Raw genomic sequence first — 68497 nt, forward strand, 5'->3', positions numbered from 1 at the left:
ACATGAAGGAACCCCCACCCCAAATTCTGCCTGGTGTTTAGGAAACTACTTGGTGTGGAGTCGGCCAGAGGGGCGCACAGCTGATGAGAGTTCCAGGTGAGCAGGTGTGGGTGGGAGGCCCCCCGGACGCAGACTCCGGGCTGAGCCAGTGGCCACATGGGCCTCTGAGGGTGGGCTGGGCACTGTTCTTAAAGCCCACCCCTGCCCAGTGACCCAGCGTGTGGCTTAGACTGAGGGCCCTGGCCCGGCAGCACTGAGCTCTGAGGCTCAGGTGGGGCTGCCTGCCTCGAGGGAAGGAGGGGGAGCCCCAAGGCAACAGGGAGACCGTGGGGTTGAAGGGAGTCTGACTCCATTGACGGACGCACACGCCTCTCCAGAATGAGGTTTATGTGGCGGAGGGAACGGTACAGAGAAGGGGTGCCACCTCGCCGCCATGCGCCGCCTCCAGCTCCTCGCACACGCCGGCCCCTCTGAGACTCCAGGGAAGAGGAGCTGGTCACTCCAGGCGGCAGGGAGAAGGGCCTGGCGCGAGGGGAGAGGAGACCTGCAGGTCTGGGGGCGCAAGGGACAGCTGACCCCGGTCAGCCCGACCAGCCCCACTGTCCGGTGAGCCCATCTGGGCCGTGAGCAGGGCAGAAACAAGGGGAGCCCTCTGCAGGACCCTGCCCCTCGGCCAGTGCTCCCCGGGCCCGCTGTGCCTGCCTGGCCCAGGTGTCCTCCCTGGTGCACACCGGCCCCTCCCTGAGGCGGCCTCCCCCACGGCCCCCGCACACCTCCGGTACCTCCTCTCCCCGGGCCGGACTCCCCTGCTCCTTCCAAGGATCCTGGAATCTTGCTCCCGTGTGGCTGAGGGCTGCCCACCTGAGCCAGGGCTGCGGGCGCACCTGAGGAGGGGGGGCGGCTGAGACTGAGGGCAGCAGCTGGCAACACAGCCGTTCTCTGGACCCCATTCTGGCCAGAGGAAGATGAGTGCCCGGCACGGATGAAAGCTTGGGGCGGGGGTCCCTGAGTCCCAACGGGCCCCGACTGTGGGCTCAGTGGCTGAGGTTTAGGGTGGGGGGTGGCCGGTGGGGGAGGCGTGGGGTGGGGTCTTCATGAGAGTGCCTGCCAGCCTGGTCTGGGCCCTGGTGGGCAGAACCCCCCTCCTCTCCCGCCCCCACAGTGCAGTGCTGTCTCCCCCCTCCCCCCAACCCTCCCCATTCTCCCCTTGGAGGTCCTGAGCTCCTCCGTCCCTCAGTCGCTCAACAGCCTCTCCATCCACCTCAGTGCGGAGCCATCAGGCTCCGCAGCCCCAGCGGACTGGAGGAGGTGGGAGGTAAGGAGAGGAGGAGAGGGGATGGAAGGGCAGCGGTGGCCCTGAGCTCGGACTTCCTGGGAGAATGGGGGAGGGGCCACTTTGAGGACTCCAGGAAGCCAGGCAGGTCCTGTGTCTCCCCACCCAGCCAGCCCCAGGACACTGGGGGGAGGGGGAGCCAGTACCTCTGTCTTCAGGGTGGAAGCCACCATTTCCCCCTTCTCCAGGGAGCCGGGCCTCACTGGGTGTGACCAGGGGCCCAGGGGCCTCCAAGATGGGCATGGGGGGCCTGGTACTCTTGTGGAAGAAGGAGTCAAACTTCAGCACATGCGCTGCGGGGGGCGGGGGGAATGAGCAGGGGGCTGTGGAGGTGGGGAAGTCCCCCCTGCCTCCCCAGGGCTCCCTGGTGCCTGTCCAGAAGAGTGGCCAAGCAAGGCTGGCTGCTGAGACTGGGTGCGGGACTCTGTCCGGCGTGGGGGCAGGGACGGCGTGGGGGCACTGAAGGCTCGGGGTCCTCACTCTGGATGGTGGACTCGCAGGCCTGGCTCACCAGCTGGTAGATGGCGGCCAAGGACGGTGGCTCGCCCTGTGAGGAAGACGGGCCACAGCAGTGACCAGGCTGCCGGCCAGGAAGTGCCTGGGCCCCCAACACTGGCCACTTACCTTCTCTCCTCGCTCCCCCTTGGGCCCAGGCAGACCCTGAGTCAGAGGAAAAGGAGAGAGAAGTAAGCAGGGAGGAGCCCGGACTGGCCTCTCCCTCACCCTCCTGACCCCGGCAGCCCTGACCCCTTGCAGCCTGGGGCTCGGTCCGTGGGGAGGGAGACCAGGCATTCAAGCGCCCACAGGGTGGGCACAATTTCTGCTCCTTGGAGGATCAGAGGCATAAATCCCCAGTGGGCAAAAGACCTGCTTCTCAGATGGGTTCGGCCCACAGCTGGGACCCCACCCCAAGAACAGCCCTCCTGGCCTGAGCCAGCCAGGCCTGCACACAGCACATCCCTGTCCCCGGCCCGCCTGCCTCCCCTGCCTCCATCTTCCTGGCTCCCAGGAAACGGCTGGAACCCCATGCCTCCCCGCCCCCTGTCTTGGGCCTGGCAGGGTTACCCCACTTTCCTTGCTGCAGACCAGCCCCAGCATCCCTGCCTGCACAGGCCGCACTTCACACAGGTGTGGGTGCAGGACGCCCTGAGCATCAGCGACACTGAGTTTGCACACATTTGCCCCGCCCACCCCCACCCCACCCCCGCCCGGCCACACACACACACACACACACACACACACACACACACACACGTCTGTTGAGCTGTCCAGGTGTGGAGAGGACTTACCGTGGGCCCCACAGTCCCTGGGGGTCCTCGCTCCCCACTGGTCCCCCTGGCTCCCACCATGCCTGGGTAGCCCTGCCGAGATGCAGAGGTCCAGACTGCAGCCCCCAGGAGTCTGGCCCCTCCTCCCTCTAGCCCTGGCCTGGTCATTTGGGTCCCACAGTCCTGGACCCAGACAGACCCCGTGGTTTGTCCCCAGCTCCACAGGCCTGTTCCTGCAGGCTGTGCCTCACGTCCACCTCAGATGGACAGCTTGGGCACGCAGCCCAGGACCCCTGCTCAGAGCAGCTCCCAGGCACTGCGCTCAGCATGGACCCCAGGAATGGCCAGCTCGGGAGGGAAGGTGCTTCTGAGTGAGGAGGGTCCCCAACCCTCCAGTAGGCAGGGAGAAGGGGCTGGGGCCGCATCCCCAGCCAGGCCCACCGGGAGCCCTGGCATCTCCCTGCGATGTGGAATTGGGGTGCAGGCGTGACGGGCTGCCCAGTGGGGTGAGAAAGCCCCTCTCCAGCAGCCCTCCAGGGCACAGGACACTGCATGGCCGGCAGGGCCCAGGAAGGGCTGGCCCAGCAGAGTGAGGACTCTCAGGTCACCTCGTGGGGGTGACCACGCTCAGTTCAGCCCCAAGGAACCAGGGGTGTGGGTAGGGATGGGCAGTGTTGGGCTCACAGGGGAGATGGTGCCTACCCTAGGTCCAGGGGGTCCGGGCAGGCCAGTGGTGCCCTCCAGGCCTCTCATGCCCTGATGGCAAAGGAAGGGCGGGCTGGAGGGGGGCTCGGACCCCACACATCCCTCCCACGGCAGCCCACACCTGAGAAGGGGTGCATGCTTGTGCCTCGCTTTGAGAGTAGTGAGCTGGCCAAGTTCAGGGACTGAGCCCACCCTGCATGGGCTGACGTTCCCCTCCCCCTGGCCAGGCCATGGGTAGGGGCAGGATGGATGGGAGTGGGTGAGAGAGAGGGGAAACCCCACCCCACAGCCTCCATCTCAAGACCCTCCCGGCGGGCTTCTCTCCCACCTTTGGACCCTGGAGGCCAGCCTCCCCGGGGTCGCCCTGGTGGCCGGGGTAACCCTGGAAGAGAGCAAAGGTGCTGGCAAGGCTGGGGCCAAGTCTGACCCAGAGCAGGCCCTGTCCCCAAGACCCTCCCACCCACTACCTGCAGGCCCGGGAGTCCATGGTCCCCCTTCTCTCCTTTGACCCCTGGAGGACCCTGGAGGGGAAATATAGACTGAGCCCCAGGGCAAAGGCTGAGGGGCCTGAGGGCAGTGGGGGTGGGGCAGTGGAGGAAGGTAGGGAGGCAACACCTACCACAGGTCCCTGGACAGTTCGGCCCTGGGTCCCTGGTGACCCCTGCTGACCTCCAGGACCTTTGGGTCCGGTCTGTCCAGGTGGCCCGGGCTCTCCCTGGAGACACAGGTTGGGAGGGGGGGCAGGCGCTGAGAAGGCACCGGGCTGCTCCTGCAGCCCCTCCCCTGGTCCTGTGTCTGCAGCACCCCTGCCTCTAGACGGCCTGTGGTATCCAGACCAGGTTCACAGAGGTCTTCAACCCAGGGCCACCCCTGGGGGGGTTCCTGCTGCAACCCCACTCCACAGCCAGGAACGGGGCCTGGGCCACTTCTCCAGGTCCCAGAGATGGGGAGCCAAGAAACCCCAAACACCAGGTCACCTCACTACAACGTAAACCCAAACCTCTAAGGGGCAGACAACACCAACACTATTTAAACTGAGACTGCATGGGAAAATGCTTTTAAATCATTTTTTATGAATTAAGCATATCAATGCACCAAACTCCATAAAGAAAAAAACCTATTTTCTGTGAGTGTGAAAATCAGCGACCCCGGGACACACCATTTCCATAAACTGTCACTCCCAAGCCGCATGCAGTGTGGACCACCTTCCTGTCACACTGACCACCAAGACCCTGGACCACAGACCCACGGCGTGTGGCCCGGCAGGGAGGCAGCCCTCCTGGGGAGGCACCCGCTCCTAGGTGGAGCCCCTCTGGCTGGTGTCGGACCACGTGGCTCCCTCCTGGGCTCTTGTGAATGTGTTGGGGTCCTCCCCCAGGACTCCCTGCGACTTACCCTGGGCCCTGGGAAGCCCTGCTGTCCTGAGGCTCCATTCCTGCCAGGGAGGCCCTGCAGGGGCATAGGCAGGGCTGAGCCCAGCATGGCCCTGGGTTCCAGTCCCACCCTCGGGTAAAGGGAAGGGGCCTCCATTCCGCTGGCCACTGTGCAGCCTCGGGGCAGGCGGCCTCTCTGGGGAGGGCTGCACCAAGAGCACAGAGCCAGTGCTCACAGACCTGCCTTCCCACTGCGGCCGGCCCTGGAGCCTCCCTCAGGGGCCAGAGGGGCTGGACCTGCCCCAGGTGGGGGTCACGACCCTGCTGCAGGCCGGATGGTCCTGGGACTCCACCCCAATCAGGGAAGATGGGACATGCTGGGTCCCACACCAGAGGAGGGGAGGTTGGCTGGGAAGAGGGGCCAGGGGAAGGAAGGGGCTTGCCAGGAGGGGTCCCATGGGTTGGGGGTGACAGGCAGCAGGGAGCCGTGTTCAGTGCACCCCAGGGTGCGGCAGGCCTGGGGAAGGCTGCTCGGTCCAGCTCCCAGCTGAGGGGCATGGGAGGAGCCACCCCACCTGCCAGTGGCAGAGAGGCTGCCCGGGAGGGGCTGCTGGACTCACTGGAGGCCCTCGGGGTCCCGGGGGCCCAGGTGTCTGCGAGGAGCAGGTGCAGGCGGGAGGGAAGGCAGGGCAGGTCTCCCCATCCTTCTGGAAGAAAGGAGACCCACTGTTAAATGGGCCCTCTCCCAGCTCTTGTCTGACACCTGGGAGGCTGGGGGTGAGGGGTGGGGACCTGATCCTGGGGGCTGACCCCAGGCTGCTCAGCACACGCCTCACTGCCACGCAGGCCCTAACATGGTCAAGCCGGCAGGGTGCACAGGGGAGTCACAGAAAAGGGGAGTGGTCCTGAGGGCTGGGTTTCGACCACCCTGTAGCTGGGATCTTCCTGGCCAGCTCCAGCCTGCTTTGTCCCCAGGGCCTCCAGGATGCTCCCCAGAAGCCACCTCCTTCAGGAAGCCTGCCCAGATCTCTCCCAGCACCTTGATGACCTGAACAGCCAGCCTACCCCAGACTCTGTGGCACTTGCCCACCTACCAACGCAGGGAGCTCGCAGCACCTGTCCTCCTCTGCCCAGGTGTCACTGCACACGATCTGCAGTATCTGCAGCTGGAGCTACAAATCAGGGCGGAGCTCGGTTGACCAGATGTGGCTCAGGGCAGGAGGGGCTGGGGATCTGCTGGCCCCTGAGCGGCCCGGCAGGACGAAGCCAAGGCTCACCGCAGCCGAGCTGCTCCGGGGGCCCCGGGCCTTGGCCAGCCTCCCCAGCGTGATGAAGCCGGCGGCAGGAGGGCTGCCCGCCTCCCCGATGGGCCTCTCGGCCACCTTCCTACAGTCCACGTAGAGCCGGACCTTGGAGTGTCCCACGGCCACGTGCACCTGCGAGACACCACAGAGGTTCCCCATAGCCCTGGCCAGGTGGGAGGGTAAGTGCCCATCACTGGGGGCCCCACCTCCCCCTAGTCTCTGGGCCTCAGTTTCCCCTCTGTGGAATGGATGAAATGCACCCACTCGGGCCCTTCTAGGACTTGCAGGAGCAGAGAAAAGGGCTACGGACGCTGCTGTTGGGGTGGGGGCACATCCTGAGAGCCCAGGGGAGTCTGGTCCAGAACTTGGGGGGCATTGGAGGTTCTTAGGCAGGAGAGGCACAGGCTTTGGTCTATCTGGAACCTTCCAGGACCTTGTGGAAGCTCCCGAAGAATATCCTTCTCACTTCGGGCAGGTCAAAGGTCACCTCCTGCAAGGCCGCCCTGGGGTCGTGGCTGAAGTAGGTCAGGGACTTTCTGCCTGCTACGGGGCAGGGAAGGAGTGCGTGAGACCCCCACCCACCCACGCAGGGGGGATGGCGGGCCCCATGGCCAGTGTGAAAGCAGCCCCGCCTCCTGCTGGTCTGGAGGATCTTGCTCAGGGTCATCAGCCGGTGAGGCTTCTAGGGACAGCCTGGGCCCCCCGCCCGCCCTCTCGACTGACCGTCCAGCAGGACCCCGAGGGCAGGTTGGAAGTCCTCAGTCGTCATCTGCCACAGCGCAAAGGCCTCGCGGGGCGTGTCGGGGAGGAGGCGCAGGAGGAAGACGACTGTGTGTTCAGGCGGGAGGGCGGCCAGGTGGATGTCGCTGTGGGGGCACAGGTTGGGGGCACCACAGGCCTGAGAGGGTTGGGGTCTGGAGGGGCCACAGCTATTCCCCAGGGCCCAGACCCATGGGACCAAGATCTCTTCTGACTCCGTTTCCCCATGCGTAACGGGGTGTAAGGGACAGAACTCCCTCCCGGGCTGTTGGGAGATTCAACCAGAGGTGCTCCAAGGGCGAGGCACAGCGCTCTGCCCTGCCCAGGACCGAGGCCGCTCCTCCCAGCCAGCGTCACGGTGCTGGGCCCCACACCCAGGCTACACCCACCGCCTGCGCGCCCACCTGGCTCGGCGTGTCAGCTGAGCATCCCTGAAGAGTGTGAAGGTCCTGGTCGAGCCAAACGCAGAGGGCTCCATGGCCACACCGCGGATGGAGGCGTACTCCCTCTCCACAAGCCCGAAGGCCGCCATGAGGTCAAAGCCTGGGGGCCACGGTGGGGAGACCCAGGGACAGGCAGGCGGGAGGCGAAGAGAAAGAAAAGCAGGTGTCAGGTGCGGGCAGGGGAGCCAGAGAGGACACCCGAGGCCAAGAGCTCAGCGCCGAGATGGGTGCGCCCACCTTCCTCCTGCTGCCGTCTCGGCCTCCCCGGGGCGCTGTCTGACCCGGCCCGCAGTCACGGGTGCCCAGCAGGGTCTCACCACCCACCGGACTTAGCCACGCGGAACACCTGCCACTCCTCCAGTGCTGAGCTCACCAAGTGAGGGTGACGCTCACCCCACTGGGTGCTCAGAGCCCGGGCGGGAGCGAACAGGAGTGACCAGCCCACCTGGCCCCACTTCCGGCCACAGGTGGGCCTGCCCTGCTTCGGGGTCTGAGCGGCGCAGCCTCATTGCTCACTCTCGGGAGACCCCAGAGAGACTCAGCCATCAGGACAGGATGGGCTCCCCTCCCTGTACCCTGCTGACAGCCACGTGTCGGCTGTGGGAGGGTCTCACACTCGCCGGGTGACTGGGCAGCTCCTCTCCCCGCCCAGAGCTTGGTCAGCAGCGGCTCAGAGGGCTGCACAGGGCCCAGGGCTCCCGCTTGGCCTCTGCCCACCGAGTCCTAGCTATGACCTTGGACAGTGACCTTGCACAAGCCTCAGTAACCTCGACTGTGGACCTTGAGGTACCCTCTGTAAAAGTGTAGGCCTGCCTGCCTGATGCCCTCCACTGTCCCCAGGCCCTTTCCTAGGGGACCCGAGAGGGGGGGGGGGCGACAGGTGGGGGTGGGGAGCGAGAGCGCCTGTCTCAGGACAGGACCCACCTGCAAGGGAGCCATCTGGGCGGAGGGCTGGGCAGGCTGCTGAGAGGCGACAGGGAGTCAGGGTCAGCGCGGGGGCCCCGGGCAGTGGGCCTGCCTTGCGGCCTGGAGCCCAACCGCTGCCTCCCTCTCGCAGGCCCGTGGGCCTGTTGTCCCCGCCTCAGGGAGGGGAGGGACAGGGGACTTCCACCCCCTGGAGGGCAGCACTCCCCATGGTGCTCCCACCGACAGGGCATCGACAGGGCCAGGGAGATGCCTGGGTGTGTGGACACGCCCACCGGGGCGCACGCCGTCCAGGCCGGCGCAGGTGTGGTCCACCGCCAGGCACTTGGAGCATTCTGGGGGCGTGAAGGGCGCTGAGTGCAGCAACTGTCCGCTGAGCAGTGAGGCCCCCGACCCTAGAGGCATTCAAGCCAAAACTAGAGGAGCCATGGAGGACACAGAGGGAAGCTGAGGTGACCAGGCTGGCTGGCGCCTGAGGGCCTTTGGCTCCCCACGTCTGGGCCTGTCCACAGCACCAGCACAGACAGCACGGCGGTCCCTCGCGTGGGCCTGGCCTGCAGGGGTGGGGCCCGGGAACACTGGCATCGCGTCCAGGTGCTGGCACCTCTCCTGGTCATCTGCCATGGCTGTGGGCCCGCCCACCTGCTGTCTGCGAGCGGCCCTGTGGGCTGGACAGCTGCCCTGACCTCGGGACAGATAGAGGGCAAGGACACGGTCCCCAGCTTTGGGCCTTGCGGATGAGGGGCCTGGCCAACCAGCAGGAGCTTTGCTCTACAGCGGAGAAGTCTTCACACAAAAACCCGATCCCCTTCTGCTCTGTGGTAGCGCGGGCCGATTGCTGGCAGCGACAGAGCCCACCGCCTGCGGGAGGGCCCGTGGAGTGGCCCCACAGTTCTGGGTGTTGGGGCTGCCTGGGGTCCGGGGTTGCATGCCCACTCACCCGTTCGGCCTGTGGCAGTCACTGCCATACTCTCCCCTGCTCCATACACCGCTGAGACCAGGACTCGGTACTTGGTGGCTGCCAGCAGGCCAGGGAGCATCACATGGCTCCTGGGTCCTGGAACAGAGACCTGGAGGGCACAGCCCCTGAGCCACCCACCACCCAGCGCCTCTGCTCACTTAGGCACCTCAGCTCCTTTGTCTGTGTCTCGCCACGGAAGCACGCGGCAGGCAGGTGGCCACGCCTCCCCCTGCCACCAGGCCCAGGTCCACGAGGGGCAATGGCTCCCGGCCCCACCAAGACTCACTGATTTCTCTGGTCCAGAGCCCAAGGCCAGCGTGTACGTGAGCCGGTAGTGGAGGACGTGGCCAGTGGGGGGCGTCCAGCTGACCAGTAGGCTGTTTGGTGACTCAGAAGTCAAGGTCAGGTTGGAGGGTGGGCTCCGGCTGACTGAAGGGCAGTGGGGGGTCAGCAAGGGCTGGGCCAAAAGGCAGCGACATGCTCCAGCACGCTCTGTGGGACGCCCTGCCACACCCCCACCCATGCCTCCCTACTACCCCATAGCCCCACCACCCTCACCTCCCCAACACCCCACGACCCTCCCTCCCACCCCCCCAATGGCCTCCATTGCCCCCACCACGCCCCCAACACCAGCACCACACCCCACTGCCCTGCGACCTTGGGCAGACAGGGCCACAGGTCAGCTCTGAGACCACCGTGAGCATTGTGCCCACCAGGTGACTTGGACCCTCGGCCACCCTGGAACACCTGCCTGGAAGGCCGGGGCCTTGGGGGACTGCCTGTGGGTGATTCTGGGAGTGTGGGGCCCTGGGATGGTGGGGCTGAGGCAGTCTGGGGTCCCTGAGGCTGCACCGCCCCCTGTACTGAGGGGTCACCTACGGGGGCTGTAGTGGAAGGACACGGGGTCGCTGTGGGCCCCGTCCCTGAAGTAGGCCAGGATGGTGATCTCGTGCTCCAAGTGCGCTCCCAGGCCGGGAAGGACGGCTGTGCGCAGGCTCCCTGGGACGGAGATCTGTGGAGAGGAGGGCAGGTGTCCGCCTGCGAGTGGTGGCCTCCCACGGGCCTGGCTGGGCTGGGCAGGCAGGTCCCGAGATGCCACACTGGGTGGGAGCCCAGGAGCTGGGGGTGGGCAGGGGTCTTTTCTCCCACATACCTCATGGGCCTTCCCATCCCCCAGAGGTGTCCACTTGATCTGGTAGACCAGCACACCGGACGCCGCTGCAGCCGCCCACGCCAGCTGGACCTCACCCCCAGGGAGCTCTGTCACGGACAGCTGGCTCGGGCTGGGGACTTTCCCTGCAAGAGGGCAGGGAGACAGGCTGGATGGCAGGGCCTGCACTCCCCTGGGGTGACTCATCAGGAGGGCCCTCATTGCCTGTTAAGGAGGTTTTGCTGGCATGAGTCACACTTGGGGGCCGAGGAGACCCCCATCTCCATGCGGGGGCTGTGCCCACATTCTCATCCTCCTCGGACTCGCCCTGAGGGCGCACCGGCGGCTCCGGAGGACTCACGTGTCGTCAGGCGGCCAGTCGTGGTGGAGGAGCCGCCCCCAGGGTAGAGGCGGGTGACACGGATGGTGTAGGTGGTGGAGGAGGAGAGAGGGCCCAGAGTGACTGAGGTGGCATTGCCAGGAGCCTCCATCTGCGAGGTGGGGGGCCATAGGGCAGGGCCTGGAGCTGACCCTTCAAGCTGGGAGCGGGCAGCCCCTGCCTAGATGGAGACCCAGGCCCAGGCCTCTGCCCAGGACAGCCCATGACCTCGCCCAGAGTGGGGAAGGGGCGTGCAGTTCTCCCACACGATGGCAGGGCCTCCTGTGGCTTCCCCAACCCCCAAACAGCACAACAGCTGAATTTTCACCCCTTACAGCACCCCATGCCCCAAGCCTCATCAGGGCTGTCATTCACGGTCATTCTTTGCTTCACACATGTCCCCCCAACCCCTGCCAGGTGGGGGCTCCCAAGGGTGGGGACGGTGTCAGTGCTCTGTGAATACAGGGGGGCAGCTGGAGTGCTGGGCCCTGTGGACAACGCTTCAGCACCCTGGACACCGGGTCCCCCAATGACCCCACAGGACATCAGTCTGCTCTCACCTGCCCCGAGTGGCTGCCCTTGCTGGACAAGTAGCTGACCCTGAACAGCTGCACCGGCCTCAGGGTGCCCTTCCAGGACACACGGGCTGAGTCATGGCTCACGTCTGAGAAGATCAGGGGTCTGGGGGGAGCCAGGGGAGCTGTGGACACAGCAAGGCTTCAGGGACCAGCCGCATCCCTCGCGCCCCCCCCCCCCTCGCTCCCCCGAGTGAATGGGGGAAGCATGGGCGATGGCCAGGCCAGTGGGGCCACCAGACAGGGACCCCACCCCGTGGAAGGCCTCTGCCCACTGGTGGGTGGCAGACTGGGGAGGTGGGCACTCACGGGTCCTGGCGTGGATGCCCCGAGCCTCACTGGCCTGTGCACCTTGCAGGCTCTGCACCCAGATGTCGTAGTCCCTGCCCGGCTCCAGGCTACCCAGCAGCACCTCTGGCTGCCCAACCCGCACCTGGGGGAACACTCCATTGGCCCCTGTCCACCTCGCTGCCCACCCCATCGGCCCCAGCTGCCTTCTCCACCCTCTGCCACGCACCTCTCTGCCCTCCTCCTTGCCCTGGGGGGAGGCCAGCGAGTACCGCACCAGGTACTGGGTGGCCCCTGCTGAGGGTTGCCAGGTGAGGCGGATGGTCCTGGGAGTCACTGTGGCCAGGGCGAGTGCCTGGGGCGGAGGCAGAGGCACTGGAAGAGGGGGCACCACAGGAGAAATCATACCACAGATCGGGGACACAGGCTGGGGGACAGCCCTGTGGGCACACACAGACAATTCTAGTCTCTGTCCCCAAACTTCACCCTGGGCCGTTTCCAGCTCACAGCTCTGGGAAAGCCGCCTGAGGGTTGCTGTTTGGGGTGGGAGAGCCATGGTCCCCAAGGGGTAAACAGCCCATGAGGAAGCCAGAGGCAACTGGCCACATGTTGCATGCCCTGACATGGCAAGGATGGAGCGAAGGGGGCGGGGTTTCTGCTTTAGAGTTGACAGTGGGGTCAGGGCATGACTCTGTGGGCACAGAAAACCACAGCGCACACTGCCAGTGCGGAGCTCTGGGCAGGCCCCCCGCTGCGGCCCCGCAGGGGCCGGGGGCTCCAGAAACATGTGAGCAGTAACAGTACTGTTCTGGCTGTGGTGGGGCACAAATGACATCACTGGTACTCAGAAGAGGACACTGAGGGTCAGGGAGGCCCAGTGACTCTGCCTCTGTCACACGGCAAGTTGGGAGTGGTGCCCCCACCCTGGATTCAGACTAAGACCCATAACAGCCAGCTGCCCCACCCACCTGTGGTCACCAGGCCCCGCAGGCCCTCACCCACCCCCGCCTCGTACATGGGGAACACAGACAGCAGGTACTCTGTGCCGGAGGTCAGGCCATGCAGCTCCATGGACGTGCTGGGCCCGTCCACCTCCACCTGCAACAGGAGGAGCCTGGCTGGAGCCGGCCGAGTGGGCACGGGCAGGGTGGGGTCAGTCCTGGCTTCCTGCCAGCTCCGTCCCGGGCTCCTGGAGCAGAGCAGCTCCTGGGCACCAAGCAGGCACGGGAAGGGGGAGCAGCCACAGCTGCCACTGGCCACCTGAGTGCCCTGAGGACTCGGCTTTGGCAGGGCCGCCTGCACTCTGCCCTTGCCCCACATTGATTCCATCTTCCCCGGGTCTGCAATCCAGGCCCGACTTTGCACGGACAGGAGGAAGGCACTCTCACCTCCCGGCGGGCCCCACCCCTAGAAGGCCGCCACACCACCAGGTACTTGAGCGGCCGCTGCAGGGCTGGAGTCCAGGACAGGTGGACGCTGGAGGAGGTCACCTGGGTCAGGACGAGGCTGGTGGGAGCGGAGAGGGGGTCCAGGGCTGGAGTGGCTGCTGCCGGTTGAGCTGAGGGAAGCAGGGCAGATGGTCAGCACCCCAGCGGCAGCTGGCATTAGAGGCTCTTCCTGCTCCCCCCGGTGGCCGCTTCCAGGAAAAACAGGTGTTCCCCTGGTGGGAGCTACAGACCCACACAGGGCCAGGGCGAAGGGGTGGGAGAGTTTGGGGGAGTCCTTACAGGGAAGGGCAGGGCCTGGCCAGGCTGCAAGCATAGGTGACCTGCCCTGGAGTCCCCACCTGACAGCTCACCTGGGCCCGGTCGTGGGCTCCTGCTCTGGACCTGCTGGCAAACGAGGCGGCTGAGCAGGCCGGCCAGTGTGCTGAGCTGGGGGAAGTCCTGCACGCTGTGGACGGTGATGTCCAGCGGCGGGGACGCCAGGAGCCTCAGCTCAGCCTCATCAGCATTCTTCACACCTGCCCACGGGCCCAGAGAATGGGAAGGGGCCCCCGTGGAGCCATTGTCACGGCTTACCATCAGTCACCCAGCGGGTTGGGAGGCCGTCCTGGTACCCAAGACTCCACAGGCCCCAGGACTGGGTCACCTAACAGGGCCCCAGGAGAGATGGCAGCTGGGGCTGGTGCAGAGGTGAGGCTGGGCGGGGATATGTCTACAGACATGCAAACTGGCTCGTGCCCCACTGCTGTGACTGCAGCCTCCCTGCAGGTGCCCGCGGTGCTCAGAGCCTGGCGTGGGCACCATCACAGCCCCCAGAGCAGGGCTGGGTCCTCCCATTTTGCAGACTCAGGGCTAAGGCTCAGAGAGGCCAGGGACTCCAGCCCCAGAGGGGGTGGGGCAGGTGTGCAAGCTCCCACCTGCACGGCTGTGAGAACTCTGCCGAGATCCGGCTGCTCACCCACAGCAAAGATGTCGACATCCAGGCTCTTGAGGATGCGGCCAGCAGCACGGGCATCGTCCTGGGACTTGCCATCCGTCACTAGAATCACCACCTTGGCTGCCTCTGGACGGGGACCTGCTGCAGGCTTCAGGTTCTGCTCTAACACGTGGGTCAGGGCCAGGCCTTGGGAGCAATGGGAGAAAGTGCAGGGGCCTCCACCACCCTTCTCACCCTCCTCACCCAAACAGCTCCTCCAGCCATTGGCCCCCATGCTCTGCCCACCATGTCAGTCCTGGACCCTCCAGGCTGGGGCATCTGCAGGGCAGGGACACCTCCTCCCCTACCCTCAAAGGCAGGGAGGCCTTCAGTGTGGGGAACAGGGAGGAGACTGTGCTGTGGAGACAGCCCCACGGAGTTGCTTCCGGCAAGGCCATGCCCACACCCACTGGCAGCCCCTTCCAGAAGCTTCTGTCTACCAGAGGAGCCACTCACTTTCAGCAAAACCACCACCAGAAACCACATTCTGGCCAGAAAGAAATGAGGTTGAGCATGGCCTGTGTGGCTCAGTTGTTGAGCATCAACCTATGAACCAGGAGGTCATGGTTCAATTCCCGGTCAGAGTACATGCCTGGCTTTCAGGCTCCATCCCCAGTGGGGGGCATGCAGAAGACAGCCCATTGATGATTTCCTCTCATCATAGATGTTTCTATCTCCCTCTCCCTTCCGCTCTCTGAAGTTAAAAAAAAAAACTTTAAAAAATAAATGAGGGTAATTTGCCATTTACAAAGGTGAGAGTGGGGGTCAGCTCCACCCAGCACTGGGCTTGTTTTATGCACAAATCTGCAAGTCTGGGGGGGGGGTGTAAAGGGAGGCTGGTGCGCAGGGCAGCATGCGGGGAGGGGCTGCAGGGGGCAGACCTGTGAACGTGTTTCCCCCTCTGTAATGGAGGCTGTGCACGGCTGCCAACACCTCCTCCTTGGTGCTGAAGGTGTTCAGGTCCCACTCGGTCTTGGGGTCTCCACTGTACTGGGTCAGGCCTGAAAAGACAGGTGCCAGGCGTGGCTGCTGGAGTGCTGGGCGGAGGCAGGACGCACACAGCCTGGCTGCTCGGGGTCACTAGGGAGGGCACATGCTTGCAAAGCCCTTGCTTTCCACACAGGATTTGCCAGAATGTCCCCTAGGAGCCAGCTGTCCCATCAGTCCAGCCGGGGACCCCACCGGCCTGGTGCTGCAGGCCACACCAGTCAGCAAAAGGCTCTCCGCCAGCCCCTGGCTCACTTCGCACCTGCCCTGGGATCTAGGGAGAGACTGAGGACCACCAGGGTGGGGCCTCAGGGCATGGGGCCAGAACTCACCTACTTGGACTTTATCCGGCCCAATTTCAAAGGGCTCGATGATGCTGGCCAGGAAGTCTTTGACCTGCTGGAAGTGACTGTGGCCAATACTCCAAGACCCGTCCACTAGGAAGATCATGTCGGCGGGTGTGGGGGGCATGCAATGGAACTGGAGGCCAGCTGGGTGGGCAAGGAAGGAGAGGTGTAGGCAAAGCCCACCGCCACTGCAGGACACCAAGCTGCTCTGAGCTGGGCTCCAGCCACTCAGGATCTCCTTCTCTGGGGTTAGTGGAGGGGCTGGGGCCACAGGGTTTCAGCCTCTGGCTGAGTCTTGGTGAGTCTTGGGGGACAGGGACTCCAGAGGTGTTTGGATCTCACCAGACACGGGATACCGTGTGTGGTCTGTGGGCCATGGGGCCAGCTCCTCCAAGCCCGTCAGAGAAGGCTAATGAAGCCCCAGGAGCTCTGCGCCTCTGCCCTCCAGAAGTCTCGGCAGGACTGGCCACTGTGTGCTGGTCTATGTGAGGGCTACTATTCGAGATCAGCCCTCCGCCGCGCACACACACACACACACACACAGGCTGACACCCAGGCCCAGTGGGCAGAGGCTTCTAAGGTGGACTGACTGGAGTGGGTGTGGTCAGTACCACGGACAGCTCCATTAGCCTGCGCGGGCTGAGGCCTCACTTCTGGCCTGAGGGCTTGTCCTGAGAACCCAGGAGCTCTGGAGACAAAGCCTTGTGACCCCTGTCTGGGGTCTGGGGCTCCCTGAGTTTTGCAGAGAGACAGCACCTCCAGGCTGAGCCCAGAGTCAGGGCCAGACGCCATGTGGAGGCTCCTGAGAAGGCAGGTGCGGTGAGACCATCTGAAGAGGGAGGCACAGCCCTGTGTGCAAGACCTTGTGCAGAAAACGGCACACCTGCCCCTGCGAGCCACGGAAGCGGTGCCCTGGCTGCTTTACCTGGCTTCTCTCTGTTTCTCGCGGACATCCTGGGGCGGCTGGGCCTTTCTGGGCTGAGCTGAGCAGGGGCCGTTCCCCCGGGGCCTCTGAGGGAGCGTTGATCCTTGCCAGGAAATCCTGGGGAAGGTCACAGCTGTCACTTCTCACCTGCCACACTCAGGCTGGGGGATACCTGGGGGGTCGGGAGGATGGGACCAGGCACTGCGGTCCTGAGGACACCCCAGCGAATGACCTGCCCTGTGGGTTTGAGTGAGCCCCAGAGAGTGGCTAGAGAGCGTGAGGTCAAATGTCAGGAAGAAAGTTCTGGCCACGTGCAGGGAAAACATGAGACGCTGGATTCCCCTCCCCCCAGCAACTTACCCTCACCCCACCTGGACCCACCCAGAGTGGGCGGGTCTTGGCTTGGGGCCAAGATGACTGGGGGGTCAGGGTCTGGGCTCCCCGTGTGGGAAGGTGTGGGCTCCAGAGCTGCCCCCAGGGGCCTCCAGCTGCTCCTGCTCACAGAGTGACTCCTCAAATCCTCGACTGCAGAGATGCAAGGGGCTGTCAGGACCCTACCAAGGAGCAGAGGCCTCGGGGGGCTGTGGGCCTGCCCACACAACCCTCCTTGCAAGGGCATATCCCAGGCTCCATGGGACCCCAGCCCCATGGGAGACAGGCGGGGGGTTAGGCGTTATAATTGAGGCTCCTGGGTGGCCTCATGGGGAGCGGACCTCAAACACAGGCCTAGGCTGCCAGCCCAAAAGCATTGCCAGGGCTCGGCTGCAGCCTCCTTGCCACACACTCACCCCCAGAGACGGGAACCCACATGGGGGGGCCAGTGGACTTACTCACAAACTCCCTCTGAGCCAGCAGGACGTTCCCTGAGCCGGTGAGCTCAAAGATCTGCAAGGTGTACCCCTTGGAGGGGCTCAGGCCCCCGACTGTGGCCTTGGGGGTCTTGGTGGTCAGCATCACCTCCTGCTCCACGTCCCCTGGGATGGGGTTGGGAAGAGCTGTTGAGGCCAGCAAAGTGCATGTATATGTGTGTGCCCACATGGGCATCCCATGTGTGTATATGTGTGTTTCCAGGCTTCTCCTCATTCCACACACACACTGCCCTGCTCGGGCGCCCACACCACACCCGGCCTTGGGGACTCAGGGCTCCTGGTGTGTTAGTATCAGCTGTTCTCACACTCACCCTGTCCTGGAGGCCTGTCATTCTTTCTTCCAACCCGACCCGTCCCCCAGCTGCACCCCACCTGCTATGTGCTAGACGCAGACTTCACTGAGCCTTGGACCTGAGAACAAAGTCCACTCCCATGCGCCCCGCACACTCTTTCAGAAGCTGAGCACCTTTCCCAGGGAGAGCATGACACAGATCCCACGCGAGCAGCATTCACACATCAGCTCAGCAAGCACTGCCTTTGCCCGCGGCTCCACACCAGCTCGGGCTGCGCGCCAGGCAGCGCCAGGCCTCAGCTCAGCAGGCGCCCCTCCTGCTGAGCTACGAAACCGGACAGGGCTGTGAAGAGTGGGAAGAAAGATCAGGAAAAAGGTGGAACAAGTGTAACAAAAAAAGTAGGAAGATGAAGATTTAAACCCAAATCTGCAGGTCATTCCATGTAATGGAAATGGGAAAAACGTTTCAGCTAAAGAGCCAAGTCTGTCTCACTGTACGAAAGCAACACCAGCTCTACGCTCCTTGGAAGATGCACCTAAAATGAGGAATAAAAGATCTCCCTGGACCAACACGCGGCACAAAAGGTAGCACCTCAGTGAGAACACCACCAGAGAGCACGAGGAGCCTCCGCAGTGAAGGGCAGTCTGCCAGGAAGACATGATTTAAATGGTGCCCCCTAATAACAGCCTCAACATACAAAGCAACGGTTGTGAGGCAAGCAGAGAGACGCATCTACAACCACAGCGGGGGGTTTATGGATGAGTGGACTAAAAATCAGTAAAGATATAAAAGAAATCATCAACAGATGTAAAAACAACCTGCTGAATAGGAAAAATATTTGCAAATCATATATCTGATAAGGGGCTAGTGTCCAAAATATATAAAGAACTCATACAAATCAATAGCAAAAAACCCAAGTCATCCAATTTAAAAATGGACAAAAACCTGAATATTTTTCCAAAGAGTATATACAGGTACATGAAAAGATGCCCAACGTCACTGATCAAAGAGATGCAAATTAAAACCACAATGAGGTATCACCTGTCAGGATGGCTACCATCAACAAATCAACAACCAACAGTGCTGGCGAGGATGTGGAGGAAAGGGAACCCTTGTTCACTGCTGGTGGGAATGCAGACAGTGGAAAACAGTATGGAAGTTCATACAAAAATTAAAAATGGCCCGGCCGGTATGGCTCCACGGGTGAGCGTCGACCTATGAACCAGGAGGTCACAGTTTGATTCCTGGTCAGGGCACACACCCGGGTTGCAGACTCGATCCCCAGTAGGGGCATGAGGGGGCCATGGATGATGTTTCTCATCAATGTTTCCATCTCTCTTTCCCTCTCCCTTCCTCTCTCTCTAAAAACATATTTAAAAACAAACAAGCCGAAACCGGTTTGGCTCAGTGGATAGAGCGTCGGTCTTCGGACTGAAAGGTCCCAGGTTCGATTCCGGTCAAGGGCATGTACATTGGTTGCGGGCACATCCCCAGTAGGGAGTGTGCAGAAGGCAGCTGGTCGATGTTTCTCTCTCATCGATGTTTCTAGCTCTCTATCCCTCTCCTTCCCTCTCTGTAAAAATCAATAAAATATATTTAAAAAAATAAAATAAAAACAAACAAACACTTAAAATGGAACTGGTTTGGTTCAGTGGATACAGTGTCAGCCCATGGATTTGATTCCGGTCAAGGGCATGTACCTCGGTTGCAAGCTTGATCCCCAAGCCTGGTCAGGGTGCGTGCAGGAGGCAACCAATCAATGTATCTCTCTCACATTGGTGTCTCGCTCTCTCCTCTGTCTCTCCCCCTCCCTTACTCTCTCTCTAAAAATCAATGGGAAAATATCCTCGGGTGGGGATTAGCAAAAATAAAAATAAACAGAATCTACAGGACAAGAATCTACAGGATTTATAAAATAAAATAAAATGGAACTGCCTTTAAGCCCATCAATCCCACTTCTGAGTATTCACGCGAAGGAAACTAAATCACTGTCTGCGGCGGGTACAGCACCGTGTTCCGTGAGCGCTGCTCACACAGCTGACTCTTCACTGTTCACACCACGGGCGAATGGCTCTGGGAGTGTGATGGACACACAGCGGGGTGTTACTCAGGATATTACACAGAAGTGAGGAACTCTTACCATTTTACGAACATGGATGGACTGTGGAAGCATTATGCTAAGAAAAATAGGTCTAAGACAAATATTGTACAATCTCACTTATGTGCGGAATCCAGAAACTCATAGAGAAGGAGATGGGACTGTGGTTGCCAGAGGTGGAGGGCTCAGGAGGGGACTGGAGGAAGGTCAAAGGTACAGACTCCCAGGCATAAGTCAGTAGAGGGATGTAAGGTACCAAACTGACTATGGCTGATGCTGGTCTAGGACACACAGGGAAGATGCTCAGAGAGTAAATCCTCAGTTTCCATCACAAGGAAAAAGGCTTATCACTCTGCTGTATCTTGGAGAGAGGATCACTGTGAGAGGCAGCTATTGTGTCCTTGCACAGCACATGTAAACCCAACACCATGTAGGCCGCACTGCTATGCTCATGTATGTCCATTACTTCTCACTAAAACTGGGAAAGGTGTAAAAGATTTGAAAAATGAGGGAGATGAATTGACTTCATGAAAATATTAGAAAACTACACCCAAGTCAAGGGGTTATTCCTGGGATCAGAGGGCAGGTGGGACGGGGTGGGACTGCAGGGCCAGGGCGGCCCCTTTCCCCCAGGGGCGAGCTCAGGCCCGCATCACTTCCTGCCCGTCCCTGTGATGACACCCTTGTCCGTGGGCATTCCTTCAGCCATGTCTGCAGAGCTCTGTGGCCGGCCTGTGCCGCCTTCCAGGACCCCTCGGCCTCCTTCCTGCCCCTGGAGGCCCTCGCAGCCACTGACATGCAGAATCCTGAGGGGCTCTAGCTGAGCAGGGACCCACTGTTTCTTCAAAAGCCAATGGCTGGGCGCCTTCTGCGTGTGCCAGGCATGGGGTCACGTGGGAAACGTAAGATTCTCCCACTACACGCCCTGCCCCAGCAAGGAGGGCAGAGTCACACAGCCGCGCGGATACTGAGACGCAGAGCTGCGCACAGCCGCCGTCTATCCTCACCGCGGGCGGGGAGGTGCAGGGCCATACCTGCCACGGGCTTCACCTGCACCAGGTAGCCAAGGCCACGCCCCTGCGACTCCGTCCACTTTATCTGCAGCTGGTCCTCGGGCAGCACAGCTAGCTGCAGGTGGCCGTTTGCTGGGGAGACAGGACAGGGTGGTCAGGACTGACCCCCAGGAGCCACCCCAACAGCTGTGGGGAGCCAGGGACCTGTCTGGATGGTGTGAGGAGGCCTTGGCCCCACTGCAGGGATCTTGAGAAAATGAAGCCACTGGCTCTCTGAGGGGTGTCCCCCTGCCCGGGCCGAGAGAGGCCGGGCTAGCGTCCTGGAGATGCCATACTGCCCCGCGGGCAACAGCAGGCACTGAGCCAACTAGGCAGCTACGCCTCCCTGGATTTCCCCGCCACGTCTGGGTGGGAGTGGGCAGTGGGAGAGGCAGCTGTGTGGCTACTGCAGACCCCCAGCTGCTGAGGTTACAGCTAGGTTCACAGCCCATGGGGTGGGGCGCCCTGAAATGTGAGGGTGCCGTGAGGGTGCATCTTGGAGGACGGGGAGCAGTAGTGGCCTGAGCCCGGGCATACCCTGACCTCCCAGGCAAGCTTCCGGAAGCCCCAGGGTGGGAGCAGCTATTTTTGGAAAATGCAGACAGAGATGGGCTTCTTCTGGCCCTGAGAGCTGGTGTGCGGGGGGGAGGGCAGGGGCTGGGGGCACCCGCGCAGACACAATGACGCTTCAGAGCAGGAGCAGCTGAGCCTGCCTCCGGTGGGGGGGCGCTGCTCCCTGCAACTCCAGGCTGAAAGACAGGAATGTCTGGGGCTTTGAAAAGCCACTTGTGAGCAGGGGCCCAGCTCTGGCTCATGAAGAGCCTCTGTGTGTCCCTGTGCCTCTGACATGCTAGGGGAGGCACCCCATGCTGCCTCTTGGGTCCCGATGTAGGGGGTCTACGCAGGATGCTATGCAGACAGCACCCCCCTCCACAGGGCCATCCTCAGGGAAGGGCTGCGCACCCCAGCGTCTGCCAGAATCCTGCAGGGACCTGGTGAGGGGCTGCCCAGCACAGGAGTCCTGAACTCAGTTGTCACAGGGTCACCTTGGCCTGGTCCTGTCAAAGAAGCCACCTGGACTGAGGGACCCACCCAGGCGGCAGTCACCAACCTGGTGCAAAACCCAACAGGAGTCCTGCCACAAGAACAAGAAAGCAGGCCGGCTCCCCGCTGGCCTGGCTGTGCCGCACCCTGAGCAGAGCAGCCCTAACAGACAGCATTAGCCCTCGCCATGATCCACGGGTGAGCTTGGTCAGTGGGAGTGAGCTTGGCCCTCACTCCCCAGGGACTGCACACTGGCCAAGCCGGCTCCTGTCAGACCAGAGCCCCAGTCCCCGGATGCAGAGGCCATCCCAGCGCCCACTAACCCAGCTTTCCTGGGACCAACTCAGTCAAGATGTGACCTTTTGGGGTGTCACAAACAACCCTGCAATGGATGTTTACCCCCAAAGGGAAATGGAATAAATGTCTTATAAGATGTGCTCAGATTGAAGGCGCGACACAGAGCCCAGGCCACGTGAAGGGCTGAGGGAGAGGCTGCTGTGACTGTAACTCCCCGAGTGCCTAAACGAGCAGGGAGGCGCTAGAAGCAACAGCCCGTGCTGTGGGTCACCTTTACTGCAGGGTTGCACTGTTGGAAAACAGGTGCTCATGGAATCACTAATAACAGAACATTAATATGAGAGAATTAACTGCAGAGTATTAGTACCTGTTTTTTTAAAAATGAACCAGAAAACAGAAGCCTCCCCAAGGCAAGGTGAAAGGTCACAAGGCCAAAGGTCAAGCAGCCAGCTGGAGCCTAGACTTGGCAGAGGAGCACAGATGACCCCTTGGGCTGTCTTGTCCCGTCTACTCATTGAGCACAAATTCCACCAGGGACAGCCACCCCTGGGGGCCCAGGACAGGCGGGGGCTCAGTCCCCAGAAAGACCCCATCCCTTGTCCTTACCTTGTTCTGGGCCAAGTCCCAGGGTGACACCCAGCCACAGCCAGAGGCAGACCCCTAGGTGGGGGTGCACCTGGGCACCCATGGTGCTCAGCCTGGGGAAGGAGAGGCCGCTCAGCCTTCTGTCCATCTGTCCCCTCCTGATGGCAAAGCTAGAGCTTCTCCAGCCACAGCGGGGACTGCGCCCAATCCAGACACCCCTGGGCACTGCCCCCTCAGCCGCTCACCCCACCCACTGCGGGCGCATCTGCAGGTCCCACAGGAGCTTCCTGAGCGAGAGGTCAGCTGTCCCTCTGCCAGCCACCCCATCCCCGACACTGGTTCAGCCACACCTGGGCCCCCATCCCGTCCTCAGGACTTCCCCAGGGCTAGCTGGCCAGCTGGGCCCTGACCCGCGGCTGCACTCACTCGTCACTAGACCAGACTGGGATGGCACCGTCAGGGCCGAGGGGCCTAGGGAGGAGCAGGCAGCTGGGGGTAGGACCCAAGTAGAACCTCTGGGGAGAGCAGGCCTCTCGGTGGGGAGGGGAGGCCTAGAGAGGCGGGGTTGGGGTCATGGGGGAGCCCTCTGGGGTCACCCCTCCCTCCCAAGATGCCTCTGAGCCTCTGCTGACAGTGCAGAGAGGGCACTCGGGCCCTTGGCCGCCCTCGCCCAGCCTCACCCAGGGCAGGGGTAGCCGAGCTCTTGGGCTCTTCAGGCTGCGAAGGGACCAGGGGCTCTGTGGGTGCTCTGGGCGCCTGGGCCCTCCTGACCCACAATCTGAAGCAGATCCTTCTCTCCCCAGAAACCTGGCCTGACTCAATTGGACCCCTTCCAGGGGCAGAGCCCTCCACCCACCTCTGGAGCTCAGCTCCTCCCAGCTTTTCTGAAAGGTCAAGGTCACCCTCAGAACGAAGGCCCGGGAGGACCCGCTGGGACGCTCCTCACTCACCCAGCCCAGTGCCTCAGGCCAGCCGCCAACCTGCTCTGTCCACTCAGGTCCTGTTGCAGCCACAGCGAGGCCAGGGCTTATGAAGGCCCTTCCTCCACCGTCACTGCCCGGCCCCGCCCCCAGTCTCCTCCCGCCCCTGGCTCTCCACCCTTCCCATCTGCTGCCCAGGACCTTTCTCTAGGTGGGGCAGAGATCCCAGGGTAAAGGACCCCCGAGTGTGGGGCACAGCACTGACCCAACACCTTTGTCCCTCACTCCACATGGTCTGTCCCAAAGAGGGGCTCAGGATCAAAGGCCACCCCAGATGGCCCTGGACACTAAGATGTGGGGGATGGGCATTGGGGTCCTCCGGCAGCCTGGAGCAGCACCTGGACCCCAAAGGCACACCAGCCAACACCCCTCCCCAGTCCTCCAGCATCACTCCCAGGATCAGGACCCCAAACCCAAGCTCCTGGGTCTGTGCTGTGGTCCCAGTGCCCAGGCCCACACCCACCCTCCCGGGAGCCCTCTGCACAGGCCGCATCTCTAGCAGTCTGCAGCCTCAGCCATGCTCCGCCCCTCCGTGCCCTCCCAGCCTATCCCGATGGTCCCACAGCCGGGCAGACCTGGTCCCAGGAATCAGTGCCTACATTGAGTACCCACCCCCGCCCTCATCCTGCCCCTGCCCAGGTAGACATGGGCAGGGCTGACCTCTGGGTGCTCTCAGGCCCCTCTGGGCTCAGCTTTTGCAGGCAGAGGTATTTTGGGGGGAGGCAGGCACAGAAAGCACAGGCCCTCAGGTTAGAGGAAGTGAGACTCGCTGGAGGCTGGGGCACATGGGGGTGATCAGAGCTAAGGGCAGGGCTGGCCCTCCCCAGACCCCTGCCTCGCCCACGGTCCCAGGACACAGAAGCCTCACGGCACAGGCAAGGTTGTTGCAAACGGGGCAGACGGGCATCACATTAGTGTCCAACCTCGGGGACAAGCCAGCCTGCAGCAGCTCAAAGACGAGCTCCAGGTGGAGGGGAGACCCAGTAACAGTGCAAGGAGACAAGTGCCACCAAAGGCCACACGGACAGTGGGGGGGACGGACCAGACACGCCCACTCCTCCCCGCTCCAGCTGCTAGGAAGGCCTGGCCATCAGGCAAAATGGTTACCGGTCACCCAGGAGAGGCCCCATTCTGCTCCTGGCCTGGTGGGGGTGGACCCAGGCTCGGGGCACTGGCCTGCCTTCCTCCCTGACCGCACTCTAATTGCCGTTTCTGAGTTGTCTAGGGTGTCCTGGGTGGGGCCGCCACGGCTCGGAGGGCCAGACTGAGTTCAAGCGCTGACAGGGCTCAGGGGTGGGGGTTGGGGCAGAGCCCCTTGTGTGGGGGGCAGACGGCCACAGGAGCGCTGGTGCTGCTTTTGGTATTTGTCTCTAAAACTTTGGGCATTTTCTTCAAAAAGAGAGAACTGCAGCGAGCCCAGGCGGGAAGTTAGACACAGAGCAGCACTCACACCACCACGCAGCCCTCGGAGGGTTTATTAGTGCATGTGGGGGCCTCCCACAGCAGCAAGCTCCTGCCCTCCATGGCACCCGGAATGCAGAAGGGGGAGATGGGGAGGCCGGAGGACAGCAGCCGGCCTCTGACCCCTGCAGCCATGGAGAGCGAGCCCCCGTGCTCAAGAGTCCCAGAGTCCCGCCCAAGGCCCTGTCTCCATGCTGCGGCGGCCGGGTTTCTGCTCAAGGAGAAGGTGCTGGAAGAGGGCAAAGTGCAGACACAGTGGCTGCCAGCAGTCGGGGCCAGGCACAGCACGCCTACCAGTTGTGGTTGTCCCAGCCCTCATCCACCTGAGCAGCCTTCGGGGCTGCCTTCCTGGTGATCTTGGGCCGGCCCTCCCCGCCACCCCCCCAGGCCTCCCCGCCATCGCTGTTGTCGCTGTTCTTATGGTTGGAGGTGGAGCCCGAGCCCCACACGTCCCAGCTGTCTGAGCTCCGCTTCTCGGCCGAGGCGTCGGCGCACGTCCAGCTGTCGCTGCTCGGGGACCTGTGGGCCGCGGCGGGGTCAGTGGTCCCAAAGGCCTCCCAGAAGCTCTGGGTGAGGGTGCTGCTCTGGGAGTTGTCCCCTCCGCTGTTCTGGTAGCTCTGGTCCTCCAGGGGCCTTGGAAAGAGGGGGGCTCTGAACAGCTGTTTCTCAAGCGCCTGGCCTTCCCTTGGCACCTCCTCTGAGAACGGGGACCCCCAGGGAAGCCCGGCCTCAGTGCGGCTCCAGCTCGGCGCTGGCTGGAGGGACGACAGGCCTCCCGCCGGAGCCGAGAGGGTGCCTTGAGGGAACGGGAATGAAAACCCAGAGTGCGGAGGCCCCCGCACTGTCCAGACGACTGCTCAGGCCGAAGGCTGCCCCACACCCCAGTACACCAATGGGAACACCACAGCACATGGGGAGGAAAGCAGTGGCTTCCTGCCCGGGGCCTGGGAGACGCACCCCATTGGGGTGGACTGGCACTGCCCACCAGGCCCCGCACGGCCATCTCCCCACCAGCTCCTCAGGGTCCTCCCAAGGGTCAGAGCAAGAGAAGGGCAGCACACTGGGCTCTAGCAGGAAGGCCTCCTGCCCACCCCCCAGGAATGGGTGAGACTCCCCCCATCCCTGGGCAGCAGCTGTTCCTCAAGGTCAAGGGGAGAACGTCAGAGCGAGGGGTGAGGGGCACCAACCAGCTGCTGCACCTCTGGGCCTCCTGCACTGGGGCCCTCAGCACCCTGGACCGTGGGAGCGCCGACTGCCTCCGAGACCCTGGAGGAAAAGCCCCAGGGAAGGGGCCACGTCAGGACAGGGGACCTGGCATACCTGTCTGAGGGGTCCTCTGTTCTCCCAGAAAAAAAGGTGGTCACGTCCCGCCACCCCTTGCTGCCAACTCCCTGGACCTGGCAGGGGATGGGACGCAGGTCAGACACGGAGCCCACGAACGGCCTTCTGCCCCGAAATGCAGCCACACAGCGTCCCCGCTGTCAGCACTGTTCACCCCAACAGGGTCTGCCGGCAGGCCGGCCGCTGGGGGACAGTGAGGGCTGGGCCCTCAGGAGCAAGGGAAACTCGCTGCAGGCATAGGAGTCAGGGCTGCACCCACACGCACACTCTCCCCCCGCGGTGAGGTGGAGACAGGCGTCCCCAGCACGCCCAGAGGGTCCGCACTCACCAGGGACGGTCAGCGCAGCAAGAGGATAGAAGGAAAAGAAGCGACAGGTTAGCGCCTGAGCCGCCCAAGAAGCTGTCTCCACATTCCTCCAGCCGGCACGGAGGCAGCTTACAGGCAGCAGCGGCCAGGGCCCCGGCCGCAGAAGTGACCTGGGCATGAGCGCCCGGCCCTATGGCGCCTGTGCCAGCGCTCGGAATGTGGAGACCGGCTCCAGCTGTGCCCGCATGTGGACGGGCACCCTACCTTGGACGCCAGCTGAGACACCCCACTGGACACATCATCAAAAATCTTTCCCTCCTTCACCTGCGTAGGCCAACAGTGTCGTTAACGGGGGGGGGGGGGGGGGGGGGGGCGGCGTGCGCAGAAGCCCAGCACCATTCCTAACAAAGGACAGCAGCTGACCCCAACCCCACGCTGGGTTAACACTGCAGCATCTCCCACCACCTCCTGAGGACAGGGGGCACTGCCCCTGAACCCCAGCCCACTGAAAGCTGCTTCTCCTGCAGTCTGAGCCTCCTCTGTGCTACCAGCCCCTTGGGAGGGGGCCCCTCTGAACCTGGGGACACGAGGAGAGGCACAGGGAAACACAGGAAGTGCATGGGGGCATGGGGGAACATGGAGAGTACACAGGGACTCGGGGGACACGAGGAACACAGCCTGTCCACTGCACCAGCTGCCCTGGGGACAAGGCCCATGGGACACAGGAGGAGCATGGCATGCGGAGTGGGGTGTTACCTTCTCCTGGGCAGGTCTGAGGACATTCTCGTTCAGACTGTGGCCCAGCTCTGATGCCTGCATGAAGGACAGACACCATGAGAGGGAAGTCGGGGAGCTCCTGGTGCCATGTTCACCCCAGGATGAGGGTCAGGACAGCAGCCGCCCATTTTGCGGGCAGAGTCAGCGAGCAGCCCACTGGCACACGGGACTCACGGCAGCTGTGCAGAAGTGGCCCCGAGCACCCTGACCACACAGAGGCCGGACACGCTGCCCCCTCTATGCTGTCTTACGGGAAGGGGCCCAGGGACAGCACAAGCCCTGCCCAGCCTTCACCCCCAGGGTCTCCCCTCAGAGCCCAATGGATCCTGTCTGGTGAAGACAGCCCAGCCAGCAGCAAGTCACCTCACATGCTCCCCAGGGTGTAGGGGCGCAGCCCAGCGTGAGCCCCGCTGCAGCATGGAGAGGGAGCATCAGGAGCTGGCTGGGGGAAGGGAGAGAGCTGCAGCATGGAGAGGGAGCATCAGGAGCTGGCTGGGGGAAGGGAGAGAGCTGCAGCATGGAGAGGGAGCATCAGGAGCTGGCTGGGGGAAGGGAGAGAGCTGCAGCATGGAGAGGGAGCATCAGGAGCTGGCTGGGGGAAGGAGAGAGCTGCAGCATGGAGAGGGAGCATCAGGAGCTGGCTGGGGGAAGGAGAGAGCTGCAGCATGGAGAGGGAGCATCAGGAGCTGGCTGGGGGAAGGGAGAGAGCTGCAGCATGGAGAGGGAGCATCAGGAGCTGGCTGGGGGGAGGGTCAGAGCTGCAGCATGGAGAGGGAGCATCAGGAGCTGGCTGGGGGAAGGAGAGAGCTGCAGCATGGAGAGGGAGCATCAGGAGATGGCTGGGGGGAGGGTCAGAGCTGCAGCATGGAGAGGGAGCATCAGGAGATGGCTGGAGAGGGACAGAGCTGGAAGACGATGAAGTGGGGGCAGGAGTGGGATGATGGGGCCGTGAGCAAGGCCTCAGGATGGGTGTCAGGACCTCACTCCTGGGATAAGACACCTGGGGAGTGCCTGGTTCAAGGCAATTACTCCATGCAAGTCCTGCCAAATAGCTCCAGTGGATCCCAGGCCATCAGTGCCCACTGCATTCTGGTTCACAAAGAAAGTGCGGGTCCCCAAGCAGCTTGCATGGGCCAAACAGAAGCCCATCAGGCCAGTGAGAAGATCGGAGCATGAGCACACGTAAGCACAGACACAGGACAGGCCACAGCAGGCGAGAGCAGAACCCAGCACAGGCCCAGCAGAGACGAGGGCATGCTGAGGGCGACACACGGACGCGGGGCCTTACCAGCTCTGGCTGCTGCCTGGAACCCCAGAACTTTACCCAGCAGCACAGGGATCGAGTGGGGAGAGAGGAGAGAGCAAGGCAGTAGAGCAGTATGGGCACCCCCAAAAGCACCTCGAGACATGTCACTACATCACCCTGACGGGGCCCCAGAGTGACATTGGAGCCCCCTTCACTGTCGCTGAACCCTGCTTTCCACTCCCATTGACCACCATCCAGAACCATGTGAGCGAGGGGTTCAAGGGCTGAAAGTGGGGGCTCAGAGAAAAGCAGAGCAGGGGCCCCCAGCGGCGGGGGAGAAGCCACCCCTCCCTTACTCGGGGCCTAGGGCAGCCCTGTGGCCGCTGCCTCAGGAGTCCTGACCCCCAGCCCTGGGAGGACAAGCCAGCCCAGAGCCCTGGCACTTCCTGGGGACTGCAGGGACCACTAACCAGGATTTGAAAAAGAAAAGGCTGCAGCCGAGACTCTGCCTACAGGAAGAGAAGGCACTGACCAGGGACACGGGACAGAAGCCAGCCCCCCAGCCCCAGGGCCCAAGGAGGCTGGCTTGCAGACACAGCCTAGCCTCAGTGACGGAGCCTCCTCCCGCCCGGTGGAGCCGCCTGCCGCCTGCTCCTTCTTGATAAGGGGGCTCTGCCGGTGGCCTCGCGGCTGCCCAGCACCCGGGCTGCAATGGACAGGGTGAGTTTTCAGCCCCACAGGCCCTAAGCAGGTGCAGCCTCTTACCCTGCCTGCCAAACCCACAGGCACCTGAAGTAGCGCTCGGACCTGAGCTCGGGAGACATCCACACACACAGGCCAGTCAGTGCCCAGGCTGCACACAGCACTGCCCCCTCCCGGAGCGCGAAGCCCAAGGGCACACCCGGGCGTGCCAGACCCCGACGGACTAGGAGTGTAGCAGCCTTCCTGTTACCTTCTGAGTTGCCTGGGATCCAAACCTTGTAGCCTGGAAAGGAAACAGAAGCCTCGGACACTGTCCTGAATGATGCCGCGCATTTCTGCTCGGCTCACAGGCGCTGTCCCAGGCCTGCCGATGCCACTAGGCACCAGTGCTCCCCCTGCAGTGGCTCCAAGGACCCGGCACACCAGCCCCCACTGGAGGGAGGCTGGAGGGGGGTGGGGGCACCCATGCAGTCACTGGGCCAACTGTCCTACTTGCTCTCTGGGACGTGGGGCCCCCACTGGTGCCACCCCAATCCCACCTCCATGTGCTTTTCCACAGCCCGGCTGGCGCCACCCCCCTCGATGCCCAGTTCCCCAATGACTGTTCCACCAGCAGAGGAAGAAAAGCCTGGCCACACATTCCGCTGGAAGGTGCTCGGACTCCCAGGCCGCAGCCCTCCTGAGAGAGCCAGCCGGACCACATGGCCAAGTGGGGGTGCCAGTGGGGGTGGAGGGCATCGTGCCACGGGGGCTCTAAGGGGCTGGAGCCCCTCAATGCCGGGCTCCTCTCAGGGCCTCCCACGCCCACTCACAATGACTCCTCCCCTGCAGGCCAGCCAGCCTGTGCGGGTTGGCCCGTGGCGCTGGGACCGCACTTACGCCCTCTTTAGCTGCGGAGGCGAACCTGCTGGCTCCGGTGGTGAGGCTGCTCCAGCCCTGGAGGGAAGCAGAGGCCACGTCAAGGCCACACACGGCTGCCCAGGTCGCACCGCACCGTCTACTTCCAAAGGAGGCCTGACCATCTCAGGTCACTTTGGGGCCCCATCAGAGTGATGTTAATGATGCAAGAGCCGGGCCTGGACCACAGGGTGGCCCCACGGGCCCCACCCAAGCCCCTGCCTTAAGCTCCTCCTAAGGCTCTCGATGCCCCCACCTGCTCTCTGAGGGGCGAGCCAAGTGCCCCCTGCAGACAGACCAGTCCTGGGGCAGGTGGGGCACTACAACCTCTTCTCTTTTGACTCAGATTTCCTCCTAAGCCTCCAAAACCAACTGAAACTATTTAGGAATATAAACATCTGACTTAAGCCCTGGCCGGTGTGGCTCAGTGGATAGAGCCGTCGGCCTGCGGACTGAGGGGTCCTGGGTTCGATTCCCGGTCAAGGGCATGTACCTTGGTTGCGGGCACATCCCCAGGTGGTGGGTGTGCAAGAGGCAGCTGATCGATGTTTCTAACTCTCTATCCCTCTCCCTTCCTCTCTGTAAAAAATCAATAAAATATATATATTAAAATAAATAAATAAATAAATAAACATCTGACTTAAATCTGCCACAGCCTTTCGCTCCCGGAGAAACGCAGAGGGCTTGTGCGCAGGAGGCGTACTCATCAGATAACGAGATAAACACCTGCAGGTGCCGGGACAACGAAGACACAAAACACGACATTCTGGAGGGCGGGCACCTTTCTCCAAAGAAACTCCTACCCGGTAGGCTGTCACCACAGACCTGCTTCCCGCCCCGAGACCGGTAGGCTGTCACCACAGACCTGCTTCCCGCCCCGAGACCAGCTGAGCCTGGCGACAGGTGGTTTTAAAGCACTTACTGAGAAGCTCATTCCTTTCTGGAGCACATGTGCACGGGGCCAGGGGGTGTCAGGTGGCAGGGTGAGCCTCCTGCCACGCCTGAGCCAGCACACTGAAGAAACGGCCGGGAAGGGACAGCTTCCAAGAGCTCCCTCCAGCCTCTGTACACACGCGGCACCGGCGGCCTTGTGGTCGCCCCGCCCATGTCCCGGACTTCCTTCGCTTGGCCCTTCTAAGACCCTGTCCCACCAGCAGCAGAGCCCTCTCCTCCCAGCATGGCCCTCGGGTGTGTGCAAGTAATCCTATCACATCGATGCTTTGATGGAGCAACACCAATTTTTTAAAAAAGTGACTATTTCTTTGGACCAGAAGCAGCCTAGGCAGGTAGGGACCGTGCATGGCTGAGTGCCATCGCCAGAGGGCACCAGAGCCGGGCAGCTTAGAGACTCTGCCACCAAACCTCATCTTTACTAGACTGGCCAGCAGAGCAGCATGAGGACCAACATGGGCTGGGCCGGGCAGTGCCAGCACTTGCCCGGGAGAGAGACGGCCCGCCAGATCCATATAGAACGTTCGTTCTTTGGAGGAAATGCACCTTATTAACTTGAAATGTATGTTTGCTGCCAAAGTAAATGAGTGAAACTTCGGGGATCTGAATGACATATACAGACATGGTGAAGGAGAGGGAGGGACCAGCACAGGCTGCCTGGGCAGGCGGCCTCAGCTCTGGGAGGGCCGCAGCACCGCCCCCCTCCCCCCCTCCCCCCTCCCACCCCGCCAGGCACACTCACAGGGCGCGCTGCTCACCGAGTACAGGGAGGACATGGCACTGTTGAGGAAGTCGTCCTCCTTCTTCGGAGGCGGCACGGTGTTCCCAAACCCCACGTAGCGACTCTCCGGGGCCCTGACAGGGAAACACAGCAGCCACCGCCCACTGGAGCCCCTCCTGCTGCGTCCAGCTGAGGAGCCCCACACGGCAAGGCCACGTCACCACACAGGGCGCAGGAGCCATCCAACATGGCAAGGTGATGGCTCCAGGACAACCCGCGACGGCCAGGCAGAGCCCATACAGACGCATGTTCTCCCCCCAAGTATTAAGACTCCTCCCACTCCAGACCCCATTCCGAGCGGGCTGGCAGTCCTCGTCTGAGCGACCAGACCTCCAGCTCCCCGCGCCCTGGGCCTCACCCTTGGTAGGAGCTGAGGTCCTCATTCAGCCAGTCCTCAAAGGCCTTGTCCGAGGAGGCAGTCGAGCTCTGCGGCTGGCCAGAGGCCCTGCAATGGAGCCTACAGTTGGTGCGGCCACCAGAGGGCAGCAGATGCCTGCTGGCCACCACGCGGGCCTCTGGGAGGTACAGTCGGGACCACCTGGTCACACCTGGTCTCCTCTAAGGACAGTGCAGGGAGGCCGACTTGGACTCCAGCTCTATCCAGAAGTTAGCTCATGAAGCCGACAAGAAGCAGGGGAGACGGTGCAGCCTTATGGACGACCTAACGAAAGGGGCAGCAGGTGGGGAGGACCCTGGCACCCCCGGGATGAGTGGGGAGCCTTCTGAGACCAGTCACACCGAACACCAGCCTCTGATGTCTGAGATGCAAGATGAGTTCCATGAGGCCAGCTCGCCCACAGTGGGCCTGCAGTCGGGGTGGTTGGCAACCCTCACAAAGGACAGGAGACATATGTCCTACAGAACTGCATGCATGTCATGGGCACATTCTAGAAGGATCTGCACTGGGCTGGTGCGTGAGGAGTGTAGAGAGGGCAGGTTTTTTTTCAGACACATCTTCCCTGGTTGCCAACAAAAGCTTATATTGCTTTACAAGCTGAGAGGTGGTTTCCCCACTGTCTCTGGGAAGAGTGCACACTAGCTGTTACCAGGACAGCACAAGGACCCTGAGCTAAGGTCAGGAACAGCTGAGAGCAGCGGCCAGAGGAGCTACCGGTAGGCAGTGGATGGCAGTGTCTTGGATTGCGGTGGGGTCCAGTTCTGCGCAGGCGATGACTCCAAAGACCATTCTCTGCCTTCGGCCAGAGCTGCCACCTGCCGAGGGAACAGGGGCTTAGAGTGCAGGCCTGTGAGGGCCACTGTGGGTGGTGCTGGCTCCAGTGAACTCTACCGTGCCCCCCAGGCCATCCTCCCGGGCTCAGTGGCCATGGGCAAGGACCTCTGCCTATGTGAACACTGAGACCGGCCTCCCTCTGCAATGGTGTGGGGAGTTCTTGGTCACCTCTGCCCCCACAGGCTCCACTGTCCTCAGGAGTATCTTCACCAAGAGGGACAGAGGTGTGTGGATGCCATTTTCCCAGGGGTGGCAAGGAAGGCTCCTCCTTCACCCCTGCTAACCACACGCTACCTGCCTCCCTGGGGGAGCCATGGACCAGACAGGGCCACATGCCCGTCTGTACAGGGCCTGGAGTCACTTACGTCCAAAGAGGAGCGGCCTGGGCACCACTCGTGGCCTCACCTTGTCCCTGAAGAGGGCGGCCGCTTTGCTGTTGTACTTGTCCTGCAGGGACCAGCAGGGGTCATAGTCCTCTTGAGACGCCAGGAACTGCTTGAACTTAGCATTCCCACCAGCTTTCATCTTCTCGAGCTCAATGTCCTTCCACTTGTCCATAGTGACAGAGCGCACGAAGCTACAGGCGAGGATCGAACTAGTTATCAAGTGCTTGGCACTGGAGAGCCCCCAAACTGTGGATTAGACACGTGTGCTGCCTGTGACAGAGGCGCCAGCCACGGGCCTCCGAGGGCCCGCGGAGCTACTGAGTGAGGTGCTGCGCCCTCGGGGAGCCGAGCGGCTGCGGGGGCAGGGCACTGACCTGAGGTGCACTCCGAGCCCGCGGTGCTTCCCCGAGCACTCCAGGCAGATCCAGATACCGTAGGTCACACTCACCCACTGAGGGTTGAACGCACCACACTCAAAACACACCTGTGGAGAGGGTCATGTGTTGACTCGCCCAGGTGGCTCAGGGGGACCCAGAGACCCAATGGGTGCCCCCAAGAGGGAGCAGAGGAGAGGCTGACTGGGAAGCCGACAGAGACAGGGAGGGCAAGCTCTGAGGCTGCAAGCCCCTCCCGGGAGGTCCAGGAGCCCTGAACCAAAGCATCAAAGACACACAGAGGCTCACGTTGTTTCCATCCTGCACCCTGACTTCCTTAAGAGCCTTCCTGGTCCTGGGGCTGGCCATGATGCTGCGAAGAAGAAAAACAAACTTTTAAAACTTACAAATAGGTCACTTCACAAAAAATCCACAGTCAGTGCAAAACACTATAAAACAGAGCTTCCGAGAAATTCCACTAAGCCTCTCGGAAGCGACAGGGTGAGACCTCTGCTCCTGCAGGCAGATGGAGTCACTTCCCGAGCCGTCTCCACTCTAAGAAAGACCAGGAACAGCTACACTGCCTGGCCCAGGCAATGCAATGATCAGAAACAATGCGGGCTTGCACTCTGCTTAACCACCAGGGACCACCACGGGGTAATTTATATGGAGTCCTGAATTGCTCACTAAAGACCGACATACCAGACTGGGCTGACAGCCTTCAGAGACAGGGAACCCGAGGCCTCTCCCCACCAGCCCCACATGGTGCAGGGAGGCTCCCAGCTGTGGGGCCGCAGAAAGGTGGCCCTGACTGATGTGAGGAGGCTGGTTCGCAGAAGGGTCTCTAGGTAGGTTCTCGGCGGGGCCATCATGAGGGATCAAGGTGACGCATGGCCACAGGAGGGCAGACCAGTCACCACACCTCACAAGGACACTGCTGGGGAACAACAGCCACACACCTTGACCAGAAAGCCATTTCTTTTCTTTATTCTTTTAATCTTTATTGTTGAAAGGTTATTACAGATGTCCCCCTTTTCCTCCCACTGGCCCCCTCCATCTCACCCCACCCTTTTTCTTTAAGTTTTTTTAAATTGATTTTTTAGAGAGAGAAGAAGGGACAGGGAGAAACATAGATGTGACAGCGAGACATCTATTGGCTGCTTCCTACATACCCACTGCCGGGATCGAGCCTGCAGCCCAGGCATGCGCCCAGACGGGGAATTGTGCAGGCAGCCTTCTGGTGCACAGGATGATGCCCAACCAACTGAGCCACACCGGCCAGGGCCAGCCATTTGTTTCTTTGTAGACCTCTTAGCTTTGGCAAAGTTCAACCTCCACTGGTGGCCCTCTGACTTCATGAGCAGGAAAATCAAAATGATAAAAAGATTCAAGCTGGAGGCATGAGGTGGGGGCCACGCACAGTTTTGGACACTAGTGATCCCCACAGGTTCTGTATCCACCACCTGGGGTCGGACCTGGATTTCAGGTCATCTCCACCGCCACCAGCCCTCCACTGAGTGTGTGGCCTCTCTGAAGATGGCCTTCTCTCGACTGTGAGTGGAACCTGTGAGCTGCCCCTCTGACTCACATGGCAACACACATCCACTGGAGAACACCTGAGGGCTATCAGTGTGAGCAGTGTGACTAGCCATGCCGCACACCTGCTCTGCGGCTGGACGCTTTCACACCTCCACCTCTCTGCCCCTCACTGCTGCAGGCACGTGACTGCTCAGCCCAGCTCTCTGGTGAACAGCGTCGTGAAGCTTCATGTGGAGGTGCAGGTAAAAGCAAGACCAGAAGAATCTCCATCCAAATTTCATCTTTAACCTTAAGCTACTCAGTGAGGGGAACCCTGAGTCTCACACAACCAAACCTAAGCCTGGAAGTCCAGCACTCTGATGTTCCTGAGAGTCCACTTCTAGGCCAGATAAAGTTAAGAAATAGAGATCGGTTTTCTGTAATTGATGGAAATAAACCAGAATTCACCCAATACTCCGTTCTGCCCTGGTGTTCTCTGTGCTGCGTGTGATAGTCCCTAGAAATGAGCAGATCTTGAAGGCAAACACACCAAAGCACAGTCCTGCCCAGGACCGGCCCCAGACTGAATCCCTCTGGTAGAATGTTGTCACCAGTGTGAAAGGCAGAAACGGCTAAGACACTCTTGGAGAGATGTGCTGGTGGGTTTGAATTTACAAAGCCCTCTGGAGACCCTCGTCTCACGGCAACCACAGGAGAGCCCTGTGTGGGGTGGTGTGCAGAGCAGACCGCACACCTGCCGACACAGGTCTCCACACAACTCAAGTCTGGTCAACAGAACATGGGCAACAGAAGTCAGAACTGGGGGGAGCCTGCTCTGAATTCTCACTATGTCAAATAAAGTGGAGTGAACATTTGCACAACTGCTAAAGGGAAAATACGTGAAAAGTAAATTACTTAGCTTCGATTTAAAAGGAACCCCCCCATTGGCAACCGGTTTGGGATGTGAGAATCCTGATTTCTCTGAAATGCTAAGATATTGTTGTCTTTTTGTTAATCCTCACTGGAGATTTTCCCCATTGATTTTTAGAGGCAGTGGAAGGGAGGAAGGGAGAGGGAAAGAGAGAAACATCGATGTGAGAGAGACAAATTGATTGGTTGCCTCCCACATCCACCGGGACTAGGTCCGAGGATTGAACCTGCAACCCAGGTACATGCTCTTGAGCAGGAATCAAACCCACAACCCTTGGGTGTGCAAACAAACGCTCTAACCACTGAATCACACGGGCCAACCTGAAATGCTGTTTAGCATAAACACCTCCTCCCTTTTAAAACCTTTACTATGGCCTGGCTGGTGTGGCTCAGTGGTTGAGCATCTTCCTATTAACCAGGAGGTCCCAGTTAGATTCTGGTCAGGGTACATGTCTGGGCTGCAGGCTCAATCCCCAGTAGAGGGTGTGCAGGAGACAACCGTTAGTGATTCTCATCACTCATGTTTCTATCTCCCGCTCCCTTCCTCCCTCTGAAATCAATAAAAACATCTTTAAAAAAAATTTAACTATTATTTATCTTGAAAGATGATCCAAGAACTCCCATTTTAATGCTTGAAACCGGGATGGTTCAATGGAACTCTTTCTGCAACTGAATGTAAGCTGACTGCAGTGAGGACCCGGTTTCCTAGTTCATTAGGCCATTTGTCAGACTGCAGAACGTTTGGTCTCAACAGCTGAGATCCCCAGGGCCTCCTAAAGGACACTGCTTGGCCCTCACGTCTGTGAGGGCTGTTACATGTGACAGGTAGAAAGCACCCAAAGCGGCTCCATCTAAGAACAGCCCTTTCTCATTCCAATAGGCCTATTTCTCGGAAAGAGACGCCAAAACCAACCCAAGAGCCGGTTCTCGCGCCCATTCGGCACCATCATAAGCAGCACGGCAGAAATATCAGGCCTGCACTAAACGAACACAATTATTTCTCAAAGTTGGTGTTTTCAATGAGGTTACCAGGCCAGACAGACAAGGAGCATAGTTCTCCATAAATCCACGTAAACCGGGGGGGGGGGGGGGGGGATTAAAGTCCTCTCCTGCTCCCCGCCCCCAGACGATCACCCACCGCAAAGGGCAAGAGAAGGAAGCGAAAGTGCTCAGGCCGCCGTTCAGACTAGCCAGGCCCCCCGACACCCCCGGAAGGCTCCGAAGGAATGGACGTTGTGTCCAGGCCAGGTCCTGGGTCCGAGGGAGGGAGCAGGGGCCTGGCCGGCAGGGCTCAGGGTGGGAATGAAGGGCGGGCCCATGGCCGCAGGGGTAGGGGCCTGGGGGCAGCTGCAGAAGAGAGGATGGCGGGCCGGGGGCGTCGTGGAGTCGGGCCGGTGGGCGGGCGCCGGGGGCTCGGGCTGCGCGCTTACCAGGCGGGCTCGATCCTGAGAACCGGGATCAGGCGGGGGTCGGCGGGGTCCGGGCCAGGGTCGAGCGGCGAGCTGCACCGAGGACTCTCGCCCGTAGCCTACCCCGCCGCCACCAGCTTCCGGCTACGTTGCTCCTCGCAAAGCATCACGGGAAACCGGGGGCTGCTGGCAGGGGCGGGACTTCCGCCTCTGCCCGCCGGGCCGGAAGCGCCTCCCAGCCACCGTCGCCTTGGGGACGCGTCGCGGAAGTGAGCTGGAGACCCGCGCTGACAGCTCTGGGACCGCACTCCCGGTGCTCTTCGCGCCACCTCCACCGCGCCCTGTTCGGCCCGGCAGACTCCCGCTGCCGCTGCGCCAGGCAGGGCGGGGCTGGGCCAGCGGCCTTGTGTCAGAAAGGATGGTCCTGCGGGTCCGCCAGGGATTGGGTCCACCTGCCATCCGTACCGCGGACACGAAAATGCGTTCGCGCGCAGGATCAGGATCTGAAGGAGAAACGGATGGCCTGCTCAAATTAGGGTGATCTGAGGACGGTTTATTTATAAAAGGACTAATTAGAAAGGTGTGGCCGGGTTTAGGGGAACCACAGGAATTGTGCAGGAAGCCTGGTCGGTGACGTCAGTAGGCTCCAAGGAAAGGGGGACGTAGAGGTTCCCGCACCCTGGAACGAGTCTTTAGGACCGCTGTCACCTCATTGCCAGCACAAAGTGACCAGCAGGAGAAGCTCGAAGAATAAATACCTGGTCTCTCTGACCTCTCGCCCTCTGATCTGATTTTGCTTCTCGTTGGCCGAGCCCATTGCTGTAGGGGGAGGGGGAGAGGGTGGGAGGGGGTGTGGAGCAACTGGAGAGAGAGAGAGAGAGAGAGAGAGACAGAGACAGGAAGGGAGGGAGAGACAAAGCAGGCACATCTCCTGACACAGACATTGTGAGCCGGCTACAAAGCAGTGTGAATAGTAGGATCCCAAGTATGTGAGCATGTGATTGTGGAAAGGGAACTGTTCACAATGATGGTTTCTGGGGAGAGGGGGAGATAATTGCAAGTGATTTGTTTCGCTTTGACATTATGCTTTCCTGTGCATTCCACATGTTTTCACTCATCGATGTAACTTTTGGAGTGATCAGGTGTAAACATTATTACTGAGGCACGATTTATATTCAATAAAGTGTGCAGTTCCGCCCTGGCTGGTGTGGCTCAGTTGGTTGGAGCATCATCCATGTTTCTCACATCAATGTTGGTTTGTTTTTCTTTCTCCCTTCCTCTTGCTCTAAAATCAATAAAAACACAGTTTTTAAAAAAATAAAATAAAATGTTCAGTAAGTTTTGACAAATGCATACCCCACTGTAACCTCCACCAGAGGCAGCCACCGTTGTCAGTTCTCAGACCTTAGTTATGTCTGAGAACTTCATATAAATGGAATCATACAATAAGTGACCTTTTGTGTGTGGCTCTTTTGCTGAGCATCATGTATTCAAGGCTCATCTATGTTGTAACATGAAACAGGGCCCTTCATTCCTTTTTATTGGTGAATAGTATTCCATTAAATGAACATACCACTTTGTTTATCCATTTGCATAATGGATACTGGAGTCATTTCTAAGTTTGGTGATAATGAATAAAGCTGCCCTGAAGCTCATGCACAAGTCTTTTTGTGGGCATATGTTTTATTTCTCTTGTTTAATCACTTAGGAGTAAAATTGCTGGGCAATGGGGGAGGTATATGTTGAACCTTATAAGAAATTGACAGTCTTCCACCGTCTTATACTTCCCCCAAAAGGCTGAGAGTTCCAGTTGCTCCACATATCTGTCAGCACTCAATGTTGTCGGTCTTTTTATTGAAGCCACCCTAGTGTACAAAGTGGCATCTCATTGTAGTTTAATTTGCCTTTGCCTGCACTGTTGGTTTAGTGATGCCCTAAGTGCTTGGGCATTCCCAGCCTGCCCTATCCCAGCTGAGCATGAGCCACCATCCTTCCGTGGGAGCCACCTTCAGGGAAGAGTCACGAGTTCCTGCAGTAAGAAGCCACTGGCATTCACAGGAATGACGAGAGCTGAGGTGATGTGGGCGAGGCACCAATGGGGTCTGTACAGGTGGGAATATGAAACTGTAGATTTCAGATCCGGTAGTTGGGCCTGTGTAAGCTCCATGAGTTGAGAGAGTCAGAGGTGAGTGCTGGGTCAATTACAGTGGGCTTCCTGGAGGAGGCAGGCAGTGAAGGGTGAGACATGGAAGAGGAAGAGAGAAAAAGGGAAGGTGTTCCTGGAAAGAGCACAGCTATAGCCGGCATTTGACACTGACAAGACCAACCAACCAGTGGAGGCTGAATTTTCCGTTTTCCGATCATAAAGCAAAAGTTAACCTTGCACTCCACGCCGGGATTCTGGGAGGTCTGGGACCACATTCACCCCCAGAGCGAGGCCCACGTCCCCAGAGCCAGAAGGGTGGCCCTTCCAAGGACAGAGCAAACCTGTCACCTCCAGCCTCTGCCTCTCTCTGTGACCCTCTGATGTACGATGACTGTGTCACAGAGGATGTGGCACACCCTGACAAAGGCAGAGTCTGGCAATAAAGTGAGAGCAGTGCAGAGCGTGCAGCTGCAAACTGGAAGCATTTTATTACTCCATCTACAATATGTAGATAATGTGTTTTTGACTTAGAACTGCCAGCAATTCATTAATTTTCCGTTATAGTAATGTGATCATCTTTGTGGTTTCCTCCCCTGGGCTCTGGAAGTTCTCGATGTGAATGAAATTGAAGGAAATTCAAGGGAGGGGAAAGAAAAGCCTCAGGGTCACTGGCTGTGCAGAGCTGGAGGGCTGCTGACACCAGGGGGCCACACAAAGTGAGCAGGGAGGAAGCCCCCACAGCCAGGTGGCAGCTGAGATCGGCAAAGTCGCTATGGAACTGGTGAAAATCTCTACTTATTCTGGGTCTCAGTTTCCCCATCCGTAAAAAGAGGTATCCATTCCCCTTTCAGGCCAGGGGCCCACACTCCTGAGCACCTGCCATAAGTCAGGCCTTGGGCTCGATAAAGACGATCTCATTTAAACCGCACAACAGCCCTGCACACTCTGAGATGAAACCACTGTTCATGTGAAGATACCGCGGCCCACAGCAATGAAGTAATTTGCCCAAGGTCAAAGGGTCATAAGTAGCGGAGCTGAGGTTTGCACCCAGCTTTTGTACAGTCCTCAGAGCAGGAGGAGGGCGTGTAGAGCTAGGACATGGGAAGGGGAGGGGGAGGGAGTTGTCATGTTCTCTGATCGGGAAACCCAGCACCAGTCTCAGAGTTGGAACCACAGCAGTTTTGTCCTAAACACATGCAAGTATCAAAAAAAAAAAAAAAAAAATAGCTGTGGGTTTGGGCACTTGTTGTGAGTGGCTCCATGGGCCCCACAGCCTGGCCAGCTGGCTCTGGCAGGGGTGGCAGAGCCCAAAGAAATAGTTGGGACTCCACAGGGCTGGACCTGCCCATACTGGTTCTCCCAAAACAACACACAGATGGTTCCACACTCCCCCACCACTCAGCACCACGCTAGGCAGGCACTTCTTCCCCATCAGTCTTTACAATGGAACCTGCATGTTACAGTTTCTCTAACTGGCCTCTGGCAGCCCGGGGCTCTATTGTCACTGTCACCATCATTTTGCCTCGCCACAATTGTGTACAATGGTCTGTCTGCACTCACAGGAGTATGTCAGGACGTAGACATCTAGAAATGAGAATACTGGGTAAATTCTGATCGATTCGATTAAATTGCTCCCAAAACCTTGGTGTACCAAATGCCCTGAGTGCATACAGCTATTCCTATGGCCTCTCCCTGGCTGGGAATTACCAAGTTGCTCGTCATTCCTGTAGTAGTTTTCCTGTCCTTGATGGTGGCGGGCCGCGCACACATGCACAGGACAGTGTGCGGCCCTCCTGAGGCCCCTAGTTTGCCCTCTGCCCATTGTCCTCCACTGATCACTCTCCACCACCAGGTCCTTCCTGAAGCAGCTTCTTCCTGCATCTGGAGAGAAGAGCATGGGCTTGGTTCAGGTCTGCCCAGCCCAGTGCCCCACTCCTGGCCTCTGGCCTGCTGGCTGCTGGGACTCAGCATGTGACCTCCTGCTGCTCTGCCTGATGCACAGGAAGAATTGGGGACCAGGACAAAGGAAATAGAAGGAAGGTCGGAACACATGGCACTGTTAATTTGAGAGACCACACATCCCACAGAAATGCAACTGTCCCTGAAAATCTGACCTACCATTCTATCCCAGAATACCCAGGAACTGGCAGCTGTGCTGGAGGACACTCGGTCACACAGGCCAAGGAGTCAAGGCTAAGAATATATTGAGACTGGGCCAGCTTCTCAGATTGCCAGCCTGATGGCTCAGATCCTGGGGCTAAGACAGTTAAGGATCCACACACCCAGGGCCGTAGCCCAAGGGTGGAAAACTTATTTCTGCCCAGGGCCATTTGGATATGTCCAACATCATTCATGAGCCATGCAAAATTGTCAACTTAAAAATGAGCCTGCTGTATTTGGTCAAACATTTAATGAACTCACCCCTAATGCCTTGGCAGGCCCAGACCGAATGACTGCATGGGCCACACAATATCCACCCCTGCCTTAGCCCCTCCCATGACTATCTTAGTCAGGAATCTTTCCAGACTAGTTGCTAGGGACAGAAAATCCAACCCTAAATCGCTTAAAAGGAAGTCATTGATTCATGTGATGAAAAGCCCAATGGTAAGCTGGCTTTGAGGTGAGGCTTGGTTTAGCAGCTCCAGAATACTGCCAAGAGATTAAAAATGGCAGCAGAGTAAGTGGATGCTGCACAGACACGCTCACAGGACCAAACTGGAATTACAACTACAATACAGAAAAACTTCCTGAATAATTAACGAAAGACTTGCTGGAGAGAACCCTGATAACCTAGGACTGAAAGTGGAGACCTCATAGAGACTGGGGGGGAAGAGGGGGCGGGAAAGGGCTGCTGGGCTCTGACAGACAGCAACTGAGGTTCTGGAGAGATATTTCAGTTGTGGGGGGTTGCCACTGAGAGCTGTTGGGCCAACTGGCAGAGAGCACCAGAACTGAGAAGTGTACCCACATAACATCTGGCTGTGAAAAGTAGCAGAGTTACTGTCTATCAGGGAGAGACAGCTGGAAAATCAGGCATCCTCTTAAAGGTCCAACACACTAAATTGCCTGTCAAGCCACTCGCCTTGTGTTCTAGCATAGGTAAGGCTGAGTGGCCTGGAGCTGTGTCAGCAGAAGTCAGGATCAGGGTCTCTGAGGTTAGAGCCTGAAAGGCAGACACCCCAATTTCCTGTGCTTAGTCATTCTCACACACTGCGGAGGTCATCTTTCTCATGCAGACATTTGCTATACAAGTGACCTTGCCTGGGGAAAGACAGTTGACCCACCCTATTGGAAAACCCCTTACCCCACTGAGCTGAGTTGCTGAGGCCCATTAAGAGATTGAGAATAGCCGAAACCAGTTTGGCTCAGTGGATGGAGCGTCGGTCTGCGGACTGAAAGGTCCCAGGTTCGATTCCGGTCAAGGGCATGTATGTTGGTTGCGGGCACATCCCCGATGGAGGGGTGTGCAGGAGGCAGATGATCGATGTTTCTCTCTCATCGATGTTTCTAGCTCTCTATCCCTCTCCCTTCCTCTCTGTGAAAAATCAATAAAATATATTTTAAAAAAAAAAGATTGAGAATAACTATTAGCCTCCAGGCAGAAGCAATTGCCCCACACTGTTGAAAAAAACTCTTCCCACACCTGTGGACAATTGCCTGAGGGCAATTCAAGACAAAATCCTATCAGTCTGTAGATAGAGGCAGTCTCTGGAGGCTTTGAATCTTTGCCTGACCTAACTAGTCAAAAACAGCTTTTGACACTGTCCTGCACTAGAGATTGAGAGGCATAGCAGATCTATCTAATACATAGTCATAAACCTAATCAGTCAGCCAAAATGAGGAGACAAAGAAACAGCCCCCAAATGAAAGGACAACAGAATTCTCCAGAAGAAGAGATGAATGAAATGGAGATAAGAAATTTATCTGATACAGAGATCATAGTAATGATGGTAAAGGTGCTCAATAGCATGAGAAAAGATGTAGTAACGCCCTAACCGGTTTGGCTCAGTGGACAGAGCGTCGGCCTGCGGACTCAAGGGTCCCAGGTTTGATTCCGGTCAAGGGCATGTACCTTGGTTGCGGGCACATCCCCAGTGGGGGGTGTGCAGGAGGCAGCTGATTGATGTTTCTCTCTCATCAATGTTTTTAACTCTCTCTCCCTCTCCCTTCCTCTCTGTAAAAAATCAATAAAATATATTTTTTAAAAATAAGATGTAGTAACTATAAAAACAGAAATAAAGAATGGCATGGCATAAATAAAGAACACATTGGAAGGAATACACAGCAGAGTAGGGGAAGCTGAGGATCAAACCAGTGAATTAGAAGACAGGGTTGAAAAAAATCACTCAATCAGAAAACCAAAAAGAAAAAAAGAAAAAACAGGAGGACAGCTTAAGGAAGCTGATGGACAACATGAAATGTAACAATATTCAAATAGAAAGTGTGCCAGAAGAGGCAGAAAGGGAGAAAGGAATAAAGAACATGTTTGAAGAAAACTTCCCTAACCTGGTAAAGGAAAAAGTCACACAAGTCCAGGAGGCACAGAGAACACCAAGCAAGAAGAACCCAAACAGGCCCACACCCAGACACATCATAATTAAAATGCCAAAAATTGCCCTAGCCGGTTTGGCTCAGTGGATAGAGCATCAGCCTGCAGACTCCAGGGTCCCAGGTTCGATTCCGGTCAAGGGCATGTACTTTGGTTGCGGGCACATCCCCAGTAGGGGTGTGCAAGAGGCAGCTGATTGATGTTTCTCTCTCATCGATGTTTCTGACTCTCTCTCCCTCTACCTTCCTCTCTGTAAAAAATCAATAAAATATATATATTTTTAAAAATGCCAAAAATTAAAGATGAAGAGAGAATCTTAAAGGCAGCAAGGGAAAAACAAACTGTTACCTACAAAGGAGCTTCCATAAGGCTGACACCTGATTTCTCATCAGACACTCTACAGGCCAGAAGGGAATGGCATGAAGTACTCAAGGTAATGAACAGCAAGGATCTGAAACCATGATTACTATATCCAGCAAGGCTATCATTCAAAATAGATGGTGAAATAAAGAGCTTCCCAGACAAAAAAAAAAAGGCTAAAGGAGTACATCACCACCAAGCCAGCATTACAAGAAATGCTAAAGGGACTGCTGTAAGGAGAAGAAGAAATAGAGAGAGAGATACAGAATTTAAAATGTCAATAAATAAGCACCTATCCTATATAATAAAGGCCAGGGACCATAAGCATAACAACTGGAATGACTGCTTGACGAGTCACCATGAGGTGCACTGACCACCTCTCAGTCCCTCTCCTCCCCCACACCACCCCACACCCGCCCGCAGGCAAACAGGGAACACGGGAAAGCGGGTGGGTGGTGGCAGGGTGGGACTGGGGACTGGCGAGTGGGCGGAACAGCTGACCTCTTGGTCCCTCCCTCCGCCTGCAGGCTCCGATGGATCAGTGATGGTGAACGGGGGAACCAGGGTGGGTGGTGGGAGGACCAGGCTGGCTGTCAGCCTGTTGGGATCCCCAGTTTATCCCTGCCTGCTCAGGGGCTCAGGCTGGCAGGAAAGCAGGTGCCAGTGACTTCACCTCCACTGCCCGCTTAGGGCAGCTCACACGGGCACTGCCGCTGCTGCCACTGCCGCCCTGCTGCTGCTCCCTGAGGACTGGCTAATGGGCAGAAGATGGCCCTGATCGCAGGTTAGGCCTAGGGACCCTACCCCCACAATTTTGTGCACTGGGCCTCTAGTCAATAATAACCTTAAATGTAAATGGATTAAATGCCCACTCAAAAGGTGTAGGGTAGCTGAATGGATATGAAAACATGACCCAACTATATGCTGTCTACAAGAAAACCACCTCAGAACAAAAGACACACACAGGATGAGAGTGAAGGGAAGGAAAACAATTTTCATGCAAACGGAAAAGAAAATAAAGCTGAGTAGTAACATTCATATCTGACAAAATAGACTTCAAAATGAAGGCCATCACAAGAGACAACAAAGGTCACTACATAATACCAAAGGGATCGATCCAACAAGAGGATGTAACCCTGGTAAAACATATGCACCCAATATAGGAGCACCTAAGTACATATAAAGACTTCTCGAGGACTTTAAGGGAGAGTTTGACAACAACACAGTCATAGTATGGGACTTTAACATCCAGCTGACTTCACTGCATAGATCTTCCAAACAAAAACTTAACAAGGAAACAGTGACTCTAATGGACACACTGGGTCAGATGGATTTAATTGATATTTATAGAACATTTCACCCCAAAGCTGCAGAATATACATTCTTCTCAAGTGCACATGGGTCATTCACAAAGATAGACCACATGTTAGGACACAAAACAAGTCTCTATAAATTCAAGAAGATTGAAATCATATCAAGCATCTTCTCAGATCACAGTGGAATGAAATTAGAAATAAAATACAATAAAAACATTCAAACACATGGAGGCTAGATTGTATGTTATTAAACAACTAGCAATCTACAGAATCGGTGCACGGATTCGAACTTCTGGTTTCATTAGCCAGACTCATCAAGAAAGAAGAGAGAGAAATCAAAGAAATAAGATCTGAAACTAAAGCAAAGCAGTAACCACTGATACCACAGAAATAAAAGGATTGTAAGAAAATACCATGAACAACTATATGCCAAAAAGCTGGACAATGTGGATGAAATAGACAAATTTCTAGAAAAATACAATCTCCCAAAACTGAATCAGGAAGAATAAAAAAAAAAAAAAACAGGCCAATAACAACTGATGAAATAGAAGCAGTAATCGAAAATCTCCCAGCAAACAAAAGCCCAGGTCCAGATGGCTTCACAGGCGAGTTTTGCCAAACATTCAAAGAACTAACACCTCTACTCCTCAAACTATTTCAGAAAATGCAAGAGGAAGGAACACTTCCAAACTCTTTTTATGAGGCCAGCATTATCCTAATTCCAAAACCAGATAAAGACACTACAAAGAAAGAGCCGAAACCGGTTTGGCTCAGTGGATAGAGCGTCGGCCTGCGGACTCAAGGGTCCCAGGTTCGATTCCGATCAAGGGCATGTACCTTGGTTGCGGGCACATTCCCAGTGGGGGTGTGCAAGAACTGATCGATGTTTCTCTCTCATCGATGTTTCTGACTCTCTATCCCTCTCTCTTCCTCTCTGTAAAAAATCAATAAAATATATTTAAAAAAAAAAGACACTACAAAGAAAGAGAATTACAGGCCAATATCCCTGATGAACATAGATGTTAAAATCCTCAACAAAATATTAGCAAATTGAATCCAGCAATATATTAAGAAGGTCATACACCATGATCAAGTGGGATTTATTTGAGGGATGCAAGGCTGGTACAATATTCGCAAATGAATAATGTGATAGATCACATAAATTAAAAGATAAAAATCACATGATCATATCAATAGATGCAGAAAAATTATTCTACAAAATCCAATGCCCATTTTTGATAAAAACTTTCAGCGAAGTGGGAATAGAGGGAGCATATCTCAACATGATAAAGGCCATAGATAACAAATCTACAGTGAACATCATATTCAATGGGCAAAAACTAAAAGCATTTCACCTTAGAGCAGGAATAAGACAGGGATGCCCACTTTCACCACTCTTATTCAACATAGCACTGGAAGTCATAACCACAGCAATCAGACAAGAAGAAGAAATAAAAGGCATCCAAATTGTAAAGGAGGAAGTAAAACTCTCATTATTTGCAGATCACATGAAACCCCTAAAGACTCTATCAAAACACTACTAGAATTAATAAATGAATTTGGCAATGTAGCAGGATACAAAATCAGCACCCCAAAATTGATGGCTTTTTTATACACCAATAATGGATTCTCAGAAAGAGAAACTAAACAAGCAATCCCATTTACCATTGCAACAAAAAGTTAAAATGCTTAGGAATAAACTTAACCAAGGAGGCAAAAGACCTGTACTCAGAAAACTACAAACGTTGAAAAAAGAGATAGAAGAAGATATAAACAACTGGAAGGATATACCGTGTTCATGGATTGGTAGAATTAATATCTTTAAAATGTCCACCCAAAGCAATCTACAGATTCAATGCAATCCCTATTAAAATACCAACAGCAAATTTCACAGATATAGAACAAATACTCCAAAAATTTATATGGAATCAAAAAAGACTCTGAATAGCTGCAACAATCTTGAGAAAGAACAAAGTTGGAGGAATCACAATACCAGATTTCAAATTATACTACAAAGCCACTGTAATCAAAACAGCCTGGTACTGGCACAGGAACAGGCATATAGATCAATGGAACAGAATAGTGAACCCAGAAATTGACCCAAGCCATTACGCTCAATTGATATTTGGCAAAGGAGGCAAGAGTATACAATGGAGTTAAGCCAGTCTCTTCAATAAATGGTGTTGGGAAAATTGGTCAGATACATGCAAAAAAATGAAACTAGACCACCAACTTACACCACACATAAGAATAAACTAAAAATGGGTAAAAGATCTAAATGTAAGTCATGAAACCATAAAAATCCTAGAAGAAATCATAGGCAGCAAAATCTCAGACATCTCTTGTAGCAATATGTTTACAGATAAGTCTCCTAGGTTAAAGGAAACTAAGGAGAAAATAAACAAATGGGATTATATCAAAATAAAATAAACTTCTGCACAGCAAAAGAAACCATCAACAAAATGAAAAGGGAGCCCACTGTATGGGAGAACATATTTGGCAACTAGAGGCCTAGTGCACGAAATTCATGCACGGGGGGCAGGGGTGTCCCTCAGCCCAGCCTGCACCCTCTCCAATCTGGGACCCCTCGGGATCGGGCCTAAACCAGCAGTCGGACATCCCTATCACAATCTGGGACTGCTGGCTCCTAACCACTTACTTGCCAGCCTGATTGCCCCCCAACTGCCCTCCCCTGGAGGCCTGATCTCAACCCTAACTGCCCTCCCCTGCTGGCCTGATTGCCCACAACTGCCCTCCCCTTCCGGCCATTTTGTGGCAGCCATCTTGTGGTGGCCATCTTGTAACGACGTCACGCGACGCCACCTAGGTTTTTATTATATAGGATGATACACCTGATAAAGGGTTAATTTCCAAAATATATAAGGAACTCATACAATTTAACAAAAGGAAGACAAATAATCCAATTAAAAATGGGTAAAGGATCTAAATAGACACTTCTTCAAAGTGGACATATAAAAAGCCAAGAGGCATATGAAAAACTGCTCAAAGTCACTGGTCATCAGAGAGATGCAAATTAAGATGACAATGAGGTACCATCTCACACCTGTCAGAATGGCTACCATCAACAAATCAACAAATGGCAAGAGCTGGCAAGGATGTGAACAAAAGGGAACCCTAGCACACTGCTGGTGGGAATGCAGATTGGTGCAGCCATTATGGAAAACAGTATGGAGTTTCCTCAAAATATTAAATATGGAACTGCCATTTGGCCCAGTGATCCCACTTCTAGGAATATATCCTAAGAAGCCTGAAACACCAATCAGAAAGAATGTATGCACCCCTATGTTCATAGCAGCACAATTTACAATAGCTAAGATCTGGAAACAGCCCAAGTGCCCATCAGTAGATAGTGCATAAGAAAGCTGTGGTACAGTTATACCATGGAATACTCTGCAGCAGTAACAAAGAAGGATCTCACCCGACCAGCATGGCTCAGTTGTTGAGCATGGACCTATGAAATAGGAGTCACAGTTCAATTTGCAGTGAGGGCAATGCCCAGTATGGGGCATGCAGGAGGCAGATTATCAATGATTCTCTCTCATCATTGATGTTTCTATCCTTCTCTCCCTTTCCCTTCCTCCTGGAAATCAATAATATGTATATCCTACATAATAAAAGAGGCAATATGCAAATTGACCATCACTCCAACACAAGATGGCTGCCCCCATGTGGTCAAAGATGGCTGCCACAAGATGGCCGGCAGGGGAGGGCAGTTGTGGGCAATCAGGCCAGAAGGAGAGGGCAGTTGGGAGGGACTAGGCCTGCGGGGGAGGGCAGTTGGGGGCAACTAGGCCGGCAGGGGAGTGGTTAGGGGGTGATCAGGCTGTCAGGCAGAAGCGGTTAGGGGCAATCAGGCAGGCAGGCAGGCAGGCGAGTGGTTGGAAGCCAGCAGTCCTGGATTGTGAGAGGGATGTCCGACTGGGATCGGGCCTAAATGGGCAGTTGGACATCCTTTGAGGGGTCCCAGATTGGAGAGGGTGCAGGCTGGGCTGAGGAACACACACACCCCCGTGCATGAATTTCATGCACCAGGCCTCTAGTATAATAATATATATGTACTAGAGGGCCGGTGCACAAAATTCGTGCACTTGGGGGTCTGCGCCCTCTCACAGTCTAGGAGCCCTTGGGGGATGTCTGACTGCCACGGAGGCAGGAGAGGCTCCCACCACTGCGCTCGCCAGCCGTGAGCCCAGCTTCTGGCTGAGCGGCGCTCTCCCTGTGGGAGAGCACTGACCACCAGGGGGCAGCTCCTACATTGAGCATCTGCCCCCTGGTGGTCAGTGCGTGTCATAGTGACCAGTCATTCCGCAGTCGGGCCGAATGTGAGAGGGCGCAGGCCAGGCTGAGGGACCCTACCAGTGCACAATTGGAGCCGGGGAGGGACACGGGAGGGCTCCAGGGAGTGTCTGGACCATCTTGTTCAGTCCCAATCATCTGGACCCCAGCAGCCAGCTAACCTACTGGTCAGAGCGCCTGCCCCCTGGTGGTCAGTGCACGTCATAGCAACTGGTCAACCAGCCAACTGTCTGCCCCCTGGTGGTCAGTGCATGTCATAGCAAGTGGTTGAATGGTCTTAGCATAACATTAGCATATTACACTTGGTTGAATGGCCGACTGGCCAACCAGACACTTAGCATATTAGGCTTTTATTATATAGAATATGTATATGAAGGATCTCTTACCCTTTGAGACAGCATGGAGGGACCTGGAGAGTATTATGCTAAGTGAAATAAGCCGGTCAGAGAAAGACAAGAATCACATGATGTCACTCATATGTGGAATCTAATGAACAAAATAAACTGATGAACAAAATAGATCCAAAGACATAGAAGCATAGAACAGACTGTGGATTCTCAGAGGGAAGACAGGTGAGTGGGAAGTGATCAGCCAAAGAACTTGTATGCATACATGCATAACCCATGGACACAGAGACAACAGGGTGGTGAAGGCCAGGGGTGGGCTAGAAGGGGTCAATGGGGGGAAAAGGGAACATTTGTAATACTTTCAACAATAAAGATTAAAAAAAACACCCCACCACATGTGGATGTCGGACCCGCCTGTTCTGTGCCTCTGCCCCTCCTACCAGTCTTGATGTGCTTTCTTCTTTACTTCTCTAGTTGTAGAATATCCATTCAGATTGCAGGTGGTCTGAATGATGGTTGTTGTGTATTTCAGTTGTCCCAATCAGATACTTAAAGAGGAAGTTTCACAGCTGTAAAGTGCTGTGACTCATAAAAGCAAGGCAGGTTTCTCTGGTGGGGGAGCAGCAGGAGCCCTGGGAACATGAGGATTAGTTGGGGACCAAGCAGCTCCTCAGAATGCACAGGGAGGGGCTTCTGGATTAGGCATGAGCCAGAGTTTAGCGAGGTGACCAGGAGTAACCAGTGCTGAGTGGGCATCTTCATCACTATTGGGTAGATGGGTATTTTCATTTGCAGGCTCCCAGAGGCCAGCTGTTGGCAGAGCTGTGTCCAACACCTAGGGGGGATTTGTTCCAGCCGGGTGGTCACCTGAACACAGAGACACCCTCCACCCCTGCTCAGATGAAGGTCTGTCTCCCTGCTGGCTCATGGGCCCAGCCTCTGTTGGTGGTGATCTGCCAGATCTATCATTGGTGGCCAATGTGAGTGCTCTTTGACCCAGTGGCCCCACCTGCAGGAACCTCCCACCACGTGTCCTTGCACAGGTGTACACATTCATCAGGCCCAGGACACTCACTACAGTGAGGCTGGGATTGACCATGGGAGGGACATGGGGAGTGGGCAGTAGGCATTCAGTGAGACAGAACCACATGCTGGCCAGACAATGGAATGGGGAACACTCCGTGCTTACAAGTGCAGTTGGGGCAGCGGGTACGAACCCCAGCTCCCTCAGTAGTGGGACTGTGGATGGGGGTAGTGCCTTCTGCCACCCACCTTGTACCTTTGAGTTCAAAGGTGGGTATTGGTTTTTTTTTAATTTTTAAAAAATTGATTTTAGAGAGAGGAAGGGAGAGAAAGAAACATCTATGAGAGAATCATTGATTGGCTGCCTCCAGCATGCTCCTATTGGGGATCGAGCCCACAACCTGGGCATGTGCCCTGACCGGGAATCAAATGGTGACCTCTTGGTTCATGGGTCGACACTCAACCACTGAGCCACACCGGTGTTAACATAAAAGCACTCAAACCTGTAGAGTTTTTGTGAGTTTATTTGAGCCAAACTGTCGACAATTGCCAGAAATCAGAATCTCAATGTATTGGGATAATGCTCTGGAGAATGGCAGTTTTCTACCTTGTTTTATACATTAAAATTAAAGGAGAAGAAAAGAAACCCATTGGTGATAGATTAGGGGGTGGGGGTGGGAGAAAGCAAAGCGGGGAAACCTCTGGGATTGGATAAAAAGTAAAATGATAGACACATGCTTCTTTTACTTTGGTGGGTGCAGGATAGTGAACAGTCAACAATTAACACAATAACAATGAGGGGATTTATGGTCTCCGCTGAGTGATGCCTGTGCTTTGAGGGGTCCGAAAAAAGGGAAATTACTTTGACACTCCAATGATGTTATCATAGATGCAAAAGGACAATAGGCTCAGTTAAGGTAAAGATTGGCCTTTGTCAGGGAAGATACTGGCCTGGGACATGACTACCCACCATGACTGCTTTTAGTTAAATTTAATTTCAGACCATGCTTTGTGGTTACTTTAGGTCTCTGAGTTTGCAAAATTGCTACACAGGTCTTCCCTGAGCTAGTGAGGTTGGCATGTGGCCCTTTTTTTGTCCACACCAGCCAGGGCAAAGGTGAGATTTTTAACCAAGTACCTGTACTTCTTGAGATAAATGGAAAATCAAACCTTTCATCTTGGCAATGTTTAGAAAAATCCCTTCAGCTGGGTACAGCAGCGATATGGCGAGGAGGGGTGCCTGTGTGAGGGTGGCAGGCCCAGGATGGGGTGGGCTCTCTGTTTGACATGCACAGCTGGAGGCCCATGTGCCACATGCCTGCATGGACTCAGCTCCCCCTGAGGCCAAAGGATGAACCGGGTGGAGAGGGCAGAAGTAGTGACCCAGGTAGGGTGAGAGGCTGTTGGTCCCGGCACAGCACAGACCCGGGATGGGTCACCCCGCCTCTCAGGCTCCTGTGGTCTTCCTGAGCCTAAGCTGGTCAGGTCACTGGAGGCCTCCACACACCCTCTGTGCCAGGAGCTGCTCTGTCCAGCCTGCAGGGCTGTCCTCCTAGTCCCGGGGGAGCTGGCCTGGGAGGGTAAGACTGGGCAGTCTTACCCTCCCAGGGGGGTAAGACTTTCATGGGGCCCAGGCACAGTCCATGCATTCAAGTTGCTTTGTGACCCATAGGTTTACTGCTGGCTGGGACCCACCCTGCCCCCTGCTCTGGTGGCCTGAGGGCTATCAGATCCTGCCTACATCCCTAACCAGCAGCCTGCGTGACCGGGCCTCCTCAGCCCTCTGGTTTTCGGGGGCCACTCCTACCACATTGTGGGTGGAACCCAGCTCAGCCCCTGGATGCTCTCCAAATTTTCCATTTGACATCACCTGTGATCCTTGTCCTGGGTTAAACAGTGTCCCCAAAATTGTGTACCTGTGAATGGGACCTTATTTGAAATTAGGGTCTTTGCAGATAGAATGATGTTAAAAAGAGGTCACATTGGATTAGGGTGGACCCTAAACCCAATACAGGCAGTCCTCGAGTTACACTGGACTCGACGTACGTCATTTTGTGGTTCCGTCGCCATCTCCCATTTACAGTATTTATACAAAAAAAATCTGTCATTTTGACGTATTTACATATGTGCTTTATGTTTTTTATTATTTATTTACCACAAGTAAAGGTCAGGAATTGTTGTCTTTCTTTTAAATTTTTTTTTACTGTGTCACTTCATTACTCTGTGTATGTGCTCCATGTGAGTGACTTGTAGGTGCTTATGCAGGTGGGTTCCAACTTACAGCGAAAATCGAAAATCGCGTTATGTCGCGCCATAGGAATGGATCTCCTACGTAACCCGAGGACCTGCTGTAAAGGAAAAAGGCCATGTGACCACGGAGACAGAGAGCAGAGGAACACCAAAGACGCCCGGGCCACCAGTAGCTGAAAGAGGCAGGAAGGATCCTCCCCCGGAGCCAAATCCCAGGTCAAGAACCTAACATGCAAACTGGCTATCAACCGGGGAGCCCGGAAAGCAGCGGCCTCAGGGACGCGGGGGCCCCGGACTTCTGGGAGACAGCTGCCCCAGAAGGCGAGGCCACCCACAAACCTCAGGAAACCCAGGACTAAAGCCGGAGGACTCAAAGCTCACACCCTGGGCACTTCTCCGAGGCGGGCTGGTGGAGCGTTTGGAGCGAGCTGCAGGGTAGACTGGACTCCAGCTTGCGGAAGTGGCTTTAAGTCGGCGGCCGCACTCGTCACATCTCCGGGAGAAGTCCGGGGTGCCATCGGGGCCGCGACGTGCACCGGCGCGAGCCTCGGAGGAACCGCACTACACGGCCGCGGCCCAGGTGACTTCCTGGCGTCGCCCCGCCCCAGGCCCTGCCGAGGCAGCGCGAGCCTAGGACCCAGGCGCTAGATCCCTCCCGCGGGCTGCGGTGCGCAGGCGCGGCGCGTGGCGGCTCGTCGGCGTCCCGGCCTGCCCCGCGCGCGCTGACGTCGCGCAGCCTCGTCCGCGCCGTCGCTGCCACCGACGCCGCCATTGGAATCGGCTCCACGTCTGTGTGTTCCGTCCCTGCTTACCGCGCTGCGTCGTGTCCCGCGAGCGGCCCGCGCGCCCATCAGCCGCCGCCGCGGCCGCCCGGCCGGCGCCCGGGGAGGGGGCGGCGGGCCCGGGGCCGCGAGAGTGCGGGTGACAGGCCCGGCCTCGCGGGAGGCCGAGGCGGCGGGCGCTCCCGCCCCGCGCCGCGCCGGCTGTTCATGAAGCATGTCGGCCACCAGCGTGGACCCCCAGGTAGCGGGCCGGGCCGGGGTCGCGGAGTTGGGGGCTTGGGTCTCGGGGGCAGGGTCTGGGGTCGGGGCCCCTGGCAGAGTCGCGTGTGACCGCCGATTCCGTTCGCTCCGGAGCGCGCCGCCGCCCGCGAGCGGTTCTGGTAAATAACTTTTGTTTCCCTTTCCTTCGGGTTTTGTCCGCTGGTACGTCCCGGCCTGCGGCGGTGCAGAGAAGCAAAGGACAAGACAATAAAGGTAAGCGGAGGTGGGGGGGCCCGGGCAGGCGCCGGAGTGCTGGCGGGAGCGGGAAGTCGCGGAGTGAGGACCATGTGGGAGAAGAGTGGGCTAGGAAGCCGCATCGAGAGGCGGGAACTTCCTCAGCTCCAGGGAGATAAAACTTTATTTAGGCTGCGGTGTTGGGGGAGATTTGACAGGTTGGAAACGGGACTTTTCGTGGGTGGTGAGAGGAACCGCAAGGTGTTTTGGGGGGTGGGGGCGGAAGGAGGCCAAGGGGCTGGATGACTGAGCCTGGCCCATGTGGAAGGGGCGGCACTGGGCGAAGGGCTCCACGCCGGGCACTTACAGTCCTTGTCTCCTAAGTCCCTGCTCCTCTCGTGATGTTCTGGCCTGGGGCAAACCCCCAGAATTAACTGTGTGAGAACCTGTAAGTGACACTTCATGTTTACTCGGAAGACTGTTTTTAACCAGTGTGTGTGTGTGTGTGAGTGACTCAGGTGTAACCAAATATGGTTCATCGTGTTTTCAGTTGGAAAAGGCCCAGCGCTTTATTTACATTTTCTTTCCTTTTCTGGTTGAGCCGTGTGACTGTGGGAAATATGAAGAGAGCCAGGTAATAAGCTGAGAAACATATTTCAGTTACAGTCTGTTTCCCAGCTGCAACTGTGCTAACCAGGGCCTGGTCCTCTCGCCTCTGTGCAGGCTGTTGGGCTTGACTTAAGTCTTAGACCACTTCATCTTTATTAAAACATGGCTCTAGGGTGCTTGCGCTATTTTGTCTGCACCTCTGTTTTGTCCACATCTATCAAATGAGGATGAAATCTTTATCCAGAAAGCATAACCTCAGTGACTGAAAGTTCTAATTAGTTGTATAAATATTAGTTCCATGCTATTTATGCCCATTTCTAAATAAATGCAATTTCTGCCAGAAATTGATGTGCATAGACTTTACTACCTTTAATTTCCATACTTAAAAGTAATTTTAAAAAATGCAAACATATTTGTTTCTGCTCTTCTAGTACAAAATGGTTCTTTGCATCAGAAGGATACAGTTCATGACAATGACTTTGAGCCCTACCTTTCTGGACAGTCAAATCAGGTGAGTTTATCTTTTTTAGCATGTATTTCTACATTAGTTTTTTTTTTTCTACATTAGTTTTGACTGCGTTGTGCGATCTGCCTTCACTGCTATATTTTTTAATTTGTTACTTTAAGTGACAAAGAAGCAGACTGTAGAGGACTAGAAATAATAGAAAGACTGTAATGAGGACGAGCTTGGGTTGAAAATGGGTGAGTGCAGCGAAGCTAGATTTCTCTAAGGAAACGCAGTCCCGCCGGGCTGGCGTGAGCTGACTTCTAGTTGGCCTCTGCGTTGTGGTCAGCAACGTGCTGCCTTGGACCAGTTGGAAGTGTGAGGAGTTCTCTGATGTTCTCAGATGATGGGCGGTGTGGTCCAGGGGAGTAGCTAGGAGCCCCGCTCTGGGGCCCAACTCCTTCCTTGGGTGAGAATCTCAGCCCCACCACTGACTGCTGCTCCCTCAAGTGGCTTGCCTGCTGCCCCGTTTCCTTTTCTATAAGTGGACAGTGGTGAGTGCCTCACTGAAGTGACGGGGTGACATGAGCTGGTGCAGAGAGCTCAGAGATGGGGCCAGTGCAGGGCCCAGTGTGCTTAGGGTTTTCAGGTTTCCCGGCCTTGGCACTGTGGACATTTTGGACTGAAATTTGTGTTGTGTGTTGTAGGGTGTTTAGCAGCCTCCCTGGCATTCATCCATGAGATGCCATTAGTAACTGCCTCAATCACCCCCCCAGTGTGACAGCCAAGTGTCTCCTGGGGGTAAATTGCCCTGGTTAAAGCCACTTGGGATCGTTGGAGTTAAGGTTTAATATATAAACACAATATCTCCCACTTTTAAAACACACTGTGCTCATTTGCTTTAGAGTAAAAGCACTCTTTGCCTCTTCCCTGTGGTGAACTGGAGCCAGTCTGCCCTTCTTTAAAGTGTCTCAGGACTCCTCACCCTCCACCCGCCTCCTGCTGCTCCACAGGTGAGCAGCGGGGCCCGAGAATCTGCCCTGCCTCTGGGAGAACCAGGGCGACAGAGGAGAGCCTTGGCGGTTCCTCCAGTGGTGAAAGCAAGAAGTTACTGGGCTTATTTCCTGATTGTCTTATTTTTTTTAGGTGATTTAAAGACTTTGCAAATATTGTGTGGTAATTTTAACCTAAAGGAGGGGCTGCCTCACTACACTTGAAATTTATTTCTATGAAGCGGAGCTTTCGTGTTACTTCAGGATTTGTTTTAAAATGGACTAGGTTTCTGGTGTCAGTGGAGTGGTCACAGGTCTGTGTCGCTCTGGGGAGCCATGTGGAAAGACCCTCGTAGTTGAAGCTCCATGTGAACAGCCTGAAAACGGCTCCTTTGTCCTGATTGTTAAGAGATGCCCTTCTCAGCCTTTGCTTCACAGTAAATCCCGGCTCTGGTTTTTACAAACACCAGCTGTTGTGGATGCTAGGGGGCGGGGACAGGGAGAGGACTCTTGGTCTTGCAGATGGAGAAACCAAAGAGCAGAGGTGGTAGAGCTTGGCAGTGCAGAGCCAGGCCCTCTCCACTGTCCCTGTATCTGGTCACTTTCTTTGGCAGACAGAATCCTGTTAGGAAAGTGCTCTTTGCATCTTGGTCCCCAATTCTCACTGAGCAAGTGCTGGGTGTCCAGCCACAGGTGCTAGTGAGGGAGGGACAGATTGGTGTGGCTGATGTGGTGGAAACACTAAGCTTAGTCCCTGTGGCTGCACCCGGTGAGCTGAGGTAGCGTTGACGCATGACAAGCTGCGCAGGTGCAGTTTTATGAGGACTTTCCCTTGTGCACGTGCATACCTACCCCTGTGGTGCTTTTCTTTTAACCCAGATGTTTGCTGTAGCCAGTCAGAGGCTACTGTGCTCTTATCTTGTAAAGCCTTGACAATGGGTGACGTGGAGAACATTTCAAGGCCTGCCTGTTGTCAGGAGCCTTGGCAGTGGGACCATTGCCCTGGGTGGGGCCTTGTAGCAGAGACTGGTCATCCTGAGCACAGCTGGCAGGATCCAGAGGAATTAGCCCTCATTGTCAAGTTGCTCAAACCTTCTCCTCCAGGCAGGAAGCAAATGCAGAAACTCTGGCGGTCAAGCTGCCACCTCCATATGAGCTCATATGACCTGAAGGCTGAAGTCACAGCCCTGAGCTCAGGGAGGGGCAGAGCTCACTTGGTCACTTTTCAAAATTGCCCTTGATGCTTTTTTTTTTTACATAATTTATTCAAGTTTCTTTTGTTTCCTTTTAAAGTAAATGCTTCTCAGCATATGTGAGATGTGTAAAGCATTTGAGTAATATCAGAATTCCTTCTCAGAAAAAAGGATATAGGAAGCAGATATTTCAACTTTAAAATAAACTTACCTGGTTGTTCAGAATGAGAGGTGCCTTTTTTTTTTAATGTGGTTAAATTTTTGTAAATATGAAAAACTTAAAAAAAAATATTTTTATTGAGTTCAGAGAGGAAGGGAGAGGGGGAGAGAGAGAGAAACATCAATGATGAGAGAATCATTGATCAACTGCCTCCTGCATCCCCTCACGGGATCGAGCTGGCAACCCAGGCAGGGCATATGTGTCCTGTCCGGGAATCGAACCGTGACCTCCTGGTTCATAGGTATATGCTCAGCCACTGAGCCATGCAGGCCAGGCTGAAAAACTTTTAATGCTAGAATAGATTTAAAGCTTTGTTATGTTACTGTTTTCCCAAAGAAAACGATCTGACAATAGGCACTGACTACTTGAAATGTGTTTCTTTGGCGTGTCCGTTAGTTTACAATATTGACTTAGTCACCAGATGCCCTGCTGAGTTCAGCGCCTGGGGCTCCTTCTCTATGTCAGGAGGCTGGTTTTGCCTTGACCACTGTCAGTGGGTATGGCCTGAGTGGCAGTCCCTCCTGGGAAAGTGCCAGGTGTGGTGGTGGTTTTATTTCCTAGAAGAAGATGCCTGCTCACAGGGGTCGTGCACTGAGAATTAGTTCTCCTTTGGTTTATGCACCATGTCCCTGGTGAATGGACTCCAGGTCACCACTTCAGGTGTACAGTTGACCAAGGGACGGCTTGTTGACTGTACAGAGGCTAAGCTGAGGCGGGTTTGGGCTGGAGCACATCTTGTCACATCCTGTGTGCGGAGCTCATGCCCAGGGGACAGGGAGGACGTCAGCGATGAGCCCTCCATGTCTGCGTTTTCATTTGGTGGGTTGCAGTCCACTTCATGTGCAGTATGGGGGATTTAGGCTGGTGTCAGTTCTCTGTAAGTTTAGGAACTACCTCCCTCACAGGGCAAGGCTGGAAGCTGTGGTGTGGATGGCAGCCTGCCTAACCTGCAGCCCATTCAAATTTCACATGGGGTTGACATCGCCAGGTTTCTTTCTGCTCAGGATGACTTATTTCAAATAGCTTGTTGAGTGAACCTGCTGTGTCCTGTTGGTGTGGCCAGTGCTTTGAAGTCTCATTCCCACCGTCGGCGTTTTCTGTGTCTCCTCCAGCCCTGAGAATAGTCTAACTCATCATCCCCTGTTGTTTCCACAGAGTAACAGTTACCCCTCCATGGCCGATCCCTACCTGTCCAGCTATTACCCGCCGTCCATTGGATTCCCTTACTCCCTTAATGAGGCGCCGTGGTCAACCGGAGGGGACCCTCCCATCCCGTACCTCACCACCTATGGACAGCTCAGCAATGGCGATCATCACTTCATGCATGACGCTGTGTTCGGACAGCCTGGAGGCCTGGGGAACAACATCTATCAGCACAGGTTTAATTTTTTCCCTGAAAACCCTGCCTTCTCAGCCTGGGGGACAAGTGGGTCTCAGGGGCAGCAGGCCCAGAGTTCTGCTTATGGGAGTAGCTATACCTACCCACCAAGCTCCCTGGGTGGCACGATTGTGGACGGGCAGACGGGCTTTCACAGCGACACCCTCAACAAGGCCCCTGGGATGAACAGCCTGGAGCAGGGCATGGTGGGCCTGAAGATCGGTGATGTCACCACCTCTGCAGTCAAGACAGTGGGCTCAGTCGTCAGCAGTGTGGCAATGACTGGTGTGCTTTCTGGCAATGGTGGGACAAATGTAAGCATGCCGGTTTCGAAGCCGACTTCATGGGCTGCCATCGCCAGCAAGCCGGCAAAGCCGCAGCCGAAAATGAAAGCCAAGGGTGGACCTGTCATCGGGGCCGCACTGCCCCCTCCGCCTATAAAGCATAACATGGACATTGGCACCTGGGATAACAAGGGGCCTGTGCCTAAGGCCCCAGCCCCCCAGCAGGTGCCGGCTCCCCAATCTGCCCCCCAGCCTCAACCGGTTGTGCAGCCTCTGTCAGTTCAGCCCCCCCCTTTGGCCCAACCACAGTATCAGAGCCCTCAGCCGCTGCCCCAAACCCGCTGGGTCGCCCCCCGCAACAGGAATGCAGCGTTTGGGCAGAGCTCGGGGACCGGGGGTAACGGTCACTCCCCTGGAAGCACCCAGCCTAGTTCTGCCCCGAGCGCAGAATCCCATCCAGTCCTTGAGAAACTGAAGGCTGCCCACAGCTACAACCCTAAGGAGTTTGACTGGAACCTGCGGAGCGGCCGCGTGTTCATAATAAAGAGCTACTCGGAGGATGACGTGCACCGCTCCATCAAGTACTCCATCTGGTGCAGCACCGAGCACGGCAACAAGCGCCTGGATGGCGCCTTCCGCTCCGTCAGCAGCAAGGGGCCCGTCTACCTGCTCTTCAGCGTCAACGGCAGCGGCCACTTCTGTGGGGTGGCGGAGATGAAGTCGCCCGTGGACTACGGCACAAGCGCTGGGGTCTGGTCTCAGGACAAGTGGAAGGGCAAGTTCGACGTGAAGTGGATTTTTGTCAAGGACGTGCCCAACAACCAGCTCCGGCACATCCGACTGGAGAACAATGACAACAAGCCGGTCACAAACTCCCGAGACACCCAGGAGGTGCCCTTAGAAAAAGCAAAGCAAGTGCTGAAAATCATCGCCTCCTACAAGCACACCACGTCCATCTTCGACGACTTTTCTCACTACGAGAAGCGCCAGGAGGAAGAGGAGGTGGTGCGCAAGGTGAGTTGGGTGAGTTGGGGTCTGGGGCCCTTACCTCACTGGTGTAAAGCCTAGTGACGTTAGAGTGGACGATGGCCAGACGTAACTTTTGATCCTTTTTCAGTTTTTAAGAAACAGTGATTGGAACCACAGTGCACATTTCTGCTGGGAAGGACTTGAGGGTGACTCACTTTTCTTCTCTGAGTCATGGTCTTTCTAGAACGAGTGGTGTGTCCTAGTCTTTGTCGAGTCAGGGACACTCTGTTCTTGGGCAGTGGGGCCAAAGCGAGGCTGCTGGGCTGGGAGGCCCCACTCACTGAGAGAAGGACACTGATCTGCAGGTTGCTGTTTATTTTTTCTCAAAAACCCAGTATCTTGCGGTTTTGGAAAGTTGACCCGGCTCTCTGGATAATGAGTGAATGGCGGGGAAGGGGGCTGGGTTCAGACATGTTGGAACAGCCCAAGCCAGCAGGCCTGGAGTTGAGTCTCTGAGGGTCCAGCTTCCCATTATGCAAAGACACCTGGAGCCCGCCACAGTGGAGCCCACTTTGGAGAGAGCACGCGGGTGCCCACAGGCTGGCTCCAAAGTGGCAGCACGAGGGCGTGGAACATTGTGAGGCAGACTTAGTCTGAGATTCCCTCCTATGTCTTTGTTTTTAAAACGTCCTTTCTTTCATGAAGTGTCAGTTGGTAATCGGTGCATTTTCAATCTTTTTTTGGTGGTCCATGTTAAAGCATCACCCACCTGTGAGCTTCACATGTCCCAAAGCATTTAGCAGAAAGGCAGCAAACGGCCTGTCGTCCGTGGTGGTGAAAGTTTACCTACAGGTGACAGCTCGGTGAGCACACTTGGAAAACAAATTGGTCTCTCATTGTCTCTGTGCAGAAAATAGAAGGGCTTGTCATTAATTTCCAGTTACTGAAATGCTGTATTTTAGCTCTTTTAGGTAAAGCGTAAAATACCTAAAATAAAATGGCTGAATTCACAGGGATAGAACAGAGCTTATTGGTTATGTAATTTGAGGGCCTTAGATGGCTTGCAGCTGGTTCTTGCTATGTGTGCAGTTCATCTTAAATACTATGATGATTTCCCGGAAGCTCACGAGGTTCTGAAGGTGAGGATGAGCTGAGGGATGGTGTTTAGAAAGTTCTAGTGCCTTAAAACTTGCAGTGTAGCAGCTAAACCCTCAGATGTCTGTCAGTGAGTTGGGTGTTGGGAAGTGGAAGCCTGCAGTCAGACCTGGGCACTCAGCTTTGAGCCCTTCCCCCAGCCAGCCCAACAGGCCTTTGAAATTCCACTGGAACACAAATGTGGCTTCTTTTGCTTCCTTGGGCATCCTTGGAATGCTCTGGAGGTGCCTCCCAGACCTGGCGCTCACCAGGCTCACGGGTGTGAGCGCCACTTTAACTTACACGATGGGAGGGACAGGCGGGGGGCTGACTGGTTAACATTTGTGCTCACTGTGCCTTAGACTGGGTGGTTCTTGCCTGCTCCCTAGCACCTCCCGCAGGGCAGTCTGGGTTCCCTGGCCGTCAGAAGTCAGATGCTGGGCTCTGAAGAACAGATTGACTGAGGCGTTTGGGTTCTTCAGACTCAGGCTTGTGCTTAGGCTGCTTGGCTCTCAAGACACAGGCACGGAGGTGCCTTTTGCCAGTAAGTTGCAGGTGACATTTGGCAGGACTGCTGTGCTGTCCCATCTAAGCTAAAATTTGGAGACTCACTGATCCCTTAAGGAGCAGTAACTCACGAGCTGCGTCAGACCTGGTCCTGCAGGAGAGTGTCAGTCCCCTGGAGAGCCTGCCTTTCCGTTTTGCTGCTAAAGAGCTCCAGCGAGGACAGCCTCTAGGGCCTGGCTCCTCCCATCACAGCCAGCCAGCCACAGAAACCCAAGGGCTTTCAGAGCACAGGAGTGGTTTAGGATGGTGGTCCTTGTTAAGAGAACCAGGGACGCTCAGGTTCCAAGTCAGGACAAGGAGGAGGTGCTGGTGCTAGAGCGGTGCATCTTTCAGGGCCAGTTGCTCGTTGGAAAGGAGCGCAGGACAAGCTCCCTACCCTGGGTGATGAGGTGGATGTGGGGAGAGAATTGGGGTGTGTTGTTAACCTGAAGACACATTCAGTTCATTTTTAGCAAAAGGGGTTCATCTTGTTTTGTAACCCTTTCAGTGTCTAGTAAGGTTCTTGTTGTTTTGTAACCCTTTCAGTGTCTAGTAACCCCGTCTGTTGGGGACTCTGTCATGACCAGCTCCCGTATCAGGTGTCGTTCAGGAGTTTTGTCCTGACCACCGGATGGGGCAGGATGAAGCGGGCAAGCAGGGCCGCACGGGGTGCGGGGGCAGGTGCTCCTCCTTGGGCACATCCCCACATCTCAAGCTAAGCATAGTCACAGCCTTGTGAGGAACCCTGCTACTGGGACCCAGCGAGCGGGGAGGCTCCCCTGGGAATCACAGCTTGTCACACCCCCTCGGACACACCAGCCAGAGGGGCTTTGCCTGGAACAGGTGGTTGGCAGGCCTGGTCTGCACAGCCAGGACCCTGAAGCCTGGAGCTGCTGGTGGAGGGGAGTATCCAGTGCTGGCCTGTTGTGGCCGGTCCCAGTGGAGCTCGGGTCCAGATCTGTGGCTGCAGTCCCTGGGGCAGCCTGGGACTCGGTTTTGAGGGAGTTTGTGCACATGTTCACCCTAGGTGTTAAACTTGTTTCCTCTTTTTTTTTTTTTTGTAGGAACGGCAGAATCGGAACAGACAATAAGGATAAGCCAGTTTCTGTTATGATCTAATGTTCGATTGAAAAGCCGAGTTTCAGAACATGTGCTTGGTGCTGTGCCTGGGTCAGCCCAGCCGTCTTCCTGGGCAGGCCCCGTGCTGCCTCTGCGTTCTCTGTCGTTTGTTTTTGCCCAGGTGGCTCTTCACTCGTGTATTTTTTCTGTGTATTATAGTATTGTAGAACTCACTAATAAAGAAGAATGTTTTCGTCAGCTTATCAATCAGATTGACCTAATGCAAAATATAAATACCTTTTAAAAAAACACATCTAATGCACCCCAAAGAATTTTTTTTTTTTTGGCAGAAATTATGTGCTTGTTCTTATATTCAAAGTCATCTAACATCTTTCTTTGAGATTATTTCTCACCCCTGTTGCCTCGTCGTGAACGTATCGAACCATGAGATGTTTTGTCATGTAGCGTATGTGTTAAATACTCCCTTCAAAGTGCAAGTGAGCAGTCACCTGGTTGGGCTGGTTTGCCATTTTATGATCAGCTACCTAAGATGCTACTCTGCCATCTGTTTTTTTACTAGAGAAAGAGAAATTTTAGTTTTCCAGATTTGGTAACGGCTGTGTTTCCTTGGGCCGCCCACTCTCTGCAGCCCCGCACTGGAATAGCACTGTCGGGCGGGGTGACGGCAGGACCCGGCGTGTGGAGGTTAGGTCCAGGGTTCAGGCACCCTCCGTGTGCGCAACTCATTCTAAACCCTTTACCTTCTCTTGGGAATCCTGATGCCGTTTTACGTTTTTATACCAGTAATGCTGAGCTTGTAGTTGCTCTGCTCTGGTGGCAGACAGTGGCATGGATGGTGCTGCCCGCTGTAAATCTCACCACGTGTCTACATTTCTTTTTCCTGTCAATTGGTTTTTAAAAAGAAAACAAAAAACTTTAGACACAGTTTTTGGTCCTGTTTTGTGGAACGAGGGCTGTTGCACTCACTGTCATCTGGAGTTGAAGCATGGAAATGGTGCTCGTGCCCGCCACGCTCGCTCGCACACGCATCTACACGTGCCCCCTAGAGGACTTGCCGTGTAGAGAGCAGATCCTCCTAAAAACTATTTACTCCGAATGGCCCTCTGAGTTCAAGTGTAGGTAGGCTGTATTATTTAGACTTGTGTTTAGAATGTGTCCCTTTCTCTGAACTGTTACCACCTGGATGGAGTCATGACAACATGGGACACTGTTACCTTGAGGAAAGTACAAGCCTTAATAAACAATCCTATTAGCACGCCCGGTGTCCTCTCATTCTTCACCCGCTTTATGGGCTTTTAGCTGCAAAGCCAGTTAAAGGGTCACCCACTGCCCTAAAGCCCACAGGTCTGACCCCCTAAGTCAGTGATGGGCCACCTTTTGAGCTTGGTGTGTCAAACTTCGCCAAAAAACTGAGCATCACTCGGGTAGTGTGTCACTTAGAGGAAAAAACATTATTTCGCAAATGTTTCATCCTCAGGAGCAGCAAATGTTTCATCCTCGGCATGCGGCCGCGTGTCATCAGAAATGGCTACGCATGTTAGTGCTGACACGCGTATCATAGGTTCGCCATCACTGCCCTAAGTCCTCCCTCACCCTTGTTAGTCTGCTGAACGTAGAGGAACTTGAAAGACCCAGTTCTAACTCGATGGACAGTTGCCTGCATTTTGCTGGAAGCCTTTGAGACCAGCAGCAGAAGTGCAGGGATTATGCTGAGAGGCCTGGGCCCACTGCCCGCTCCCAGCACTTAGCTGCTGGAAGGTGGTCTCCCCACTCAGTCCCTCCTGTCCAACCGCAGGTGTGCCCTCTGCAGAACTTGGTGTGCAGTCGAGTTCGCCAGGTTTCCCCTTGGGTCCAGCCTTGACAAGCATGACAAAGCCAGAGCATCAGCGTCATCCCACAGAAGCCCTCCCCTGCGCCCAGGCAGTGCCAGTCCTGGGTGGGAGGGGATGCGGAATGTCCAGCTTAGAGAGGTCCCCCGCCTGAGGACTGACCTGCCAGGAGACATGCAGCTTTGCCTTGGCTCAAAGTTGCTTCTCTGGCTTTACTTTGGCAAGAGTGTTAGACCTGGGGTGTCAGCCCCCTCACGCCTGCCGTTTTTTGTGTTTGGTCAGTGAACGTGACGTGGTCTCTGACGGGAAGTGGTGCGCTGGGGGTGCTGCAGTTGCAATGATGTGGCCCTCAGTGTGTTGGGGGCTTCCGGGGTGGGCACGGGAGGAGACTGGCTGGTGCCCAGGGAGCACAGGCCGTGCCGACACCTCCGTCTGACAGGATCAGTTACTGACGAAGTCACTGCTCTGAAGGCTTCCTCCAAACCCGTGGAGCTGCCTCGCTTGCATTCCTGGCACTCCGGGAGGGTTAGAGGGGTGTCAATGTTCACGTGCACCAGATGCTGCTAGTAGCATACCCCTCCACAGCAACTGGGCCGGCCTTTCCCGTGTCCCACCCAAAGCACACCCTGCAAGGACTCCCAGTTCCACCACAGGTGCTCTCGGGTCCCTCCGGCTCGAGTTTCCTTGCAGGGTCTGAAGGTAGGTGCACAGATAGCATCGTTGCAGGCTCTCTGGTGTGTCACGGGCCCCTGTGCCTGTGGCAGGGAACCATGGGAAGGAACTGGCTCAGCGGCTGGCTTTTCAGCCAGGATCCTGTCCCTCGGATTTCTTGCCATCCAAGATGGAGTTTTTACTCTGATAGGATGGAGGCAGGTCATTCGCTTGTGTTTTGGCTCTCATATGGTCCTCATTGTGCCTGTCAGTAAGCCAGGGGCCAGCAGCAGTTTGGATTTACAGCAGCAAGTGTCCTGACTACGCCTGCTCTCCCAGCACCTCCCCCCTGCACGTGCTCCCTGTACCTCCTCAGCACGAGCCCTCCTATGCCCCGTCCCCTCCCTGCACCTTCCTATGCCCCCCGCCCTCCCTCAGCCATCCATGCACGAGCCCCCTACCCCACACAATCCCTTCTCTGCAGCCTGCAGTTGCTTTTACGATTTGTGAGTTGAATTTTTTCAAAAGCAACATGTTAGGAAAGGCATTTGAACAGCTATCCTGCACCACAGTTTTACTGTAATAATTCTGTGGATGAGAATCACATGGTGAAATTTTTGCACTAAAAGAACACCCAGTAGACTGTTTCTTCTCGGAGTTCATCTTTATTTACCGGGAAGGACCCAAGAAGAGGGTCTGATGAAGGGAAACGGTGCCTTCGAAACAGGAAGCAGAACGGCTTGCCCCGAGGGCTTCTGCACAGTTCTGGTGTGGAGTGGTTGGGGTGATGTGGTCTCCATGACATTTTGGAGGATTGTGGGGAAAGCCTGGAGACTGCCCAAGTGTCAGCTGGGTCTGGGGCTTCTTGGATACTGATGGCTAGGGGCCTTTATGGCTTGGGGAGTGCTGTTCTCATGTGGGGTTGGGGACCCGATATCACACACCCAGCTATCTGTTACGGAGCATCCCACACTTCATAAACTCTCATCTCTGCCTTTCCTGTGCCTTCAGCATGCGGTCACCTTAGGAGCACATGGGTCTTCTGAATGACCCCTGGATGGCCACAGTTCCAATGGGTCTGCATCCTCCATTCTGCTTCAAATAACTGAAAATAGGTCCCCATCCGGTGAGAGTGATGGTGGTGGTGGTGATGATGGTGGTGGTGGTGATGATGATGGTGATGATAACTGCCCACATTTACTGAATGAACATGTCTTAACTCTCCAGCCATAGATGAGGAAATCAAGGCGCAGGGAGCTGAGGCCCAATGGCTTGAGGGAGGAGGGTACCTTCTGCCTGCTGTCATCAAGAGGCAGCTGCTCTGTCCCAGACTCAGTTCCAGCCGGGTTCCTGGGCAGAATGCAGGAACCAATGTTACCCTCTCTGCCCATCAGGGTCTCACCCCAGCAGGCTTGCCCTGATCTCAGTGGCACGTGTGGCTTGTCCCTATGGGGGACTCGGAAATATTTGTTGAATGAATGAAGAGCATGTAGGTGTGCAGGGCCTCACTTTGTGTGGGCCTGGGTGTCCCTCCTTCCCTCGGAGTCAGGGCAGTGGGCAGTCTCCTAGGAGGAGGGGGTCTGCCTCTGCTGTCCCTGCAGTGGTCAGGTCCCCGCTGGTCCTGTCCAGGTGCTTGGAGGCACCCTCGTCTGGTGAGCACTGGCACCTGCAGGAGGTGGGTGCAGAGTCAGGTCTTCACAGATGAGCCTGAAGGGAGGGTCTGTGGGCTGTGTACTCAGACTCCACCTGAGCTTGGTGTGTGTGCTTTGTGGAGCAGCCCATCCTGACCCCACACACACAATACCTGCTGCAGACTGTTGACCATTTGCACATTGTGACCGTGGCAGGGCACAGCCTGGGGCAGGGAGTGTCCTAGCCATTCCTGTGGATGCAAACAGCTCACAGGGCCTACTTCCCGGGCTTGGTCCCAGGCTGGGGTTCTCAGGAGGTTCCAGAGCCGTCATACAAGAG

At 56.4% G+C, this 68497-nt stretch overlaps 3 protein-coding genes across 11 annotated transcripts; 1 reads left to right on the forward strand and 2 right to left on the reverse strand.

Moving 5' to 3' along the window:
• Positions 1–389: 389 nt before the first annotated feature.
• Positions 390–22483, reverse strand: COL20A1 (collagen type XX alpha 1 chain). The gene is made up of 35 exons (XM_054724233.1): positions 22402–22483; positions 20437–20547; positions 16973–17116; positions 16524–16667; positions 15203–15361; positions 14765–14884; positions 13866–14030; positions 13261–13425; positions 12851–13008; positions 12431–12560; positions 11692–11837; positions 11484–11607; positions 11160–11299; positions 10582–10711; positions 10224–10366; positions 9947–10082; positions 9357–9502; positions 9050–9179; positions 8110–8145; positions 7147–7285; positions 6707–6849; positions 6417–6526; positions 5957–6115; positions 5774–5851; positions 5300–5386; positions 4702–4755; positions 3774–3827; positions 3635–3688; positions 3304–3357; positions 2623–2694; positions 1958–1993; positions 1832–1880; positions 1480–1626; positions 783–884; positions 390–522 (listed from the first exon to the last, which is right to left on the reverse strand). Exons 1-35 carry the CDS (start codon positions 22481–22483, stop codon positions 497–499), a joined length of 3873 nt encoding a protein of 1290 aa, XP_054580208.1. The 3' UTR covers positions 390–496.
• Positions 22484–24819: 2336 nt separating this feature from the next.
• Positions 24820–38002, reverse strand: ARFGAP1 (ADP ribosylation factor GTPase activating protein 1). 8 transcript variants are annotated; one of them, XM_054724030.1, is made up of 13 exons: positions 37693–38002; positions 34124–34187; positions 33815–33924; positions 33460–33631; positions 32935–33035; positions 32182–32268; positions 31801–31897; positions 30074–30130; positions 29445–29477; positions 27226–27282; positions 26734–26793; positions 26142–26212; positions 24820–25454 (listed from the first exon to the last, which is right to left on the reverse strand). In XM_054724030.1, the coding sequence occupies exons 2-13, from the start codon at positions 34181–34183 to the stop codon at positions 25112–25114; spliced, it is 1248 nt and encodes a 415-aa protein (XP_054580005.1). In that variant the 5' UTR covers positions 34184–34187; positions 37693–38002; the 3' UTR covers positions 24820–25111. The 8 variants fall into 8 exon arrangements, with proteins under 8 accessions (XP_054580005.1, XP_054580004.1, XP_054580009.1 ...); XM_054724029.1 differs by having other exon boundaries at positions 26142–26218; XM_054724034.1 differs by lacking the exon at positions 33815–33924 and having other exon boundaries at positions 26142–26218.
• Positions 38003–54705: 16703 nt separating this feature from the next.
• On the forward strand, positions 54706–65301 carry YTHDF1 (YTH N6-methyladenosine RNA binding protein F1). 2 transcript variants are annotated; one of them, XM_028133565.2, is made up of 5 exons: positions 54706–55002; positions 55211–55235; positions 56237–56316; positions 59811–61340; positions 64031–65301. In XM_028133565.2, exons 1-5 carry the CDS (start codon positions 54976–54978, stop codon positions 64055–64057), a joined length of 1689 nt encoding a protein of 562 aa, XP_027989366.1. In that variant the 5' UTR covers positions 54706–54975; the 3' UTR covers positions 64058–65301. The 2 variants fall into 2 exon arrangements, with proteins under 2 accessions (XP_027989366.1, XP_008155335.1); XM_008157113.3 differs by having other exon boundaries at positions 54708–55002; positions 59811–61331.
• The last annotated feature ends 3196 nt before the right edge of the window (positions 65302–68497 follow it).

This window comes from Eptesicus fuscus, chromosome 12, assembly GCF_027574615.1.
Source record: "Eptesicus fuscus isolate TK198812 chromosome 12, DD_ASM_mEF_20220401, whole genome shotgun sequence".
NCBI classification, from domain to species: Eukaryota; Metazoa; Chordata; class Mammalia; order Chiroptera; family Vespertilionidae; genus Eptesicus; species Eptesicus fuscus.

Coding starts and splice junctions, on each gene's coding strand:
- COL20A1 (XM_054724233.1), bottom strand. CDS start 22,483: ATGGGTGCCCAGGTGCACCCCCACCTAGGGGTCTGCCTCTGGCTGTGG. Junction 13,426..13,865: donor TGTCGACATCTTTGCTGTGG/GTGAGCAGCCGG, acceptor GCCCGTGGGCAG/GTGTGAAGAATGCTGATGAG. Junction 6,116..6,416: donor TCTTCGGGAGCTTCCACAAG/GTCCTGGAAGGT, acceptor GGTGTCTCGCAG/GTGCACGTGGCCGTGGGACA.
- ARFGAP1 (XM_054724029.1), bottom strand. CDS start 34,183: ATGGCCAGCCCCAGGACCAGGAAGGCTCTTAAGGAAGTCAGGGTGCAG. Junction 29,478..30,073: donor CCTCCGCAGCTAAAGAGGGC/GTAAGTGCGGTC, acceptor TTTCCTTTCCAG/GCTACAAGGTTTGGATCCCA. Junction 27,283..29,444: donor GATCCCAGGCAACTCAGAAG/GTAACAGGAAGG, acceptor TCCTTCATGCAG/GCATCAGAGCTGGGCCACAG.
- YTHDF1 (XM_028133565.2), top strand. CDS start 54,976: ATGTCGGCCACCAGCGTGGACCCCCAG. Junction 55,003..55,210: donor CCACCAGCGTGGACCCCCAG/GTAGCGGGCCGG, acceptor GCGGCGGTGCAG/AGAAGCAAAGGACAAGACAA. Junction 61,341..64,030: donor TGGTGCGCAAGGTGAGTTGG/GTGAGTTGGGGT, acceptor TTTTTTTTGTAG/GAACGGCAGAATCGGAACAG.